At 39.8% G+C, this 72,089-nt stretch overlaps 3 protein-coding genes across 4 annotated transcripts; all 3 read left to right on the forward strand.

Annotated features, from left to right (window-relative positions):
* Positions 1–8,528: 8,528 nt before the first annotated feature.
* On the forward strand, positions 8,529–9,080 carry LOC122655377 (ethylene-responsive transcription factor ERF021-like). Its single transcript, XM_043849576.1, has one exon. It carries the CDS (start codon positions 8,529–8,531, stop codon positions 9,069–9,071), a length of 543 nt encoding a protein of 180 aa, XP_043705511.1. The 3' UTR covers positions 9,072–9,080.
* A 14,400-nt stretch (positions 9,081–23,480) lies between these two features.
* On the forward strand, positions 23,481–25,144 carry LOC122656554 (trihelix transcription factor ASIL2-like). 2 transcript variants are annotated; one of them, XM_043851131.1, is made up of 3 exons: positions 23,481–23,706; positions 23,834–24,090; positions 24,163–25,144. In XM_043851131.1, the coding sequence occupies exons 2-3, from the start codon at positions 23,836–23,838 to the stop codon at positions 25,141–25,143; spliced, it is 1,236 nt and encodes a 411-aa protein (XP_043707066.1). In that variant the 5' UTR covers positions 23,481–23,706; positions 23,834–23,835; the 3' UTR covers position 25,144. The 2 variants fall into 2 exon arrangements, with proteins under 2 accessions (XP_043707066.1, XP_043707065.1); XM_043851130.1 differs by having other exon boundaries at positions 23,834–24,009; positions 24,160–25,144.
* Positions 25,145–52,668: 27,524 nt separating this feature from the next.
* LOC122653978 (ATPase family AAA domain-containing protein 2-like) lies at positions 52,669–54,095 on the forward strand. Its single transcript, XM_043847947.1, has 3 exons — positions 52,669–53,228; positions 53,335–53,647; positions 53,910–54,095. Exons 1-3 carry the CDS (start codon positions 52,742–52,744, stop codon positions 53,968–53,970), a joined length of 861 nt encoding a protein of 286 aa, XP_043703882.1. The 5' UTR covers positions 52,669–52,741; the 3' UTR covers positions 53,971–54,095.
* Positions 54,096–72,089: the final 17,994 nt, after the last annotated feature.

Here is a 72,089-nt window from a genome sequence, read left to right on the forward strand (position 1 = left end):
TTCAGTCAAACCAGGAGAGGTGATGAAGTGGTGAAACTTGAGGAGCGAGCGCTACCACAAAGTGAATGCTTTAGATACTTGGGGTCAACCATTAACAAAGAGGGTGATATAGAGGATGATGTTTCCCACAGAATTAAAGTAGGATGGATGAAGTGGAGAGGTGCATCGAGAGTGTTATGTGACAAGCGCATGCCTATTAAGCTTAAAGGAAAATTCTATAGGACAGTTATATGACCAGCCATGACTTATGGAGCGGAATGTTGGGCAGTCAGGAAGAGTAATATAGATAAGATGAGTGTAGCAGAGATGAGGATGTTGAGGAGGATGTGTGGCAAGACCAGGAGAGATAGAGTAAGGAATGATTGAATTAAAAACAAATTGGGAGTTGCACCAATCCAGGACAAGCTTCGTGAGAGCCGCTTAAGGTGGTATGGTCATGTCCAACGGAGACCTATGGATGCACCGGTAAGGAAGAGTGACCAGATTCAGTTTGATGGAGCTAAAAGAGGTAGGGGCAGGCCTAAGATGACTATTGGCAAAGTGGTAAGAAAGGATATGCATGCGATAGGGCTCAATCCTAGTATGACCATAGATAGAGTTGTTTGGAGGACTAGGACCCGTGTAGCCGACCCCTCGTAGGGGAATGTTCCTGGGATGCTGTTTTGACCTTCTTTTTTTCCTTTACTTATTTTCTATTCTTCTCTCTTTTACTTCTTGTACTTCTTTTTACTTCTCTTATTTCTTTTACTATCATAGCCTCTTCGGATCCATGTAGCCGACCCCATTTAGTTGGGATAAGGTTATGGTTGTTGTTGTTGTTGTATAATAATATTTTTGAAACTTTATCATAACAGAATAAAATTGGGTAAACCTTGTACGAAAAAGGAAAGCTATACTAGAAAGCAGGGAACAATCGACATCATAGGTGGGCATAACCTTGTCTAACTGGTCGGATCGTTAGTCCAAAAATATGCAAGTATGAGACTGTTACCTTACAATTCTGGAGATGATTAGACACCTGAAAACTAAAAAGAAAATAAAAGCATGATGAAAGTCTTTAGAAGTGACCTAAACAATATATCTTTGTGTGTGTGCGCGCGCGTAATAAAAGCTTGATGCAAGCCTTTGGAAGTGACCTAAACAATATATCTGTGTGTGTGTGTGTGTGCGTGTGCGTGTGTGTGTGCACGTGCATGTGCACGTGCCTAGAGTGACTAAACTATAAAAAGAAAGGGAAAATTGACTAAAAATAAATGCAACACACACACACACACTCTACAGAAATGTAATGATCAACGACATCACGGGAATAGCGCAATACCAATGCCCTCAGCCAACCAAATCAGATCATTAGTACATAATAACCCAACTCACACACTCTACCAAAAGGTAATAATAAAAGATATTATAGGATAGTGCATTGCCAACTTCTTAACATGTCAGGTCGGATAGTTTGCCCTTAAAACTAGGGGAGGGGATGTAGAGTGTATGTTAAATAGTCATCACCTTCCACACCTTGACACACCCTAATTATAGTCGAAGCTGAATTACATATGTGAACATGCTGAAATTACGATGAGTGCAGAACATGTAGACTTGTTTATGCATATATATATACATAAATAAATGTCGAAAACAAATCAATTACATACACACACAAAGACAAAAAGACTTAGTTAACTCTAAAACAACACCTGATCAGACTAAAACCCTGATTACGGAACTTAACTTATTGATTATATATTAGGTTATAGTTGATTATAGGAGGTTTAGGACCAAAAACAATACCTACCCTCTGCCTCGGGGTTGCTCTAAAAGTCTCCAACTCAACTTTACGAGGCCTAATTCAATAGTTTTTTACTACTACAGAATCTTCAAGCATGTGAATATGAGTCTTGGGGAGCCTTAGATACTCAGACTATGTGGGTGTTTTCGAAATTCCTTGCGTATTCTGGTAGTACTTTGGTACTCAAACAAGGGTAGGAAGAGAGAGAAGGTTAGAAGACAAAGAGGCAGAGTTTTAGTTTTCTAAAATATCCTCTCAAAATAAGGAGGGGAGGGGTCTATTCCATGTGGCTTGTGGTACCATAGGTGATCTTTGCGGTACCGTAGAGACACCCTCTGAGGTACCTCAATGAATGCCATACGGCAGCCTCTCATTGACCAAAACAGTCATTCTTCGCGTTGATCTTTTTTTATCATGATCTTAGGAGATCCGGTGGTCCAATTTTTACAATCTAGGTGTCATTGGAAAGATATCGAGATGTATAATCCAATGAGGTGATAATCGGATGGTGATTTGGCAAAAAAAATAGTGTAAAAAATGGGCCTGAAGTTAGAAGTAATTCCCAATGGAAATTGGAACAACAGTAGCTAAATCAAACTGTTTTTGCACAATTTTTTAAGACATGTTTTAGAATGGTAAAATACACTAGAGTACAAAATTTGTTGTCAGTAAGAAAGGTTTGGGGATTGAAATGACTCCCATAGAATTAACATTTTTTGTAGCAACAAAAGGTAATGCACATGAATTAACGACAAAATCACCTTGCATTCGCATGAAAATTTAGATTTAGGCTAAATATGCTAAAATAAATCCTATAAAATTTTTCCAATTCAGAAAAACTTCACACACAAAAGTAGCACATGAGTATTTTGGTAATTTCTTTCTGACAAAACCCTAATTACCCGAAACCACAGGGGTTTGAGATTTGTTATGAGGCTCCAAAAGACTCTTCCCATTACGGTTTCAGACCTTCCAAAGGTAATAAAATTTGATGTACACAATCAGGCCAGGTTTTTTAAAATCCTAACCCCACCCTAGGTTCCCTTAATATAGCCTAGGTCCAGCCTAGCTCTAGGTAGGGCTGGGATATCTTAGCCCAGGCGCAGCCTTATTGTGCTCAATCTAGCCAATCCTAACCCTGATTAACCTTGATTGGGTCGAGTTGGCCCTAATTGACCCTAGCAATTTTGCTATTGCAAGGCTAGATAGAGTTAGGTTGGCCCTGATTGCCATTACTTTTTTATTGCATGTATGATATAATAAGTATAATTATATAATGTATAATTTATTTATAATCATACATAGGACCAAATTTTATGCACGGTTGTGTATGTACATGATCATGCATTTTCAACCATTGAATGAGGGTGGGGGCAAAAGTGTAATAACATATCCCCCTGGGAAATGATCTCTATCCCTGGCCCATCTTGCACTCCCCATTTGTGCATGCCACTAGCTTGCGAAAAGCATATGGCATGCTTAACTGTTACATCTGTGCCCGGACCCTGACCCAAACTCCGAATGTAGGTCCGGAACCCGATGGATCCTGGGTCTTACCCACTAGCAACATGTGGTGCACCGACCCGGTGATCATTTTGAGGGGGGAACTCCGATGATGTCATACCTACCGATCCAGAGGCAGCTACCAAACTTGTGTTGCTGTTCCATACACAAATTGATGGACAACCTAAGGTACAACCCCTGCTTAATCAAAATAGGAATAAATTCATTTTAAATGTTTAAATAGGGTTTAATGGCCACAAATTATACAAGGACAATGCCCTAGGCATGGCACATGCCTCTGTGGGGCTCGAATGCAGAAACAGTAGGGTTTTACCTACTCGTCCATCCATACTGTCTATTGGATCAACCAGTTGGATCGACCAGTACTGTTATACTGCTCATAATTCATCTCAAATGCGTGGGGCCCAGTGTTTCGTACCCCGGGTCACCTCTCCATACTTAGAATGACCGAGGAAATATTACTCTAACAATGTGACCAGGTAGGGCCCACTTTAAAGCCATTGGCATGGGAGAATGGGTTTTAAGAATGTGTTTTTCATAAAACACATTTGGCAAACAGGCCTTAGTGGCTGGGCATATATATAAGCCAGCCTTAGACCAGAAACCTTCCCTGCTAAATTCGTTGGAGAGAAAGAAGAGAAAGAGAAGGAGAAAGAGAAGAGAAGAGGAGAAAAGGAAGGCTTGATCCCATCCTTGAGCTTGGACTGCCAAGGTAATGGTGCTTACCCTCTATCCACCCTGTAATTCTTAGTTTCCTATACAGATTTTTAAGCTCCATGAATGATTGATTTCAGATCTTTGTAGCACAGCCATGAATTACATAGTTCTACAGTTTAGACCATGTATTGTTAGCCTAACCTCTAGGATCTTGGCATGCATGTGTAAATCTGTAATGTTTGACCTCTCATCTACTATCACCACTGTAAGTGCATGCTGTGTTTGTACTTCCAGCTTCAGATGATTGATTCCCATGTCTATAATAGGCTTAGAATATAACCCATGGTGTATGACTTACTTTTCTCTAAATGCATGATGAATCCCTAACCTAATGAGCATCACAGTGATGTTCTGAAGCTGATAGAACCTCTTACTATTCTGATTTTGAAGGCTTATGTAAGAGCCGCCATGAATGATAGCCATGCAAGCTAAATAACCCAAGATCACCAGGCATGTTAGATTTTCTACCATGTACATGTTGGATATCATGCATGGAACCTAATGATGTTCTCTGATCATCCATGCATGCTCCTAATCTGAAGATCTAGACCAAAACAACTTTACCTTTTGAATTTTTTGAACTGCTCATGCACTGGTCGATTGCAGTGGTCGAGCCTAAAACTTATTAACTCAACCCTGTGCCTACACTTGGAGCTATGGGTTGATTGATACTGGTCCATTAGATAGACCAGTCCAATCAACCAGTGTAAACCATTGATGAAGAACATGACCCTAACCCCTATAGTTATTTAAATAGTACTTGGGCACCCTTTTGGGTCTAAAACCATAAACCCCTTTTGATTTTTGGCCACAGCAACTACTAGTCCATTGGATAGACCAGTGCCAATCAACCACTGCTGCTAACATGGCAGTTTTGTGTTCTACTTGGGTCTGGGAGTTAGACCAAGTTCACCCTTACACTTTTAGGTTAAAATGGTGTGTATTAATATAATTCCTCTAATTTATTTACTTAGGCTATGATTGTTTAACCGACGACGCGCATTCGAGCACTTTTGTGGATTAGCAGTTTTCGGAACCAGTGGTGTACAACTAAGGTGAGTGGATATTAGATCATCTTTATAGGTGTGACCTTGTGAACATGCCAAAGATAACAAATTATTTTTCATTATTTATATCTGTGTTATATTATCATTTATTCACTTTTGGACATTTAAATTTTGATGTACTGTGGATTGTGATTATGAGCATGTTCCTAAATTGATTGATAACTAAAATGCATGCTATGTGAATTGTTAGATTAGATGTCGTAATAGACGGCTTGGAAATGAAAGGCATGGTGAGCCGTAGTATGGGCTGCGGGAGCACCGTGCATTTTATACTGGAAATGAGGTTTTTGGTAGCCCATAGAATGGGATACGGTTGACACCACTCAACTCATACTTATCATATAGATCATTGGGCTAGGTGAACATACCCTTATGCTACAGCCCTTCCCAATAGGGGCGCATGTGTTGGGTGATCACAGCCTCCTAAATGCCGAGGATAGCAGAAGCTGGGTCAGTTTGTCATGGTTAACTTGGGGTCTGCCAAGGGAGGAGTTGGTGCTCACTACCCAGTGCGGGTTCCATCCATAATGATTGAGGTGGCAACCGAAGACGGAGAAGAAGCGTCTGAGGTTGTCGCCCGAGTCATTGTAAGTAGCATATACCTACTGACTTAGCTGTGATAGTAGGTGGACTAGAGTAATAAAATTTAACCCAACAAGTAGATTGATGATTGTGATGGTTGTACCTGCTTGCATGATTTACTATTCATTCACTGGGCTCGGTGGAGCTCATCCCTCATGGATTGTTTCTTTTAGATAATTTTGCAGGTGGACATCTCCCTGAGTGGGAGGATTATTACGGACAATTTGGTGATGGTGATCGTGAACATTCTGGTGCATGTGGACCCCTACGGAGGTGATCCCTCTGATGCGGGTGCACAAGATTAGGTCAGAGGAGCTTATCTGATGGCGGCTGTCCTCTCTTTTTGATGTTCATAGATCATTCTTTTTGTGGATAGCCGAATGGCGCTTTTCTTTTGTATAGCTTATAGATGCAGCTTTTATGTATTTTGTTTTATGATGCTGGGCCATGAAAAGGCCATGTATGCAGATGTTATGATGCACTGTAGGTGCAAGCCTCTGTTAAACAATGTACTTATGGTAGTACTGTGGGTTGTGAGCTACTATCGAACAATGTACTTTTGGTAGCTCTTTTATGTATATTTAGCTCCCGTTGCACTCTGCTTCCAATATTATATTGTAAATGTTGTGTGTGTCTGTTGAGTGGTGTTTGCTTCTGGATCCTGGAGATTTGGCGGATGTGGGTTGACATCCGGGTTATCCGCCTGACCCGCCTAGGGGGTGGTTTGGGGTGTGCCATTAACCCTCACTCATATCTATATACATAGCAGGGCTAGATTGGGTCAGGCTAAGATCAGAGTAAGGCTTCAACCAAGGCCTAACAGGTTACGTGTACAACAATTTGGCCAAATTCCGATCCTTGAATTTTGAAATTATGTTTAACTCCTTCCATGTGTACTGTGCCATGATGTAAGAGGTATGAAAACCAAGTTTCCTTTCCTTGCTTCATCTCTCTCTTGCTCCCTCGGCTTGTGAGTTTTGTTTAGGGTTTCTCTACCGCATTGATCGCTGCTTAGGCTAGGGTTTTCAAAATCTCAAAGTTTAGGGTTTCTCTGCCGCTGAACCAACAGAGAATGAAAGGGAACTGAATCGACGCGATGGCTCTCTAGGGTTTCTCCGCCATTTGTGTGTGTAATACCTCCGCCTTAGTGCGTGTAATCCATACTTCTCCTCTCCTTCTTTGCTCCTTCCGCCATGATCCTTAGAACCGCCACTAATGATGATGCGAACAACGTCGACGACAATGAAGACGAACCTTTCTAGAAAAGCACCCCTTTAATGGATCATCACCATTGCGCCTTCCACCCTGCTTCCCCACCCTCTGTGCCCCCCCTTCCGTCCTGCCCTATCCAGCCTCAGCTCTGTGGCTATTTATGGTTTTTAGCCATCGTGCCGAGGAGCTCTCAAACAAGGGAGTTTTTTCTTTTTTCTTTATTTGTGGGTTCGTCAATCTTCACCATCCCTCTCTTATCGTCGGGCAGAGCTCCACTCGCCGATCCAGAAGATCCTTGCAAATCTGTTCGAAAGTAGGCTGTGGCAGCATCTCTGGTGGCCTTTTTGTCACCGGTCAATGCTCTACTTGTCGATCCGGCAAGTCCATTTGAAAGTAGGTTGTGGCAGTGTGTCAGCACGCGTGGGCAGTAGGTTGTGGCAGCGTGTTGACACGTGTGGGCAGTTTGGCGTTGGACTGTTCAGCACGTATGGGGCCCCTTTTTTGGCACGCATGTGCATGCGCTTAATTTTAGTTGTGACTATAGCTTTTTGTCTAGGGAAGTGGTTGTGACCCATCCCCTAGTCTGGATGACCCAATCAATGGCATATGAAACCGGGTCAATTTCCACTCTTTGATTTTGGATGTTATATATCCTTACCTTGTGTTTATCATGCTCTTTATCTATTTTATGTATTTGATTTTTTTTATTTGGCATTGGACGCGCATGAATTAATACCATTTTTTCTACCAAAAGAAAAAGTTACCTCCATCTAACAAACCCCCCCAAAGAAGCCACACTCAACCTTATGACCTAGAAAAAAAAAAGGTGAAAACCCCACTCACACCTTATGACCTAGAAATTTCAACTGAGGGGTTGAAAAACCCAACCCCGACCCTGTCGTGCTTAGGGAGGACTTGAGCAAACTCGGGCTCACCTGGTGAGACTTTTTGTTAAATTGTATAAGAACACCTGGCCAAACTTACTCCCCATAATTTCTATTAGATTTGATTCGGACTTCAGTCCAGTCCTTGAAATGCTGTCAAATCTTTCAACGACCACATGTATTGACCCAAAAATACCAACACGTGCTAAATATACTTTTACAATTCTCACCAAATCACTTTCTGACAGCTGAGCTATTCTACAAAAAGTACCATTGAGCTTTTCGTCCACGACAACACCCCCTTCCCATATCTTCTACGTACATAAAGTCCGGTCCAGTGAACACCTCCCAAGAAAAAGGACAATCGTTGTACGGAAATACCCAAAATGCTTTGACGACAGGGACAGTCGGTTAACGCGCAAACACAGTAGGTATTCAAAGTTCTCGCTTTCAAGGCCTCAAAACTGAACAAGTAATGGAATCCAGTAATACAAAGTTATTACACTAAGTAAGGATCCAGCTGTTCTTGAAAAAACCTCTTCTACTTAAAAAACAACATTTGTCAATCCAACTCTTCCAACAGTTTCCTTAGAAATTATTTTTTCTTCCACTTAAGTAGATACTAGGAAACTCCCCTTTCCAATCTGAATTAGTGTTCATGTCCCCACTCAACCACCACCTTCACTCCCTCTCTCTGTATCTCTATCATTTATATATAGCCATGACTGGATTACGAAGAATTACCCACCAGAGACGATGCAGCAGAGCAGTGCTAGTTCTTTGGTTTCAAATGATGGTGGGAATTATAGAGGAGTTAGAAAGAGGAAATGGGGGAAATGGGTTTCAGAAATTCGTGAGCCTGGAAAGAAAACGCGTATTTGGTTAGGGAGTTTTGAAACGCCGGAAATGGCAGCGATCGCTTATGATGTAGCTTCATTGCATCTAAGGGGACATGGAGCACGTCTCAATTTTCCCGAATTGGCGAATGAGTTGCCTCGGCCGGTTAGTTCAAGTGCTGATGATATTCGAGTAGCAGCTCATGAAGCAGCTGCAAGAAGAAAGACAACAGTTGATGAACAAGTGGGTTGCTCAAGCTCGAATCAACAAATTCCGAAGAATATAAGGTTGTCACAGAGTCAAATTCAGGCAATTAATGAGTCACCATTAGACTCTCCAAAGATGTGGATGGAATTGGCTGAAGCTTTATTTCCAGACACATCCATGGGTTTTATTGATGATCAGGTTGAGATGAGTGATGATTGGGAAGATATGCAACATGATTCCCTTTGGGAATCTTAGAGAATATATATATATATATATATATATATATATATATATATATATATATATATATATATACTTCCTGTAGTAGATATGCAATAGGGATAAGGCTACGTATATTATGACCCTTCCTAGACCCCACAATGGCGGGAGCCTTGTGTACTGGGTATGCCCTCCTATTTATAGTAGATATTCTAGTATTAACTAGTCCAACATGATCAAATGACCAATCACCTTTTATTAAAAAAAAGAGGGATTGCTTTACCCCAATTGGTATTTGTTTTGAGATGATATCCATTGGGTGCTTATTCGCCTCAGCCTTATACTTCGTATTTGTGGGGGTGGAGGTTGGTGGAATAATAGGGATTGTATTTGTGTTGCAAGTGAGTTTGTGTATGTGTATGTGTATGTTTTGAGAAGAGAGCATAACTGTAGAATTTTCACGTCACTTCCATGGTTGTTGATGGCGTGGGGTTTTGGTGTATGAGAGAAAGGGTCTCATCTCAAGATAAGAGATATACCCAATAATAATGTATTTTAAATCTATTTGATAAAACAACTTTATCAAATTTGTAATGTCATTGTTCTGGTGTTTGTTTAAGTTCATAAAGTGACTTCACCAATTGGTAAACTTTATGCTCTTGTCATTTCATGACAAAATCTTCAGGTTGTTCCATATGCATTTCTATATCATCTAATTCACCATTTAAAAAGGTTATTTTAACATCCATTTGGTGAATTTCAAATTTATATATAGAAGTCAACGCAATAAGCACCCTAATCGTATAGGTCGGGCGATTTTAAGAGACTACAGAAACGCATGAAAATGATCAAAATATATATGAAAATTTACTTTTGGAAACAAAAAACAATATAAACAAGCAATATATGTCATATATCATACACATACACTAAGAATTGTGAATAATGTATAACCAAACAAGTGCAGCACTTTGAAATTGTTATAAAATGGTGAATTTTAGTTCAAATATTTGCAAATGTACACAATGCATGCATCTAATAGTTAGTTGAACCTATTCTCCTTGAATCATAGCAAAAAAAATGAACTAAAATGCAAGATTTGAAGCACAAGATCAAGTTTTTTGAAAGAAAAAAAAACTATCTTTCCCTTCAAGAACTCCTTCGATCTTCAATTTTTTGTTGTTGGATGCTACAAATGATGAACTTCCACCACTATTTAATTCGTTTTCAACTATGGAACGGAAGCCCTAACAAGATTTGGGTGAAAAAATGACTTAAAATCCAATTTTTCTGGGTTTTCACCTTGGCTGGAACCTGATATTTCCGCTGCGGATGCTCTTTGGTTCGTGTTTTGTCTAAAATGTGATTTTAAGTTTGTGTATCGGTACATATTGATACGTTCCAATACGTATCAAGACACTTAAAAACCAGAAAAATGGTAACTTGTAGTATATATCGAGTCTAGCGATACATATTGACCGTATTGTATCATATCGACATGTATCGGTCGATACATATCGATACACTCGATACAATATGTTGTTTGTTTAAAAAAAAAAGGAAACGTATCGATTAGTATCTTATCTATACCGATACGTATCAACCGATATGATACGATATAGACCGATACTTTATCCATGCCTATATGCCTTACTATAAAATAACATATCCTTGGAAAATACATTCAACAACGCTTTCTCCTAATTTTTTTTTTTTTTGGTTCTCGAAATTTAACAATAGCTATGCAGCCCCAACCCTTATGGCATGATAAATTTGGTTTTCTATTCTTCCATAGTTCATAAGGGGTTATAGAGCTTTGCAGCCCCAAACCTTAAGTGCATGTCTATTTAAAATATGGCATGCTATTAATAAAGTTTCACACAAAAAATCTCTACTAAGTCCAGAATTGGACACCATAGCATTAACCATTTCCATCAATGTTCTATTTTTCCTTTCAGCAATTCCATTTTGCTGTAGAGTATAAGGTGCAGAAACTTCATGTATAATTTCTACACTTCCAAAATATTCTAGATCATAATATTCACCCCCTCTATCAGATCTAAGACATTTGATTGATGCTTTACACAAATTTTCTGATTCATTCTTATAAACTTTAAAATATTTAAAGACTTCATCTTTATAATTTAAGAGACAAACATAATAAAATCTAGTAAAATCATCGATAAAGGTTACAAAATATTTCTTTCCTTATCTAGTAGGGGTACAATGAAGGTCGCATACATCACTAAACACCAAATCTAGAACATTGGGAGTTCCAAATGAGTGTTTTTCCAGAGGTGAATTCAAGATGCACTTCCCCTTTGCCTTTAACAACAGTAGCTGAAGCATTTCTCATTTAGAGAATGTTACCATCTTCTTCTAGTGTATATTCACTAAACAGACCCTTGTCTTGGCAAACATGTCTGGTTGCACCAGAGTCTATATACGATGCTATGTCATCTCCAAGAAGGTTGGCTTCATAAATCATAGCAACATACTTCTCCTTATCATCTTTTCCATCAAATTTCTTTTTCAGATGTTGGTACTCCTTGAAATGACCCATCTTGCCAAAATGATGACAATGACCATTTTTCTTCTTATTGGGGTACTGGTTTTTGGTCGAACTGGAATTTGAGTTCCACTTTCTCTTCCAATTACCCTTTGAAGGATTGTTATTTTGTTGGAACCTTGGCCTTCTTCCAAAACCATGACTTAGAACCATTTATGCCTTCACGGCATCTGTCTTCTTCTTCAATTTTCAAATGACTTTCTAAATCTGCAAGAGTGATTTCCTCCTTATGTTTAAGACTCTTTCTATAGTTTTTCCAAGAGGCAAGCCGTTTATCTAAAATGGCCGAGACAATAATAGTCTTGTCCATTTTCATGTTATGTTGTTTAAACTGATTGAGAATCTACTTAATTTCATGAAACTGATCAATAGCCTTTCTATTATCAACCATTGAATAACGGAAAATTTAAACTACCAGAAATTTCTTACTTGTTGCATTCTCCACTAGATAATTGTTCTCCAGTGCTTCCCAAACTTCTTTTGCAGTCTGCTTGTCATGGTACATATCAAACAAAGTATCACTCATGGAATTACATATTTGACCCTTGCAACAGTAGTCATATTGTTCTCATTTCAATCTGGTACAATCCTCTGCAGTTGTTTCATTGTCATGTGTATCTGGTGTGGGAGTAGTATGAACATACACAACATTTAGTTGTGCTGGGAGGAAATGCAACTTCTTCTACTAGCATTTGAAGTTGTTTCCATCAAACAATTCTAATATCACAATTCCGAAATCACAAATCATTGGAACTTTAAGGCACATTACAACATCGCTTTCCTTAACCTGTCAGTCCCTGCCAATTTTGGAATTGGTCTAAAAAATTCTTAGAATTTGTCCCTCATATCTGAAATCTAACGATCCAATCCCAAAAATCCTAGAATCAGCTGCTCCAAAACGTCTGGAATCGAGATCAGTCACGGTGGGGGTGGGATTCAACAAATCCGATTCTGATATTTGAAACCATGCTTAGTGCTCTGCTGAGTATCTCTATTATGCCTTTGCTTTGACTGCCACTCCTCTTCTTCTATTTTGCCGAAACCCATTTTCTTCTAAATGAAAGTTAGGGTTTGTATTTTGGGAACTCTCCTGAGACGGGGAAGAGAAGAAGCCATGGCCACACTACTTCTTCACTTTGTCTTCAACCTCCGTCACTGATCCTAAGTTCCATCCCTTCTAATTTTCCAATTTCTTTTATCTTCTCTTTATTGTATTCCTACCGAGACCTCCTTCGAAACTTGACCCTCCTCTCTCTCCTTCGTCCCATTTTTGCCTTGCAACCCATTTTCATTTCACCCTCTAGTTCGTTTCTCTCCACTCCAATATGACCACCAACTTTGGCCATCCCTATTTCCTCTAGTGAAACTATTGTATTTTGTTTTATGTTTTTTTTTAAAAAAAAAGTTTCAAAACATCCCCTCACATTTTGGTTTCTTGTTTTGTAATGAAGAAGGAAGCTAAAACTTGAGTAAAGTTGTAAGTCCCACATTGAAAGTGAAAGAGAATTGATAGAGGCATATGCGGGCACGCATCAAGCTGAGTCGTGGTACTGTGATGTAGTATATTTAATTTTGGTTCAAGGTTAGTCAGTTCAAAGTTGGCAGGTTCAAAGTTGGCCTGGTTTTTGGCTAGGGCACATGTATTTTTAAAGAGACATATCCATTTGTAAAGGTGCATTCATAGCACTTGGATTTGAATATTTTAATCTAATCCATTGAACCAAGAGACGCACCTACACCATGGGGTATCTTTAAGGGACACTTATATATAAGTGCTTAGATTGGAATCTTATAATCCTATCCACTCAAGTCAATGGACACACCCATTCCATGAGGTGCCTTGAAAGGATACATCCACCACTATAAATAGAGGTGAAATGGATAGCCCAAATCATTCCATTTTTGTGGCTTTTCTCTTCTCTTCTCTCTCTGGTTCTTTCTTTACAGAAATAGAACTTCAAAATTCTGGTTTCGTTTTTCTTTTTTCATTTCTGCATACTATAGTTTTTGAAAACTTCTAGTGAGCCTAGCCTTGCTCTCCTTTGTAACCGAAGTCTTTGTGCATAAGACTAAGGTTTAGTGGTTGCTTTATCTTGAAGGTAAAACGTGAAGTACACCGGGTGCACTAATACAGGAGGCGTTTCAGACCTTAAGGAGAGCGTCTTCATTGGTGCTACTCAACCACAAATGTTGGTTCGTGTGTTTGTGATTGGTTCGTGATTATCAACAAATTCATTACAGTTTTATCTTCTCAAAAATGGGTACTTGTTTCTAACAATCTTAAGAGCTAAAACTTTTTTGAGTTTATAAGACCATGGCTAAAGAAACAATACTGTCAATCCAACTGATCCAATTCAAGACAATTCTCCACCACCCCCCATAACGGCTGCACAAGTGCCTACTGTTGATTCCATTATCCCACCAATGGGAAACTTGAGAATTGCTTCCGAGTTTGACAAAGTTGAGCCTTTTGATGGAAAAAACTTCAAACATTGGAAGCAAATGGTCTTCTTTGCACTCACTCAATTGGAAGTGGTCTTTACTTTATCGGAGCCCAAACCATCACAAATTGATGATCCAGTTCAAGATGCCAAACAATTGGCATGGATTCAACCAGATTTCCAATGCAAGAATCGTATACTCAATGTGTTGTCTATTGACTTGTACAATGTATACACTGCATATGAGTATGCTTATTTAATGTGAAATGCATTGATGAAAAAGTACATTCTCGATGATGACGGGAGTCAAAAATATGTTGTTGGTAATTACTTGAACTTTCAAATGAATGATGGTGACAATATCTCCTCTCAAGTTGACGAATAGCAAGATTTAGTTGGTAAGTTGTCTAAGGAGAATATTGTCTTACCGGATGAATTTGTTACCGATGCTTTGACTGAGAAATTGTCAAGTACATGGATTGACTTCAAACTAACAATGAAGCACAAAAGGAAGAATTGGACTTTCAAACAAGTGGTGGTTCGGATAAAGATAGAAGAGTAAAACCGTGCAAGAGATAAAGAGCCTTCTAAACCCAAGGCTAATTTGGTTGACACCAGTAAAGCGGGGTCTTCTAAGAAGCGAAAATTGGATGAGCGAAAAGTGGATGATTCCAAAAGGAAGAAAGGTAATTGTTTCTCTTGTAGAAAGTCGGGTCACTATAAAAAAGATTGTAGGAAGTGGAAGAAGAACAAGTTTGACAAGGCGAAAGTACATCTCACCAAAGATGATATTTTTTCCGCAATGATCATGGAAATTAATATGGTTGAAAAATCGGATGATTGGATAATAGACACTGGTGCCACTAGGAACATATGTGGAGACAAAAATTCATTTATGAAATATTCTACAAATGTCTCCGAAGAAAAAGTGTTTATGGGAAACTCTCAAGTTTCAAGTGTGATCGACAATGGACAAGTAGTGCTTAAACTTACTCCAAAAATTTTTTTGGCTTTGAAGGACTTGCTACATGTGCCCGACATTCGTCCGAACTTGGTTTCAGGACCGCTCTTGAATAAGGTAGGATCGAAGCTATGTTTTGAGTCGGATAACTATACTCTTCTCAAGAATGATGTATTTGTTGATAAAAGTTACGTACATGAGGGCTTTTTTGTACTCAACATTAATGAATTAATGAAGGACAAGCCTAGTGCTTCTTCGGTTTACCTTGTTGAGTCTTACAATAAGTGGCATGCTAGATTAGGTCATTGTAATTTCTCCTATATTCGAAAAATTTTCATGTTATGACTTATTGACATCAATTTCAAATTGAAAGTTGATAAATGTCCTATTTGTGTAGAGACTAAGTTCTCTAAGAAACCCCCGTAAGTCAATCACAAGGAAAAGTGAATTCTTTGATTTAATTCATAGTGACTTATGTGATTTTAAATCATATGAGTCTAGGAGTGAAAATAGATATGTAATTATATTTATAGATGACTATTCTAGATTTGCCAAGATCTATCTACTGAAGCTAAGGATGAGGTTGAAATTGTTTTTCTGTCATTCAAAGCGGAGGTAGAAAATCAACTTGAAAAGAAGATTAAATGGTTAAGAACCGATAAAGGTACCGAATATGGTACAACTAGCTTGTCTAAGTTTTGTGAATCCAATGGAATTATACATGAAGTTACAGTTCCATACCAACCCGAGTCTAATGGAATAGAAGAGAGTAAAAATCAAACTTTGAAAGAAATGATAAATTCATTGTTGATAAGTTTGGGATTACCTCTTGATTTGTGGGGGGAAGCAATGTTAACCGCTAGTTATATATTAAATAGGGTACCCCCATAAAAAGACCATACTATTACCTTATGAACTTTGGTTTGATAGAACCAAGTTTTAAATATTTAAGGGTATCGGGATGTTTGGCTAAGGTGGTCATACCTGAGCCAAAGAAAAGAAAATGGGTCCTAAGACCTGTGATTGCGTATTCATTGGTTACGCAATTCATAGTTTGACATAAAGGTTTTTAGATGTGTATGAAGAAAACACAATCATAGAATCAAGAGATGCTGAATTTTTTGAGGATATATTTCCTTTTAAGTCTGGTCTTCCAGTGAACAATGATAATGGCAGTAATACTACTATAAGTAAAGAAGTGTCACCAAGCAATGATTTATCGCATATCCATAAAAGTCAACTAGGGAGAGGAAAAAGGTAAAGAAAGGCTACTTATACGGGAGATGAGTGGTTGATCTACTTAGTGGACAAGGATCCTCTAACCTATAAGGAAGCCGTAACATCTCCGGATGCCGTCTTTTGGAAAGAAGCAATTAAAAGTGAGTTAGATTCCATAATTTCTAACCACACTTGGGAGTTAGTTGACTTACCATGGGGCTCCAAATTATTAGATACAAAGTGGATTTTTCGAAAGAAGTTAAAGGCCGAAGGGTCTTTAGACAAGTTCAAAGCGAGACTTATCGTTAGGCTTTCGACAAACACACAATGTTGATTTCTTTGACACTTATGCTCCTGTTTCAAAGATTACTTCCATAAGGGTTATTATCGTAATAGAATCCATATATAACTTAGTAATACATCAAATGAATGTTAAAATGGCGTTCTTAAATGAGGACTTAGACGGGAAAATATATATTAAGCAACCAGAAGATTGTGTTATACAAGGACAAGAGCACAAGGTGTGCAAACTTGTAAAATCCTTGTATGGACTGAAACAAGCACCTAAATAATTGCATGAAAAACTTGATGCATTCCTGTTATCAAGTGGATTCAAAGTAAGTGACGTAGAAATGTGGTTATATACCAAGTTCTACAACAGTAAAAGTGTTCAAGAAAATGATGAAGAAAGGTGTCGGTATAGTAAGTTCTATAATGGTAAAGGCGTATTATCATACTTTATGTAGATGATATGCTCATTATGGGAACTAGTTTAGACATTGTGGAACAAACCAAGAAACTCTTGATGTTTAAATTTGATACAAAAGATATGGGATGTGATTCTTGAAATCAAGATCATTAGGAAAGAGAAAGATATTATCTTATCTCAAGCTCACAATGTTGAGGTCATGCTAAAAAATTATGGGTACTTTGATACTACACCTCTTAAAACATCTTTTGATGTTGGTTGTTATTTAAAGAAACACTTGGGTGCACCGGTACTTCGAAAGAAATATTCTCAAATAATCGATTCTGTCTCTTACATGATGAACAGTACAAGGCCGGATATAGCATTGACTGTTGGTAAGTTGAGTCAATATACTCACAATCCAAGTGAGGAACATTGGAATGCTTTGCATAGATTACTAAGATACCTAAAGGGTACTATAAACTATGGTTTGCATTATAGTGGCAACCCAATAGTCTTAGAAAGCTATTGTGATGCAAATTAGATCTCGGACATAAATGAGTCATTGGCTACAAGTGATTATGTGTTTACTCTAAGAGGTGGAGCGATTTCTTGGAAATCGGTAAAGCAATCCTGTGAAACAGGATCCACTATGGAGGTAGAATTTGTGACATTAGAAAAAGCTAGAACAGAAGTCGAATGGCTTAGAAATCTAATGGCAGATATACCTTTGTGGCAAAAGCCAGTGCCCTCGATATCACTACATTGTGATAATCAGGCAGCTATAGCTAAGGCTAAAAGCAAAATTTACAACGAAAAAAGGAGACATATTCATCTCAGACAAAATTTAGTAAGGCAATACATAAGTGAAGGTCCGATAGCTATCGACTTTGTGAAGTCAGAAGGTAATTTGGCGGATATATTCACAAAGCCCTTGCCTACTAAAGTTATACATGATTTATCTAAAGGAATGAGCTTGAAACCTGTGACGTGAGTCATGTGATGGACACCCAACCTATGTGAAGAGAACCATTTCTGAATTAGGTTCAAAGGGTAACAACAAAGTCACTCGATGACTTATTTTGTACTACTATAATTTGCTCATTCTGGTTAAATAGTAAAATAGTACCACCACAAAGAATGGAGGATGAGTTTTAAACTATTAATTAAGCCAATTCTCACAATTGTGCAGGTGTGTAAACTATGGTGCTCACTATGGGCTGATCAAAGTGGATGTAGGGGGTGAGGCCATCTATCGATGATAGTTTTAAAGGAGAACTATCTAAACATTTATAAGACCGAGATAAGGGACAAGGCCGGTTAAAAAATGTCCATTTATATAAAAGGGATGATTGCTAAGGTCGGCCAATAGGACATGGTTGGTGAGCTAGTTGGCTACGACGATAAGGAAAGGTTCAAGAAATCTAACTTTGCCCGTACTCTGTAGTGTAGTTCATTAGATCTAGTGTAGGTTCAAGTCATGAAAACACCTGCAATGATGTGTCCTATTGTGTCTAATACACTTACTAGATTCATTCATGATTTATCGATGTTTCAAAACTTGTGGGAGATTGTTGTATTTTGTTTATTTTTTACAAAAAGAAAAACGTTTCAAAACATCCCCTCGCATTTTGGTTTCTTGTTTTGTAATGAAGAAGGAAGCTAAAGCTTGTGTAAAGTTTTAAGTCCCACATTTGAAGTGGAAGAGAATTGATAGAGGCATATACGGGCACGCATCGAACTGAGTTGTGGTAGTGCGATGTGGTGTATTTAACTTTGGTTCAAGGTTAGTCGCTCCAAAGTTGGTAGGTTCAAAGTTGGCCCGATTTTGGGTCATTCTTTGGTTCAAAGTTGGCCTGGTTTTTGGCTAAGGGACATGTATCTTTAAAGAGACATATCCATTTGAAAAGGTGCATTCATAGCACTTGGATTTGAATCTTTTAATCTAATCCATTGAACCTAGAGACACACCTACACCATGGGGTATCTTCAAGGGAAACTTACATATAAGTGCTTGGATTGGAATCTTATAATCCTATCCACTCAAGTTAATGGACACACCCATTCCATGAGGTGCCTTGAAGGATACATCCACCACTATAAATAGAGGTGGAATGGACAGCCCAAATCATTCTATTTTTGTGGTTTTTCTCTTCTCTTCTCTCTCTGATTCTTCTTCTTTACAGAAACAGAACTTCAAAATTCTGGTTTTGTTTTTCTTTTTTCATTACTGTATACTGTAGTTTTTGAAAACTTCTGGTGAGCCTAGCCTTGCTCTCCTTTGTAACCGAAGTCTTTGTGCATAAGACTAAGGTTTGGTGGTTGCTTTATCTTAGAGTTAAGACATGAAGTACCCCGGGTACACTAATACATGGGGCATTTCAGACCTTAAGGAGAGCGTCTTTATTGGTACGACTCAACCACAAATACTGGTTCGTGTGTTTGTGATTGGTTCATGACTAACAACAAATTCATTGTAGTCTTATCTTCTAAAAAAAGGGGTACTTGTTTCTAACATAAACCACCCCATTTCCTGGTTTTCTTCTTCTTTTACTTCTTCTTCCCCTTTAATTTACGTTCCTTCCTTTCCAAATCCACCAACCGAACACCCTCTTTACATTTTATTCCTAAAAAACCAAAACCTACCATCTTCATCTTCTAATCATGTCCGAACCTATTTTTTCTTCCCCTTTTCTTTTTCAATTAGTCACTCATCATCATCTCCACTAAAATCCCCTCCCTAATCTCATTCTCTTTTATCATTTGGATGTGTCACCACCCCTAAACTTGTTTTTTTCTCTGTTTTGAATCATTTCTTATTTTTCGCCGTTTCAAAGTCTCTAAGGTTTCTCCGCCTTTTATGTTAGGGTCTCTCCCAAGGTGAAGACAAGTTAGGGTTTCTTCTCTGCCATTGTTCATGTAATACCTCCGCCTTAGTGCATGTAATCCATACTTCTCCTCTCTTTCTCTGCTCCTTCTGCCATGATCCTTAGAGCCGCCACTGGTGACGATGTCAACGGCAATGACAATGACGACGAACCTGCTTGAAAAAGCACCCCTTTTCATGGATCATCACCGCCCCACCTTCCATCTTGCTTCATTGCCTCCTGTGCCCGCCCCCCTTCTGCCTTGCTCTAACGCCCTCTATGCTTGCTTCCATTCTGCCTTGCTCCACCACCCTCTGTGCCTGCATCCCTTCAACCCTCCATGCCCACTTTGGTTCTCCATCCGCTATGCCTGCCACCCTTCTACCATACACCTCCCCCTCCCCCTCCTCTGAAGCTCCCCGTTCTGCCCTATCTAGCCTCAGCTCTGTGGTTGGTTATGGTTTTTAGCCATTTTGCCTAGGGGAACCCAAACAAGGGAGGTTTGGAGCATGTTAAAGTAGCATCATTGGTTGTCCACTTCATTACATGGTCTCAGGTAGAGGGTATCCATAGGATCAACTCAGTTTGATCCATGTAGCTCACACAGTGACGAAGCAGGGACCCCTACCCTCAAATCAATGAAGAAATAGAGGAGGAAGAGGGCATAGCTCCGTATTTAGAGGGTTTTTGAGTGTTTTCTCTCCCCCTTTCCGATTCTTCGAGTAAATTTCGAAGGTCACACTTTCCCTAGGTACATCCGTCGATTACTCCGCTTGAGGAGTGATCCTATCGACTACATTTCTCTCATTGCCATCATAGCCGTTATTATGTCTACATACAAATAACAAAACATCCAAATACAACTGTTATTCTGCTCGAATAACCAATTCCTAATCCATATACGTTCAAATGGGTTGAGAAAGAAGGGTGATGATCCGACCATCTGTCTCCACCTGAGTTGAGGGACAACAACCAATCTGAGATCCATTGCACCTTCGTACAAAGGTACAATCATCACATTTTATTTTGGCATGATGTAGTCCTTTAAGTGTCATGGCTTTAGTGTACATAGTAGCTAAATTCCTCTTTCCTTCTTTTTATTTGTTAAATAGACTTTGATAGGATGCACATTTGTTAGTCTTGCATGAAAACATGAAAATGCGATAAAGAGAGAATATTCGACATCTAGCATCTGTGACAGAAAGACCGGTTTAACTGGGTGAGATGGGGTGCTAATACCTTTCCATCCTCGTAAGCTGACCCCTTACCTATTCTTTGACCAGACCAGATGGAATCATGTGGCTTTATCCGCTAATTCAGATGAAGTCACGTTCATTGGGTCCTAGGCCCTAACCCTAGGTGGCGACTCCATTTATTATGATTTGTCAAGCATGACCCCTACCCCATGTATGCCAATTAGGACTGATCCTTATATTCCTTTGTCGCCAAAAGGGCCATGAAAACCAACGGATCCCACCCGAAAGGCGGAGGAAGTTCTCGTATCCGGAGGCTATAGTACCTACAATGATATCATTGTGTACTCACACAAAGCGTAAAGTGTCACATTCCTTGATAGGTATCTCATCATTCTTATTTGTAATTGATTTTATCTCTTGAGTTTGGGAACTTTAAAATAGAGCAAGCATTATATTAATTTAGACCGTACTTCGATTAGTACAAGGACCTCTTATCCTTAAGAGATTAAGGTGCTTTAGTCTAGATTGTACGTAAATTATTGCTATAACCCTCTCATCCTTGAAAGAGATTTGTAAAAATCCACTTATCCTTGAAAAAAATTTGTAAAAGTGACATTTCTCCACCTATTGTATTGAAAGAGAAATACTAGAAATTTCTCAAATATTGAGAGGAGTGGATGCAAACTTGTAAAGTCGCCCACTATAAATCTTATGTCTCCTCTACTTGTGCACTTAGTTATTTATTTATCGTGAATTGCTTTAATATAATTACATCATATATTTTAATTCACAAACAATCGAAAAAGAGACAAATCCACTAGTGATAACCTATTCACCCCTTCTAGGTTATCTCACATGCCCCATTCTACTTATCACTTCAGCACATGATATAATATGGCGAATCCAATCAACAGAGAAATGAGAAAATATGAGTGAGATGATGTGGACTCACCTTTACAAATTTAATAGTGTTCCCAAGGAACAATTCTACTGGCTTGATGGGAAAATCCTTACTATGCTACCACCAGTGCCGAAAGGGATTATTTCTTCTATATTGTCAGGATACAAAATGTTCTCGCAGTTCGGGAGGAGAATTCTTTGTATTCTTCTAACATTGGTGAATATAGATTAAGGGAGTAGAATCGCCCGAAGGCATTAAGCTATGGGCATTAATTTAACGAGTATTAGTCTTGCTAGTTGATTTAAACTATGTCCTAGTTCAAAGGGCACTTTTTGATGGAATAGACAATGTTTTGGTCTAAGAAACATTCCAACTAAGCAGAGTTTTCAGACTCAAGGTGAGAAAAGGGCACCCCAACACCCCGTCCCTACCCCACTCTACCCCTATCCACAACGCCCACTCCACCTTGTCACCCCTGCAAACCCTCCCCCACCCCTACAACCCAACCATCGCCCACACCAACCCCTCTCTCCTTCAACTGCCTGTGAGTCCCCCACCCTCAACCAACTCTTCGTGAGCCTCCCCCCCCCCCCCCTCTTTGTCTTTGAGTCCTCCATCTCCTTTTGTCGCCCCTCCCACCTCCCTTTGTCACCCATTCCATCTCAACCCCAAAATGGATTTCTTTTGTGCAACTAAACAATTTCAATTTCTTGACCAAAAATCTAGCCTTTTGATTATTAAGCAACCAATTTGAAATAGAAATCGTAATCCAACCAAAGGGAGCATAAATGGTCATACTAACAACATATCTCAACATTCAAGTGTAAACACTGATTCTTAATCAGATGATTGATATCCCCACTCTTATTTTATTATTTTTTATTGGGCAAGAGATCAGTACCTGGTCGTGTGGCCCCTACACCTGTGCGAGGGCTAATGGGAGCACTTGTAGGGGTATCAACATGGATGTCATTTTTTATTTCACAAGGGCACGGCGGAAATTTCATATGCTCCTGTGTCTGGGCATAGGAACCAGACGACTAGGTAGCATTCTTTTTCCCTTTTTTAATTTATATAATATATAATAAAGAGGAAAAAGAGAGCTGCCTGATCATGAGCACACAAAATTGTCGGATCGAGATCCTCTCCAGCACACTTGTGCGCCGGACGGTGTCCAGCGCACATCGTGTGGCTGGGGGGCTTCGATCCACACCATCGCACATATCCCAGTGCAATGGTGTGTAGATCGAGGCCTCCCCAATCGGACGATGTGCACTGGACATCGTCCCGCACGGGAGAGGATCTCAATCCAAAATTATCACTCTGCCACCTGTGAAATAAAAAATCCTATCCATGTATATGCTCTTGTGCACACTCATTGGCCTGTGCTGATGATGCTAAGGCTACCCTATAATGATTTACTATGGGCCATTCCCTTAAGCCCGAGGTCCTATGAAGCCCAGGGACGAGACATAAAATCCACGAATGGGCCATTTTTGCTAAAGGCCACACGTTAAAGGACCCAAATGATAGGCCCAAAAAGGCTACCTCCGACAACTCCTGCCTTTCGTTCGACTTCGCTCTCGTCTCTCTCTTCGATCGGAAATGTAATCGCTTCCTTCGATTTCTAGGGTTTTCGATGTTCATGTGTTCTCGGAAGATCAGATTTCAGTGGTTGTGTTTTCCGCTCTCATCATCATTCCCAAAATCTTTGATTAGAGACGGCGTTCAGCGCGTCCGATCAGATCTGCAGCTCCTTTGATCGAAAAATCTTATTGTGAGCTCTTTTGCAGTTTGGTTGCAGGATTTGGGGTCACTAAACTGTTCAAGGTGAGTTTTTTTTCTTATGATGATTCTTCATATAGATTCACGAGGTGCCCTTTTCTGGAATAAAGTTTTTGTTTTTGATGAACTGGTGTTCATGCGAGGAATTCTAACTTTTGGTATTTGGTTCTGCAGATGGATGACACGGAGGATGGTGCGAGGTATCCTCCCAACACTTACTCTGTAAATTACCATCAAAATTCCGGTTCGTTGCATCGTCCGAAGCTTCCGTTACGTAACACCTCTTATTCTCAACCCGTCGATAATGAATATGTTGAAGAACAAGACGAAGAAGGGGAGGAAGAAGAAGGAGAAGGAGAAGGAGAAGGAGAAGGAGAAGAAGACGAAGGAGAAGAAGACGAAGAAGAAGATGAAGAAGGAGAAGAAGAAGTAGAAGAAGTAGAAGTAGAAGAAGAAGAGGAAGAACAAGAAGAACAAGAAGAACAAGAAGAGGAGGAGGAGGAAGAAGAAGAGGATGAGGAAGATGAAGAAAATGTTGCCCAACGAGTTGTAGAAGAAGCCGAGGTCGATGAAGACTATAATGATGATGGCCGATACAATTATCATCGAAGGATTGAAGTAGATGGGGAAGATTCTGAAAGGCACAGGAAAAAACGAAAGCTAAAGAATCTAGCTTTAGGTTATGAGTTTGCACCACGGGTAGCTGCCCCTTCTGCTGCTGCTGCTCCTCCTCCCCCGCAACCGTCTTTTGGCGCTCGGAATTCACCAGTTGATTGGACGGAACATGAGACTTTTGTTTTATTGGATGCTTGGGGTGATCGATTTCTTCAGCTTGGGAGAAAGAGTCTTCGTTCTGATGAATGGCTCGAAGTTGCCAATAAGGTCTCAGAAGAGTCAAATACTGTTAGGACAGACACTCAGTGTCGTAATCGTTTGGATACATTGAAGAAGAAGTACAAGAAGGAGAAGATGAGATTAGCAGAAACTGGGAGTGCCACCAGTAAATGGGTTTACTTCAAGAAAATGGATATGTTAATGACGGCATCTCCAAGGCAACCTGGGCTCTCTTGTGGCTTCGATTCAGGAGAGTATGTCTTCATGAATCCTAGAATTTATTTAAATCGCTCTAATGGGTTGGATGAGATGAGGGACAGTCCGGGGAACTCAGAATCTTCAGAAGGTGGGGAGGATGATTCAGATGGCCTTCCACCTAGGAGGACAAGATTTAGAGAGGATGCGGATGATGGGTCTTCGTTTAGGTTGCTCGCAGATTCAATTCAGAAGTTCGGTGAGATTTATGAGAAGATTGAAAACAGCAAGAGGCAACAAATGGTAGAATTGGAGAAAATGAGGATGGAGTTCCACAGAGATTTAGAAATGCAAAAGAGGCAGATTCTAGAGCGAACTCAGGCTGAGATTGCAAAAATTCGGCAATGTGATGATGAAGACATTGATGTTTCTGCTGAGAACATGAGCGAATGATGTATGTGATATCTTGCCCCTTCTCTTAAGTAACCTTTTAAACTTATCTGCAGATTGAGTTGCTTGATTTTCTTTTTTTTTTTGTGTATTGTATAGCTGTACTTTGTTATTTTCTGATAGAACAAGTATATGTTGTGATGCTTGCCAGGGTTATGTCTTTGTCTTTGGAATCATTTGTTATGCTTTCGTTTTAACTGCCAAGCTGAGAACTGCATAGATGTGATATGGGTGTCTTCAGTTCCATGGGCAAATTGTTGGCTCATGAGGGTCCAGTGCCGTGGTTGTGGGCATGGTTTCCATTCAGAGGGGGAGGGTTCCTGCCAGATTTCTAAGCATACCCTGTGTTTCTGACTGTTCTGACTCTGATCCATAACGTGTTGGCCAAAAATTATTCCCAGCAATTAATGATATCAATTTCATTCTCTTTGACCCTTCTAGATAAACAGAAAGCTTACTTTCCATCTCTTTTCCTTGTTGATCAAATTGATTGAGTTCCTGTATACTCCTTTGCAATATTTTGCACCCAAGTCCCTATTGAGATGAAGCTGGGGATCTGGTTTACCTGCAAATGAAAAGAAGTTACATGTGTCTTTTGTGTGTAGTCCGTAATAGTAATGTATGAAGCCAGTTTAACCATCTACATACTTCTCTCTTCCCTAAGAAAAGTTATAGTCATGTTGGACCACTTATTGGACGGTATTTTATGCTTTAGAAACATGAGATTTCTAACAGTAGAATGGTATTGAGATTTGCAAGCAAGAAACTCCCACAACTTTTTAGAGTTTGGTTATACAGCCTTGGAGTGGATTATTTATTTAGTTGGTCAATTTGTTTGTTGTTGATCTTTCCTAGTATCCATTAAATATTTTGATCATCTGTTTTATACACTATAGGCTTCATGCTTTCTTCTAGATGATGCAGATCCAAGCATCTGCAAGAAGAAGAAGAAGAAGAAGCCCTAAGATTAAGGCCTAGTAGTTGGAGCTTTAGTTTATTTCACTCTTAGTTATTTTCCATACTTAGTTTTTTTTTCCAGTTGTAAACTTAAATTGACCCGGTTCAGACCATGGTTCAATTTAAGTGATTTAATCCTATTGGTTGTTAGGTTCTTATTTCCTATTGGTAGATAGGGGATCTTTTAAGTTTTAGCTTTTAATTAAAGTGTCCCACCCCTTCCACGATTAATGTGAGGGAGTGATTCATATTTGTTATAGGATTTGGGCCTTAAGCCATATTATAAATTAATAAAATCGTGGGAGGCTCCCCCACAATTCAGACCTTAAAAAAATCGTTTATTGCTTGATGCCATTGTTGCTGCTACTTTGCTCCTTTGAGAGTGTTGCCTTGTGAGTAATATCAAGGTGAAGGGATTGGTGGATCTCCAATCGACTCCTTGCGTCTTTTAGATTGGGAGGATCTTCTTCTCATCCCCTTGCATCTTGTAGATCTGGAGAACTTCAATTTTATCCTTCAAAGCTACTGCCATTGAAGTTCTGCAAAACCAGTAAGTATTTTACAATTTTATGCAATCAACCTTCTTCTTCTAATCCTCAAACCTAAGCCTACTTACTCTCCATTGATCCATCTAACCGTAGGACACTCACAACTCTGTCCAGCTCCATTCCATTATTAGATCCACTCCAAATTCACACCATAGTTGCAGAAGGTTATCCCCTCCACTCGATCCCATTTCCAGTCCCATCCTAACCACCGAAACCCTTAGCCCCCCCATCTCCATTAAGACCCAAAGCCCTAAAAATCTGTCTAGACCTATCCAGCCATCCAAATATTACAACCGAACCCTCTCCTTATTGCCCCTAGCACTCAACCCAAGGCTCATCCTCAAATTCCTACCCTAAACCCTAGTTTTACCTATTTTCCTATTTCGCAAAACCCGAAACCCTAATTTTCTAAATTTTAATTTCTCACTCAAACTTCATCAAACCTATTTCACTAGACTTCTAAAAACCTGCCTATCATTATCACATAAGATTTACCCCCATTACCTAAATCCTCAATTCTGCCCCAATCGACCAGCAGATTGGAAGGTGCTGGTTTACTTGACTCCTTGTAGATTCTTTGTCTATCTAGGACTGCATTACCAGGTTCTTTTTTATTACATATTACATATTTTTTAGTGCATTTTCTTTGTTTCTTTTGATTTATGTGAGTCGCATCTTTCATCTTTTTCAACTTTTTCTCATAAATCTTGGTTATGTTTTTATATGTGATGATTGTTTTAGCCATTTTATCTGTTGTTACCTTTACCAGCTCTCTTATATTTTGTCGCTGCAACTTCGTTCTGTTTATGATCAATGTATGTCTTATAATCATGGTCTTTTTCATTTTGTTATGTTGAGAATTAAGTTTTTTCATAAATATTGGTTATTCTGCCTTGCCAATGAAAGGGAAAGCTATCGAGAAGTATTGACATCTGTAGAACTAAAAAGAAATTATTGAGATTGCAAGTCAGGAGATTGAAAAGGCTAGCAGGGGTTGGTTTGAGGAAATGGGATGGGAAAGAAAATGAAAATGAACAAGTTGTTGTGGATTTAAGGCTGTAACTGACAAATGAAAACAGAGATATGATGTAAGAAAGCAAGGGACTGTGTTGCTTGGGTTTTCCACTTAGATTGTCAAGGGAGTAGCACTGTAGAAACATGTCATTATTAATTCCTGCAAAACGCAGGACTGGTGTTGATTCAAGAAAAAGAAATTACTTCCTAGGGCTTGTGATTCAAGTTTCTTCATATTTCTTGCATGAGGTGCAGTAATGATACAAAGTTCTGTGCCTTTCCAAGAGGTTTGGGGGGGGGGGAGAGAAAAACTTTATAAAGTTTTTTACAGGTAGATGCTTCTTGGAAAAGTGTTCTTTTTCAAACTGCATGGAGTATTGGTGTAGAGAATCACATGCTGAGACAGGATATACTATATACCGAGTCCTCACTGTTAATTGTTCCTCGAAGGATCATCCTGCTCTAAAGCTCCATCTTTTGATGCTTTCCAGTTTTCTCTATGAATTTTTAGCCTTTCCAAACAATACAAATATATGTCTGGCTTGCAGACTTTTTTTTTTTTTTTTTATGTGATGTGGTTTACTGCCATTAGACATGTTTGGATTCTCTGGGTCTCTTCATTTTTAGACTGCTCTCAGTGGTGATCCACTAGCACATAAAACCATGCTGATCAGTAATTTCTTGTGGTTCCTGCGTTGGTATCTGTATGCAGAGTTGATGATTTGAGATTTTTCTTTCATTTGCATTTTGTGTCATCTCTATGGATGGCAACACGTAGGATTCAATGGGCACTCTCCCTGCCCTTACTGTATCAAATGAATGCTGAAACCATAGCGTTGCTTGGTGGAACTATGGAATAGTTGGGACATCTATATATTTTACAAGTTTGATCATCATGGGCCTTGTGGGACAAGCCAGCTGAGATGTAGTGTTCTCTACCTGCTAGAACAGGCGAGGAGGTGGATGAAGGCGTTTGCAAGGTTCTAGAACTCGGTTTCGACACTGGTTTTTACTAGTCTGAAACCGATATATGGTCGAAACTGATCGAAACCTGGTTTCTCCCAGCCAACTCGAGTTGGTGGTTTCGAGGTCCAGAAATGCATTTTTTGCTTTGGTTTTTTCTATACAACATATTTTTGACATTCTAAACACAATGCATCAACTATTTTCACAAAAAAAAATACACTCAAAATGGTATTTGTGGTTATTGACTTAAGTTTACTAGTATACGTACAATGTACTAAGAATCATAGTTGTCAAAGGAGGCACTTATTTTTGCCAAATATCATTTAAGTAAATGTTTTATATTTGTTATTTCATAAATAAGCAACTACGCCCCTATTTGAATCCAATAAAAATAGTTAAAATATCAAATTCCAAAAGGATAAAAAGTCAACCCCCCAGTTCAAGAACAAAAACTGGATTTTCGGCTGTAGGTACAATTTTCAACTTTTAAACGCTGGGGGTTTTTCTCAAATATATAAATTCCAGAAATCTTAATATGGTAAAACATTGTTAAAAACCATAAGTGCGGTAAAATATTCATTTGTTTTGATATGTAAAAAAATTATTTTCATTTAGAGCGATTTTGAATGCATTCGCACACATGTACCTGTCAAACCTTATTTGGTGTGCGTGAATGAAAATAAAGGTGATATATAGAGCTGCAATAACTATAGAGGCATTAATTAGCATAAAATTAATAAGTCATACTATAAAATTGTGGAGAGGGTTATTGAAACCCATTTGAGACAAGAAACTACTATTACAGGGAACGAATTTGGTTTGATGCCAGGAAGATCCACGATGGAAGCTATTTACCTAATTAGGAGACTTTTAGAAAGATTTAGAGATTGCAAAAAGGATCTCCAAACTCCGAAGGGGGTTACTCAATTGGCAAGGACCAACACCTCACAAATAAGAGGTCATGAGTTCAATTCTCCTTGGGGCCTAACTATAAAAAAGCATGAAGGATCTCCATATGGTCTTTGTTGACCTAGAAAAGCTTATGACAGAGTCCTTAGAGAGTTAATCTGGCAAGTACTAGAGAAGAGAAGTGTTTTAAGTAAATGTGGACATAATTAAAGATATGTATGATGGTGTGGTTACAATTGTAAGAACTATGGGGGGCCACGGTAGTGAATTCCCAATTACAATTGGGTTACATCAAGGATCAACTTTAAGCCCTTATTTGTTTGCATTTCTGATGGATGATTTAACTAAAGACATTCAAGATGAGGTTCCTTGTTGTATGCTCTTTGCTAATGATGTTTTGGTGGATGAGACAAAAGTAGGGTTTAACGCCAAGTTAGAGTTATGGAGATCGACCTTAGAATCAAAAGATTTTAAGATAAATAGAACGAAGATGACTTATGTGGTGTGTAACTTTTGTTACACTAGGACGGATAATGAGGTGGTGAAAATTGATGGGAGGGAGATTGCGCAAAGTGATTATTTTATGTATCTTGGCTCAATCATAAATAAAGAAGGTGATTTAGAGGATGATATTTCACTGAGAATTAAAGTAGGATGGATGAAGTAGAGAGGTGCGTCTGGAGTGATGTGTGATCGGCATATTCCTTTAAAACTTAAAAAGAAATTTTTATAAGACAGTCATACAACTGGTTATGATGTATGGTGCGAAAATTTTTGTAGGCAGTTAAGAAGCATCATATAGATAAACTCAGTGTAGCAGAGATGAGGATGGTGAGATGGATGGGTGGCAACCGAGGAAGGAAAAAGTAAGGAATGATCATATTAGAGTTTGTTTGGGAGTAGAATGATTATATTAGAGCTTGTTTGGGAGTAGCTCCGATACATGATTAACAACGAAAAAGTTGTTTGAAGTGGTATGGCCATGTTCAATGGAGGCCTTTGGATGCGCCAGTACGGAGGAGTGATTTGATTCAGATTGAAGGAAGTAAAAGAGCTAGGGGCAGACCTAAAATGACCTTAGGAGAAGTGGTGAGGAAAGACATGCCTAGCATAGGCCTTGTATCAAGTATGACCTCGAATAGAGCTGATTGGAAGGCAAGGATCCATGTAGCCGACCCCATTTAGTTGGGATAAGGCTGAGATGTTGTTGTATTAGAAATGAAAGACACTCATGTTACTTAATTCTGGTAAGTACAAACGCAATTTATTGCGGTAAGCAAATCTTTGTAACAAAAGAAAAGTACTTTGTTGTCAGATATGAGAGACTCCATACAAATATTAATACTCATCTAATCTAGTTACATAACTGCTCAATTCTACTACAATTGATTTTAGCATTGTTCATATCTGATGGAGTTAACTGGCTGGGTGGAATGATGCTACTGCTTGTCTACTAGGATATGATACCCCCCCCCCCAAGGGTCAAAATACGATAGTACCAGTTTTATGTGTGATGATGTTTAAGTAGATCCAGTTTGCTCCTTTTCTTCTTTTTTTTGCTTGTTAAAGCATCTTTGTTTTCCTTTCTTTTGCTCAGCCTCCTTTGCATGGTCCAACTTGGCTTCCCCAGTGGATTTGCTGAAGGGATTCCACCCCTTCTGCAGCATCAAGCTTCACCCTGGCATTGTCTGTGTCTCAACTTGGTTCAGTTCCCTTCTTCCACTTTTCCTGTCTCTTAGTACCGAAGTGGTTGTTCTGACCTTTGTATTCATCCTTTGCATGTGAAGTGTGTCTTTTACTATTTCTGTTATTGCTTTTTTGTCAAACATGGGTTTCTTCAGGATTTCATACCTGTGAGATGGTTCTACAGAATATTGTGAATGAATAAGAAAACCTTGGGGCCTGATTTACTTGCGTGAAAACCCAGTTGAAACTTTGAAAAGCCAAAGTTATTTGTCATTGGAGGTCCACAAGTACCTGATTTGCTTAGACATGTCTCAACTCCTGTTGACATATTAGTTAAAAACTGGATGCCTAATATTTATTTTTTTATTTTTTGGTATAAACACCAACTTTCTTAGTTGTAATGTGCAGACATAAGAGAGAGAGAGAGCTATGGGTACTATCTCTTTAAAACAGCTACAAGGTTTTTTTTACCCTTGTGTAGGTTGGAAGGGTGATTTTAAGAGACATTATATCGTTTAAGAGAGATGTAAGATACATGTGGATATGATCAAGAAACATATGGAAATGCTTAGGATATATGCAAAATACAGTTTTGAAGCATAAAACACTATGAATAAATAATATGTAAAATATATCATATTAAAAAGGAGAACAAAGTACGACTAGACAAGTGCATTCAATTGATTAAATATAAAGAATGAGGTTTCTTAAATGTATTGTATCAGTTAGTATCTGCGGATACAGAAGGATACTTAAAACCTTGCCTACGGGGAGGTTCTTCCTATACCACCCTCAACCACACGAGTGTCAAATGAGGGGGAATGGGTTTTTTGGGAGTCGCCGCCTAGATCGTCTAGGACTCATAAATGTGTCTACCTTTCGTGGGGAGGGGGGGGGGGAGAGAGAATGAACTCCAATGGGTAAGGCTTCGGTTTGCCCAAATCTCTGTGTAAACTAAAGGTTACAGGCTGGGAATGTGTTAGCCTGTTAGGCACCCAGTCCGCCCGGCCAGAGGGCGGTCTTCTTCTATTTAGACCATTCCTAATCTTCCTAGTCCTATTAACTACTCTTCTATACTATCATGTATAGTATAGCTGTAAAAGAGCTGATCTTAATCTAGGTTGCTAGGTTATAAAGCAGATAATAAACCATGTGAAGCTATCTACACTAGCTATGTAATGTACAGGCTATCATACTAAAGCTAAAAAGCATGAATGAAGGGGAATGAAGGGAAATAAAGGGAAATAAAGAAATACTATGTAAGTGAACATAACTTTTTCAAGCTGCATATGTGCCCTCAATAGGGATCAGGTCAAACATAGTTCAAGCCATGGTTCAAGATCTTGGTTTCACAGCAACCTGAGATGAAACCTGGGCTTGAAATTGGATCATACCAGGTTTCATTGGGTTTCGATGTGTTTTGGCATGGTTGAACCCAGGGCATAAAATGCTCTGTCTCAAACAAAACCCCTTACAAGTTTGAAGAAAAACTCCACTGTTTTCGCTGGTTCAACCTAGGGGCTGTTTTTGGCCAAAGACTTCGATTTGTTGCCTAAATTAGTTCATTAAAGATCATTTTCTTTCATTCCCATCAAGATTCAGCCCTTCTACACCTTGGATTGGAAGATTGGAGCTTGAACGAAATACCTTTTTTCCCCAAGTCTAATTTTTGGTAGGAAATTTTTTTAGGTTGAATTATTTATTGAATTTTCCCGCAACATATTTTTGAAAAAGATAAGGTTAATAAAATTGAAAATAAATAAGAAAAGTATTATGTATTGGTTTGAAAAATCAAGAAAAATAATGTAAGTATTGGAAATACGTTTTCATCTGAAATTCATTAATTATTTTTTGGTGATTATTTAATTATTAATTATAAAAAATTGTTTTAATTAGGAAAATAAATATAAGACTTAGGGGGATATTTAGAATAAACTTTGTTGCATTTTTAGGAGCTATATTTGTTGTCTACATGTTAATAATCTTTGTGTTCTTGTTGCAACAGTGCGCTAACTAGTGCATAATGGTTGGAGAATGCAGAGACATTGCATGGAGGCATGGGAGACCCCTTTTGGCTAGCAAGAAGAAAACTGAGAGCAATAATTGTCACAAAAAATTTTCGGGGAGGTGGGGCCACTAGGCTGGCGTGGCATCTTGCTGGTGGTGACAAAAATGTCACAGGCTACCATAGTGTTCCAAGTGAGATAAAGACGGCCATGGCAGCATATTTGAGGGGCGGGGTACAGAAAAGGCACGACAAGAGGGCAACCAAGGGTGACGTTGATGATGCATATCTAGAGAGGATGCCTGAGTTAGGGGAGGAGGATTATGACTGCGAGGAGCTATATTGGGATGATGCAGAGACATCAGTAGAGTCTGAACAACTAAGGAGGGGGCAAGGGTTGCGAGCAAAGCTACCTTTAAGATGGAGCAAGAGAGGTTGTTGTAGATGGCTAGGGGAGTTGGTTCATCCACACAGGCTCTAGTAGAGCCAGGGGGAGAGGAGGCTGGGATAATGAGAGCCAGAGCTCCCATTTAGGAGGAGCCAGAGTGTGAAGGCCCAAGCCCTAGCCTCACCCCTACTCCCAGTCATAGTTGTCAAGGCGTCCCCTAGGCGTCTAGGCGCCTTGGTTGCCTAGGTGGGCGCCTTAACCGCCTAATTGGTGTCACCTTGATTTTTTACCCTCTCCGACGCCTTGGATCACCTATCCGCCGTGACAACTATGCTCCTAGTCCGTCACCCAGTAATTGAGATCCTTAAGTCGGATCTTGCCCTCTTTCCAAGACAGGACATGAAACAAAAGAAGATCAAGCATATGTGGACTAAGTGAAGGAAAAAGTAGGCATTACTTTCTTCAAGTGGGCTTTCGACCACAATATTCCAGCCCATTCCACTACACGACCATGCTATCAGAACATGTTAGATGAGATAGGTAGGGCTGGCCTAGGAGTGAAGGGGCCTACAACATATGTGATGTGCAATATTTACTTGCCTCACCACAAGAAAGAGTTACAGGATTATATTGAGGGATTATAGCCTATGTGGAGACCCACTAGACAGTCCATCAACTTCATGGTATATATTGTGATGGGAGGATTGTGTTCCTTAAGTCAATTGATGCATCCAAAGAAAAGAAGGATGCAAAGTATATTTACAAGCTGTTGAAGGAGGTGGTGAAGGATGTGGGGGTTGAGAATGTGGTATAGGTTGTCATTGACAACGGGAGAAAATTTAAGAAGGCAGGGGAAAAACTCGTGAACAATCCCAGGTACAGACTCTTCTGGACTCCATGTGCTAGCCACTGCATCGATCTCATGTTGAAGGGCATGGGGAATCTGAAACTTGTGAGAGAGGTTGTAGAGAGGGCAAGGCAAGTGGCCACTGTTGTCTACAATTATGGATTTACCCTGCAGATGTTGGGGAGCAAATATGATGGGGACTTGGTGAGGCCAGGGTTGACACACTTTGCCACAAACTACATCGCTTTGAAGAGCTTTGAGACAAGGAAGGCTGCACTTAGGTTCATATTTGCTTCAGAAGAATGGTTTGAGTGGCACGAGTTGGCTTCTCGTGGAGGTCGGGCAGCCTAGACGATCATTTCTAGTGACAAGTTCTAGGATGACTTTAAAAATGTTGTTAAGATCTTAGATCTGATCGTCAGCGTGTTGAGAACGGTGGACTCATAAAAGAAGCCCACCTTACCACACTTGTGGGCAGCTATTAATAGATGAAGATGCAGGTGGAAGCAGTGTATGGATGGGGTAACACAAGGTTCATTGCCATTATCAAAGATCGCTGGGAGAGAGCTCATGCATCCACTGCATAAGGCCTTGAGTTTTCAATTTGTTCACCTCAATTCAACTTTTCATTTAGTTGCTTATTCACTAGTTTGCATTGTTTTTACTATACTATCTCAATCCCAAGTACCAAGATAAACACAAACTTCTGATGAGATAAGGTCTGATAGATGTAGTTCAAACGGTGGTGATGAGGCTTGAGCCAAATGCAGATGCTCAGTCGGTTGTCAATTAAGAGGTGAGACTAAGGCATTGTTTGGTACTTAAGAACTTATGCAATTATAAATTTGGTATTGATGCTAACACGATCCAAACATTGAAATGGATATAGATGAAAACCTTCAGGGATGGCATTGGGAGTTTTGGCTGGTAAGCGGCCATTGCTGGTCGGGATGGCACTACTGCTGGTTTGACCAATCAGTAGTCTTTTCATTCATAATTATGTTGTATGCATCATTGTTTACCATCACATAACAATACTCTTTAATGCTCTTATGCAGCTGAATTGTGTTTGCTATATAGAAGAGGTTCACCTACTCTGAGCAATATAGCAGTTAAAGTGCTCTCCTAGACATGTTCTGCCATTGGGTGTGAGCATAACTGAAGTACGTTCAACCTCATGCGCTCCAAGAGGCGGAACTGATAGGGTACAAAGCAGTTGGAAGATTTGGTGTATGTGCATTACAACCATGGTTCGAGAACTCGGTTGCGGTACTGGTTTCACCCAGCCAAAAAACCTAGTTGGGCTGAGATCTTGGCAAGGTGGTGCATGTTTTTTAAAACTCAGTTGCTGGTTTCGGTGGTTTTTTTTACAAAGTTTGGTTATGAAACTTGGTATACAGCTAATTTTGGGCCATTTAAACACAATGCCACTATCAAATTGTCCTAAATCGAAGTCCAAGTAAGAGTTTGACTTCGGACCTTAGTTTGGTAGGCTACGATGTACTCTTAGGCCTTATTCTACACATAATTTAGTAATAGAAAGAAATCAAATCATACAATTAATATAAAACAAATTAAATAGGCATTAGAAATGTAAAAGTGTAAAAGACATCAATCTTAACATATACATCTCTCATCCCAAGCCATCATATTGCTGAATCATGTATTCCTCTGAGTGTGCCATAGGAATCCCATGTCATAATGTTGCTGAAGAATTGCACATAGTCTTCCACACAAGTCATGTTTATGTTGTCATCAACTAACTGAAGGTGCCCTATCCTAGTGTATGGAAGAGGCGGTTGCGATGAGGTCGATCCAGTGCTACTGCCACCAGGCTGTTGAACTACCATCGGCATGTATGGCTTGGTTGGGACTCTGTGAGGCCGTAAAGCATCCAAAAGTGTCCAACGTACATAAAATTCACTTCCAACCAATCACTATTGACCCTATTTTTTTCAATTTTTTTTTTTGCAAGAAAATCATTTTTTTTCAGAATTTTTTTTATAAAAATAATAATAAAACATTCATTTGGACTCCATGAAGTCATAAATCGGCCGAAGATGTGTAACATATATTAATTTGACACTCAACCACCAAGATTTGAACACATTTTTTGGAAGAAAAAAAATACATCTTGGGAAAAATGGTTTACCTTGTAATCCTCCAAACTTCAAATTTCAAACTTCTTTGAATTTGTTGTAGATGTAGCAAATTTGAAGTTGGATGCAGCTTCTCTGCGCAATCCGATGATTTTTCGATGGAAAATGGGAGCAAAACCATGCAATTTGGGTTTTTTGAGTATTCTCTATCGAGACCAAAGAGAGAAGCAAGATCTCGACTGGTCCCGGTCGAGATCTCCATCTCTTATATGGGCCAGATACTTAAGTGAACCGAGATCTCGGCCGAGTCGAGATATTGTAAACCATGCATTTTGCCGGTCATCTCATCTCGCCATTTCAAAAAACTGAGTTATTAGTCTTACTAAGATCTCGTCGAGTTCTTGTTCCATGATTACAACATGAGATTGAGGAGCATATATGCCTTGGCATGGACAATGATACAATCCAATCGAGTTGAGCAAAATCTTTCAGTTGGAAGAAGATGAGGAGGATCCCCTTTATAGGTGGGTCAGGGATCGAGGTGAGCCCATGTTGGATGAGGCTGGGGGTCGGTCTTACACCTAGATTACTTAACAGATGGGTGCTGATGTCATGTATGGCATCAAATGGCAAAGTTCACATAGAGATCCAATGTTCATTTGAGCCTCAGTCTTGTGGAGATGATAGAGGAGTGGTTGCACTCCTTTGATAACACTCTCATTCCTGCCCCAAGTCAGGGCCATGATGGTGGTGGTGGTGGTGGTTATGGTTATGATGATGGTGATAGGTTAGCAGCCTGACGCGAGGATAGATGTTGCAGGATCTGGAGCCAGTGCCAGAGCCCGTTAGATTCACAGGGTAGAGTCTGTTTTATCATGCCACGTAGGATGAGGATCACGGTACCTCGTTCACGTACTAGGAGAGGCTACACTTGAGGTCCACATAGGCATATGTATTGAGCTTGTCTGGAACAATGGATGCCATGAGTTTGGGTGAGAGTAGGATGTGGGCTTTGGCGTGTACTATCCTTCACAGGACAGAGCCTCAGTTCAGCATCATGTTGATAGTGGCTTCGAGAGTGTCGGTTCAGCTGCTTGGCATAGTGGATATGGTGGTGGACCATCCTTCGTGAGCACCAGTTCTGCATTTGGAGGCTATAGTTGCTATGATGGATCTTCTAGTTCATTCCATGGCTCTGAGTATAGGGGTGGATCAGGTGCTGGGTCATCTTTCACCGACAACATCTGCTCGTATCCGAGCCAACAATTTGTGCCAGCTCCACCCAGTTTCAGTCTTTGTTAGTCATTCCCTAGGTCTGGATACCTCCAATACGCTGATGATGGGACTTATAGATGGGAGGTCATGGACTATCAGAAAAATTGGGCTGAAAACATGTCATGCGATACATATGTGGTGCATTCCGAGGAGCGGCTACGATTTATTCAATCATACACAGATTGTGGAATGGATCCATTAACAAACTCCTCGTGGAATTGACTGGTGAGTGTTGTATGCTTGTTTTTCCATCCTATTGTATGTTTTGATTGTTTTAATAGCTTATTTACATTTCTAGTAGCTAAATTTATATGTAGAGACAATGCTTATAATAGGAATAGTATACAACAGCACTCAACGTTACCTAGCAAACATGGGTCGAAACCATAAATACCATTTTGGTTTTTTTTTTTTTTTTTGGTTGGGGGGGGGGGAGTTTAAACTAACTCATGGAATAGGTGTATACTGTTGAAAATATGCAGGACAAAAAAAAACCACAAGTTATGGACCTCGAAACCTTGGTTTTGAGTTTGCTAAAAAAAAAATACCAGCTTTCGACCTGGTTTCAGTCAAAACTGCTAAATCTCAGTTTTGGCCAAAGTCAAAACCGGCCTCGAAACCAAGATTTAGTCCCTTGGTTCAAGCAGCATGGTACTTTATTCCAACATGTTATGTATTCGAATGTATGTACTTTGTATCTTATACCAACATTTTACTATGCGTGTCTTCATACTAACATTAATTAGATTAACTAATTTAAACTCTTAAGAACTCTGATTAGGGTGAAAACCCTAATTAGGGTCCCTAACTAATTTATTTATCTATATTTAACTATTTATCTAAATAAATAATTGAATCAGGTAGGAGAGAAAAAAAAACACCTGTTTTGGCCAAGGAGGCCTCGCAGTCAAAACAATGCTCAAAGCAAGGGACCTGCAAAACAGTAATTCATATGAAATAATGGCCAAATGACGTTGTCTTCACACCAAAGGCTGGATACGGGCTTGATAAAACATAGCTATCCTAGAAGTTTTGGTGTATTCTGATAGGATTTGAGTACCCAAGTTGCCCTAGGGGCAACATGTTAATTTTCTATTGTGCGATCTTTGAGAGCAATGTTGAACTCAATTCATAAAACATAGCTCTATCCTAGAAGTTTTGGTGGGTTTTTGACCTAGTTTGGTCATGAAATTTCATATACAACCTATTGTGGGCCATTCAAACACAATGGCACTATCATATTTTCCAAAATTAAATTCCAAATAGGAGTTTGACTTTGGACCCTAGGTTGGTAGGTGAACCTTGGTACTAATAGGGCCCTATTCTACACATAATTTAGTAATAGAAAGCAATAAAAGGCACAATTAATGTAAAACAACCTAAATAAGCATTAGAAATGTAAAAATGTAAAATACATCAATCTTAACATAGACCTCTATCAACTCCTCTTTTGATCTCACTTGAATCACTTCTCACTTATACAGTTAAATATCAAATTAGGGGTGCAAGTTTTGCCCTGTTGGCCCGAACCCGCCCTGAGCCCGAATAGGGCTTGGGCTGAGATACCCTGACCCTAAGGGCGGGTCAGGGCTGGAAATGTCTGACCTTGAGTCAAGGTCGGGTCGGGTTAAGGTTGAGCCTCAAGCTAAGCCCGGCCTAGCCCAGCCCGACCCTGTTTAAGTTATACTATAAAATATAAATTGATATTATAATATATATCATAAACTCTAAAAATCACACATTTTAATATTATATATGAAGGTAATAAGTGATATAATATGTTTTATTATAATATTATTTTAAAATTGACAATTTTCTCTCTGGCCCAGCCAAACCCATGCATCTATCTCTTTCCCACCCCATAATCAGGGCCAAATAGGGTCAGCCCGGCCCGACCTGACGGGTCAGGGTTGGATTTTTCAGGCCCTGACTTAGGGTCGGGTCGGGCCTGTGCCCAGCTATGGGGGCTCAGGGTTGGGCTGGGGTTTTAAAAAGCCCGGCCCAACCCGACCCTATTGCAGTCCTATATCAAATACTAATACATCATTCCAATACTAAATACTAATACATCATTTCAAATCTTCTTCAAAGTTCTTTGGATTTGTTGTAGATCTTGCAAGTTCGGTGTTTGCTGAAGTATCTCTGCGGAATCCAACGTTTTTTCCGTTGAAAAATGTGATCAAAACCAAGTTTTTGGTTTTTTCTAGAGCTTCTTTGCCGAAATCAGCGAGACGACTGAGAGCAGTCGAGATCTCGACTGGTATTGGTTGAGTTTAAGTCCATTTTATATAAAGGTTTGGTTCAATCTTGGTTGAACAGATCTCGATCGCAATCAAGATCTCGGCCGAGACAATGCATTCCTTCTATTTTGCCTCTAATCTCATCTCGATAATGCAAAAAAGCGAGATATTACCAAGATCTTGGCGAGTTCTTGTTCCATGACTGGAACGGATTAGATGCAACAAAAGCGGTGACTGGCTACAAGAACACAGGCGACACAGCGAAAGATGATTGGCTAGAATCAACCCACAATATTGAACGGCTATTTTTTAGCACTTGTTCAATATCAGTTGACGTGGCGACAAAACAATGGTGACCGGCTATAACAACACATGGTTGACGGCTTGACTCAGCAAAAGATGACTTGCTAGAATCAGCCCACAGTTAGAAACACAATATTGAACAACTATTTTAGCCCTCGTTCAATATCAATTGACACAGCGATACAGGGGGAGAAGATTCTTGACCAAAGCACCGTCAATCGACCCAGACTTTATGGTGTAGTATGTACAATAAAAAATGCCCTTAATACCGGAGTTGGATGCTGGATCAATTTGAGTCAGCCAGCAAGATTGATGCTCATCAGTTTTCTTGATTGGCTTACCAAAGTTGAAAGGATTTTTGCTTATAAATCCTTCCCTAACGAGAAAAAGTGTGAACTCTTCTCACCAAATTTATTGGGTATGCATGTTCATGGTGGGATGACGTACTACATTTGAGACTTGTCAGAAGACTAGGACCAGTTACTAATTGAGAGGTCATAAAGTAGATTCTAAATGAGAAATTTGTTCCTCCTAATTACAAGAAGGTACTATTTCACATTTTCACAAATTGCTCAATTTTCAGCAAGGCAACAAGGATGTGGATACCTACACGATAGAATTCCACAAATTATCTTCGAGGTGCCAACTTCAGGAGACATACCAACAGCGGGTTATGAGATATATCAGCAGGCTAAGTTCTGAGATTCGACTAGAGCTAGCCAACACTGATTTTAGGTCCGTTGATGTGGCAACTGTTCATGCCAAGACAGATGATGAGAGGTATATTTATCTTAAGAATATGCTCAAGACTACTTCACTTTATAAACTTCTGCCACGTGTTGAAGAAACTTGAATTCTGCAAAATGGATGAACGGAAGCCAGAAGTTCTCAGAGGCAATGATTGATTTAAAAGCATTGTATGCCATAATTGTGGTGAGAAAGGTCACTTCACCAATAAGTGTCCTAAAGGTACTTACCCCCTGACTATGGTTGAGTTGGAGCAGTTGGTGACCAATATGAACAAGGACAATGTGGAAATTAATGATGGTCTTCCTCTTGAGCAAGATGATTACCCTTGTGATGATCTTGATGATGATGAAATTAAAGCTCACTCCACTAGTCTTACCTTATTCTCAAATAGACTAGTTGATAAAGCTCCCCATTTTAGACAAAAGGGTATTCTTCTACACGGTGCTGGTTCTACAAATGTTCATACAGTTGTTAATATCGAGGCGGAAGCCAATTTCATCTCTGCTGATTTTGTTCAAGCACACAACCTTCCACAAAAGCAGCTATTCAAGATGATTCATGTGCGAGGTTTTGGACCTATAGCTCGAGAAAAGACCATTGCAGTAATTTGAGTACATCTACAGTTTGGGCCATTACAGTACCATGTGCCTTGCTTAGTCAATCCGTTGGCGCACTGCGTCATTCTTCTAGGGTGACCTCGGCAACGACATACTGGTATTCTCTACGATGGTGCACGGAACACCATAAAGATGAAACAAGTAGGCCGTACATTTTTAATGACGCCACACGTGTTATCGGACATGCCTCATCGATGACAGTCTCTTCCTCCAGTGATACGTCAGTCTACTCTATCCTCTCTTGGAGTTACGTTTCGGTCATCTTCCTCGAGACATGTGCCACCTCATTGACCAACGGTTACAAGGGGTATATTGGGAGCACAACCTAACTTGATGGAGTCGAGTTCTTTTAAGACTTGTGAGAGTTGATGCAGTTATACGTTGGATTAGTTAGGGATACTTGTGTGATTTTTTTTTTGTAATTGTCTTTATCTTGTTAGAATTGTAGTAGCAAGTAGGTTTAAGAGTCTTAGTTGCATTCAAATTTGATTTTAGTTTTATAATAGAATTAGAATTTCTTTGCTTAGTTCTATATAACAGCTTTTAATCAACGCATGGTATAGAATATGATTTGAGATTGACTGGAGTTTTGGGTCAACACCTTGGCTGCCAAGAGCTGCGTACCTCTCTCTCCTCTGATTCTCTTTCCCCTTTCTTCCCAAAATTTTGGGTGTTGATTCTTCGCTCATGGACGGCATAACCAAGGTTTTAAGTATCTTAATGTATCTGCCGATACCAACCGATACGTATCTTATTTTTGGGGTACGATACGATACGGCACCGATACGATACTTAAAAAGTATCAACTGTATAGGGTCGATACGTGACCTGATATGGTTAATATTCTCCGATACAGTACAATACGTCTCTTAAAATCACCTTTCCGATACGTTACCCGATACCGATTGGTTAAACCTTGGGCATAACCTTTGTAACATGGTTCCATAAGAATGAGTTTAAGGTGCTATTCAAACCTGAGTTCAAACTTCAAACCAGAAACTGAAACCTCTGCCTGGGTCAGTTCCAGTCTTTAATCTTCTTCCTGTCTGGTATTTTGGCTGGTTTATGAGTTGGGATCAGCAAGCCTTTGAACAAGGGAACTCCATCTGAAATCTCGGGCCAAACCGTGGCCTCTTGAGTGAGCTCTTCTTATCGAGAACTCAATCTGGGTTTTTCCCTTTTGAAGAAACTATTTTGACGTTGAAGAAGGGTAAGTTCTGAAATTACAAATGCCTCCCTCTCAGTTATTATTGCTACATAAGTCTCTATGCCTTAAAGTTATTTCTGTTTTGCACCTTTCTCATTGACATTCTATATCTGTCCTTTTCTTTAAGATTATTTACTTATATGTCGTAAAGTCCATTTCTCTTCTAAACGAGCCTTTACTTGTGCTGTGAATTTACCGAATTGCCACTCAACCATTAATTTGAGTTATTTCTTAGTCTTGTGGGCCCATAGCGACCTATAATCGTGGTCATCAAACCCAAAGTTGCATCACCAACACGATTGGGTTTGGAAACCCTAGCCCTATTAGTAGTTTATTTATTTGGGATTAGGTTGTCATTTAAATTATTGCAATCATGTCATGGGTAGTCGGGTAGAGAATGAAGTTTGTTTCAAACCCTACCATAGTTTTCGAGTTTGAATAATAGTCTTTGTTTTATTTCTCTCGCTTTATGTATCTACTTGTAACCAATGAAGAATGGAATGGAAATTATTGAATTGAGAGTTTAGACTTAGGCATGTTACCGTACTGTGGTGCATAGTGATTGCTGGCTTTCTCTTTTTCTTCCCCCATAGATCTTCTGTTCTTCTTCCTTTCTCAGGTACTTTCCTGTTCTCCCATCTTTCTCCCCTCTCAATATCATCCTTCTACTCTCCCTTCCCTTAGTTTTATTTCTCCATAATATTCTCCTTCCATTATATTTTCTCCCCATCTTCCTGGCTTAGCATCCTCTCCTCTGGGCGACTTGCAACTAGGTGGTTCATGAAGCTGTCTGCCAGTTTCGACTTCACCCCTACAATCTCATTAATATGCTTTTCGTTTGGGTCTCTGTTGGGTGTAATACAGAGGTCTATCCATCATCCACCTTCCATTAAAACCCTTGGCCAAATGGAGGAAGTACCGAAGGATTTCTCTCCTTTGAAGCTCTGCTGGTTCTTTTGCCCTTTCTGCCCAACGCAAGGTTGAAGACAACCTCACAGGTGTTCTCTAATCCTCTTTTTTTCTTTTCTTCCAGTTTTAACCCTCCCTCTCTCCTTTATCCCATCTTATCCTTAGTTTAACTTGATTCCAAGTCTACCCCTCTTTAAATTATAATCCCCCTTCTATCCTTTCCTAGGAGTAACCCAATAGCCCTTTTAAATTCTGGTTTATTACATGTTTGCCACTTTCCTTCGAAAACTTGTGATGAACTACAGTTTTTCCACTCCTCCATTGTAACTTGGGTATTTGGTATTTGGATGGGCCCATTGCGAATCCAACAGGGAATTTTCACCCCAGGATCGCATCAGTAGGGGGGGGGGGGGGAGTTATACGAGACAGATGACTAGGAGTCACACACACCTGTAGGGATTGGATTTTGCTGAAATATTATAATTATATGGTAAAATCTGGTGTACTATACCCAACTTGGATGTCAATGTTTAGAAGGGTTTGGCGAAGTTAATGAAGTTCCAATTGTCAGGATTATTGAGGTGGAATTGAGATTATCACAGACCAGCCACTATTGTACCTTGCCCATTCTTAGCTGGTGATTATTGAAACCAGCTCTGTTATCTCTGTGCTAGGTGTTATGCTGGGGACTATAGTTTTCCTCTTGAAGCAAGCATGTATTCCAGTTCAACAGCATGTCTAATGAATTCCCTTTTCATACATATTAGTTTCATCTAGTATTATATTTCTGTGGTAAGGGCTGAATTTTCTGGTCATATTGTAAGGATTGTAGTTTTCCCCTGAAAATGAACTTAAACCTAACATCTTTTCATTTGCATCTTGCTTTTCCCTGTCCTAATCCATACTTTACTGTTATATTCTTGTTTGGGAGATGGAATGCTGCTTGGTCACATGGCTGCTGTGCCCAGACACAGGAGCGCATGAAATTACGGCCCAGCCCCTACTGAAATAAAAAAATCCCATCCAAGTTGAATCCCCTGTGTGTGCTCTCAACCGCACCCGGGTCGGTGCAGGGGATACATGACCAAGCAGCAATCTCTTGCCCATTCTTTTTTATTGTTAGTTTTTTATTCCAAATAACAATTTCTGGTTGATCTTGTTTAAAAAGTTTACAGTGTGTGATTGTTGAAGTGGCCTTGTTGGTTCTTTGCTAACCTGCCTGGGTCCTTGACTGGGTTGAATGTTCAATCTGTTTTAGGATAACATTGGTAGATCCTGAAACTAGTGCAACACAAGGTTATGGTTCCTAAGATGAATGTTTTGACCTAGTAGCGTTTCCATATTCCAAGTTATCAGTTTCTATATTGAACTCTAGTTTCATTGTTTTTGTTAATCATCCGTGGAAGCTGTTCTTCTGACATTAGTATGTTATGTCCCATAGTTCATGTTTTTAAAGTTGAATTCAGTCGGGTGATGACATCTGAACTTGAATTCATGCAGAAGAATTCTTTGGCCTCTACAGCACCAGAAATTGATTAGAATCTTCACTTGAGGAATGCAGTGGGGATGGCTCTTATGCACACGCCATGGGAGCCGCTTGGGCAACTTCAGGTCTAATGTAGTTGGCCGTGGAGCCTTGTGCCAATAGTCTAATAATATGCTTTGAATGGAAGTCCATAAACCCACACAGGCTTCTTCTCTTTATATTTGTATTCTTTTTTCCCTTCTTATTGTATATTTCTATGTGATTGCTGCCTTAGTGATGCTCTCCCTGTCTACTTAGTTCTATTGTGGTTACCTCATGGCTGGCTTGGGTTTGGAATAATCTTTGGACCTCCAGTTCCCCAGTCACCTACTCAAAAGACAAGCCCAAGAACAAACAGTCTGGGACTTTGGGTACTATTATAGCAATTTTTCATGGTAATATTCTAAATGGCCCAGCGCTAGCTAGCCGGCCTGGGGTCGCAGGACGAAGGGCCGCATGTGGTCTCAAACTCTCAAATCCAGGATTGTTACATTCATCAAATCTATAGTTGATTCTTCACTGATTCACTCTCTTTATATCTACCTGGACTGGGCCTCTGGTCGGCTAATGTGCTTATTTGAAAACACATGTTGGATATTGAAGTTGGTTGTGGCTGATCCATGGGCCATTATGGTAATTAGTGCTGTGCTGGAAAAGAAAGAGAGACGCTTTCTCTCGATGGAAGAAATGAAAGGTCAGATTAGAGAACCACAAGGTCCACAAATAATCCAAGGGGGGCGCGCTTTGAATTGCTACTAGCTGATGCAAAGCAAAGGCAAACAGGTGGTTCTTGTCTTCCTGGCTGGTCTGATTTACTTAGCGTTGCCATGTGAAGAGTTTGGTCTGGCCAATCTGACTGTCAACTGGATTGATGGTGTCAAATTTTATAACCAAGTTTCTGTGATTGGAAATTTTGTAAACAAGCTCAGTGACATACCCTAGACTCAAAATTTCACTAGTACACATAGCAAGAGGTGTTTGGTGTGAGAGGACCTTGGTCAACAAGCAGATCTTCTGGACAATATCTGAGAGGTGTTCTTTACCGTCTGTATAATGATGATTGACCGGTTTTAGAAAGCGGTTGACTGGAGTTCAAAAAAATAGATTTGTTTGAAAACATAATGGCTAGTTTTTTACTGGTGGAAATTGCTCTGTAAATAGTGAGTTAGCTAGTGTTTCAATGAGAAACTTTGGGGCAAATATGTGGAAACACTGTCGGACTAAAATCGTGAATATTTTCACCGCATATTTACTAAAAACTTGCAAATTTGATTCATTATTGAGCAAAGAGGCTAAAGATCAAAAGATCTTAAACTTGCAAATCAAATCAGCCATTGAGCATGGGCCACTGAGCAAAGGGGATCAATATATATGCTTCAACTTGCATATTCGCATTAAAAGATGTAACTGTGTTTGGGCTTTGAACCACTGTGAATCACTTTTTAGTGATTGTGTTGGTGAAGGGTATTGAGCCTTGATCTTTGGTTTGAGTGTTTCTCCTACTCTGCAAGGAGAGTATATTGAATGTTTCTCTTACTTTGTAAAGAGAGAGTGTATAGGTTTCGCTCCCTCCTTTAATTGGAGATTATGATCTTCGAGTAGATTTGTGTGTGGGTGTTTCTCCTACCCTGCAAGGAGATTGTGGTAGTGAAATTCAAGCCATTGAAGGCTTGGTTTTGAGAGTGGACATAAGACGGTATTGAGACTGTGTCGAATCACTATAAATTTTGTGTATGTGCTATTTTTATTTTCCCCTTTATCTCCATTGTTTATTTTACTGTTGTTTACTAATAACGTTTGGAGATTTGAGATAGCTAACATCAGAGGTTTTCAGAAGAATTTAAAGTTGGAATTTTATTCTACACTTTCTATTTTACCCCTCCCCACTTGAGTTACCTATATGGTCCCATGGAATTTTATTCTGCACCCTCTTGAGTTACCTATATGGTCCTATGGAATTTTATTTTGCACTTACTATTTCACCCCCTCTTAAATTTGATTTTATTGTTTAGGTGCGGATTTGCAGATTGACAAATTGCTACCCATAATGATGATCCATAAATAACTTGCATTGGCCTATATGATCATTTCATACCCTAACCAATCTATCTCATTTGCTCTAAAATTTCCAAAAACAATACCCATTAAGAGATTTCAAATACTTACATTAGAGACTGGAGGAAGAAAACACGGTTGCAAAGCCCTTTCACGATTGGGGAATAGGAAGTAGATGATGTTGCAAAGCCATTTGTTCCCAAGAGAGGCAAGGTGAGAAGAGGAAGAAGACGACCGGAATGGTTGTGTTTCAGGGAGCTAATGCGGTGAGGAAAGGCAGTAGAGGATTGAAATGGTTGAGTTTCAGTCGGCCATCACGCACTATTAGGAGAGGAACCACAAAATCAAGGTGAGGAGAGGCGCATTGGCAGGTGAGTGGCGGCCGTCACGCACGATGAGGAGAGGAGCGGAATAAATGATGATCTAAAAATGGTTGTTTTGGTTTCTCTCATCGTAGTTCGTATCTTAGGGTTTTTTGAAACCCATTTGGTTCAATTTGTTTTGGTCAACTAGGACCGGTTGGGGTTGATTGTGGAGATAACCAAGTCAGTATTTTAAAATTTGAATTTTATTCTAAAATGGACCATTAGATGGTAATATATACATGTCTCGCTCCATGGGAGCATGGCAACGCGATGGCTGCCAAGACTTTGGCAATAGAGGATCTATTTCCAACAAGGTTGGGGTGGGACTTTGAAGTGCCACATCAGCACTTTTCCACCCCAATTTTCCCATGCCACCTAAGTCCTGTCAAACAAAAAGCCCCTTTATTAAAGTCATTGAAAAACCATCACATCCATGACTTATAGTAATGAAAAGAGTAAAAAGATGAAAAAACCCTTTCCTTTAGGGGTGAAACAGGGCAGGTTGGGGTTGGGCCAGATTTTTTAAAACCCTAGCCCAATCCTGAGTCCTCTTAGCTCAACCCAAGCCCAACCTGGCCCTAGGTCGGGCTGAAATATCTTAGCCCAAGCCCAACCCTATCGGGTTCAACCTAGTCCTGGTTGACCTTGAGTTTTGCCAAGGGCTGGGTTGGCCCTGATTAACCCTGAAATTTAGTAGGACTTGGTTGGTCCTAACTTACTTTTTTGCCGTATAAACAATAAATTGTAAAACTTAACTTGACACATGGTCAAGCCGGGCTGGGCTTAGCCTAAGGCTTTAACCCTGGTTCAACCCGACCTTGACTAGAGCTTAAAAATTTCAATTCTAACCCACACTCAGGGAATTTGTCAAAAAAAAAAAAAAAAAAACACCTGCAACTCATCTTCCCCAAATTGGGGAAGATGAGTTGCAGGCATCCCTTTCTCTCCTCCTTTCTCTCCAGCAATCACGTGAAACAAGTTATCAATAGAGGTTTGGATAACTATCACCGCAAGTACATCATGACTGACTCGATTGATCCTCTCTATCATGTCTGTTTCGGTGGCATGATCTTCTCCTACCTAGTCACTCTCCTTGAAGAGCGTCGTCATCTCTAACACCAGCAGCATGCCAAAGAACATGGCGGCCATTAATCCCTTTCTGATCGATCGATCGATCTAGGTATGCGATTGTTGTCCATTGTCATGTTCTATTTCTTATTTGATGTTTATCAGGAATTAAGATTTGATTTCAGAATACAAAGAAATTCCTCCATTATCTAATTGTGACCATGAGTTTGATGGCTTGCTACTAGAATTCCTCCATCTTCTTTCAGTCAAAATTGCACTTGCAGCTCCATTATCCATGGCAGCATTCACTTAACACAACAAGCCATCAAACTCATGGCTTTAATTTGTACTATATCAGTCAAATGGATGGAGCTGAGGATCCGAGAATGGAAAGTGAAGAGAAAAGGAGGTGGGGGTAGGGGGCCAGGGGTTACATACATCCAAAAATCGAACCGAGAAAATGAGAGAGGAGATGGAGTGTGAGGCGAGAGAGGACTAGCATTCATGGCCCTGATGACACCGGACGGTGAAGAACAGAGATGAGGGAAAGTTATTAGAGAAGATGAGTTGCAGGTTTGGGAATCTCAATCTCAGTCGCAAGGTACCCTTTCGGATGGCCTTCTGATCCTTCATCCCATGGTGATGATGCGAGAACTGCATCTAAAAGTTCAAGAGTTGTTTGTCTCTGCTACCCATCTCCCTTCTCACTTAACAACCACGAATTTAATTGAAAAAAAAAACAAAAAACAAAGAAAAAAAAAACCCTACCTACTTTTTGGGTTTTCTTTTGTTGGGTTTCTTGAATCATTTAATATTACAAGAAGTAATTCATGGAGAAAGGCCATGCATCAGACATAGAGAGATTGAAGAGGTTAAGAGAAGAGTCTCTCCAAGATCTGGGAACGTTGGTCATGTTCTGTAAGTCTCAAATATCAAACCACACATACGAGATAACGAATCAATATAGAGCCGAAAGCCTGCCCTGAGCTGATTATCATTCTGGCCCTCGCAAAGACGATTCTCAGAAACCCTAAAATTTAATCCTACTAGACGGGAAGCATGGATCAGAAGGAGGAATTTCAAAGGGTAAAGTAAGAAAATGTAAGAAAATAGAGGACAAGAGTCTACCTTGGAGTTCGGGGAGAGATTGGCCATGGTAGAAGAGGCGAATCATAGAATTTGACTCGGCGATCAATCAGAGGAACTTGAGAATGTTGCGAAGGCCATGAACTCAGAGGAACGAGAACTCGGCTCTGACATCTCTCAAACTGGTGCGGAGGGCGAGGGTGACCTCCCTGTAGACTGTAGAGTCGCCGCTTGTGGAGCGAATTCACTAAGTCTGCAACGGCCGGTGTAGAAGATGATGAAGACTAAGACTGCAACTGAGATTGAGATTCCAAATTTAGACCCTCACTCCACAGTTGTGCGGCTTCTGGGATGGTTACAAATCAGATGGCTTGCCGTTACCCCAAAACTCCAACTCTCTGAGGATTGAGAGAAACCTAAATCAAATGGAAGAGGGAAAGGAAGGATATCAGTCAAATAAGAAATAGATCAGGTGAAGGCTGCCATGGATAATAGTTCCTGCACAGGTTCAAGTTGCCTGAGAATGCCAAGATTGATCAGGTGAAGGCTGCCATGGATAATGGAGTGCTCACAGTTACTGTGCTCAAGGAAGAAGTGAAGAAGCCAGAGGTGAAGGCCATTGAAATCTTTGGCTAGGAGTTCTCGTTCTGACAAGAGAGAGAGAGAGAGAGAGAGAGAGAAAGGAGGAGAGAAAGGGATGCCTGTAACTCATCTTCCCCAAAACTGGGGAAGATGAGTTGCATGTGTTTTTTTTTTTTTTTTTTCTTGTAAGGGCAATTCCGTTAGTTCAAGTCTAATTTTTAACAGTGCTAGTCATGAACTGACGGAATGGGCTTATTTGTTACTGTTTGCAAACCTTAGAGGGGTACGCAGAATTTTCCAAAAGTGGGGGGTGAAAATATCCTTTCGTCAAACCTCAGGGGTGGTATGTGTAAATTTCCTTTTTTTTTTTTTTTTTTTTTTTGGGTTTTTTACAATTACCACCCAAAAAACTTTGATATCTACTATTACCCTCCCAAAAACTTTCAAACAACTGTTACCCTCCCCTCTTGCATACTAATAAACAAAATGACCCCCACCGTTACAGACCCGTAACGGAGAGGGTTAGTAGTGATATTGTGCTGTTGTCACGAATTATATATGACCAAAATACCCTTATGTCTAAACGAAATAAAACAAATCTTCAAATGGGACCTTCCTCTTCGCTTCCTCTTGATTTCCTCTTCACTTCACCTATTGCAGCAAACCGGATTGGTTTTTTTTTTTTTTTCATTTCTATTAAACCTTTCAAAGGATAGGTTGCAGCGAAAGAAGAAGAAGAGCGATGGGCAATGAAAGAAGCGGGTTGTAGGGAAAGAAGAAGTGAGGAGGGAGTGAGTGAGGGACACGGTGGGTTGGGAGGATTTGAGTTGTAGGGGAAGGAGGAGGAGAAATAAAAAATGGATTTGTATTTCGAATAAAAAACAAAACCAGGGAGACAGAAGTTAGAGATGGGAAGAATAGTGAGGGTTCTTCGTCTTCTTCGCAGAGGGGGTGGGGCAGTTTTAGACTTTTAGTGTAGCTTTGCTCCACTATTACTATTGTTGCTTGTCACTCAGCTGCTTTGCCATGTTTCGACTTCCGACTTCAGAGTTCAGATGGTCTCTGTTGTGAGTCACACAATAGAGCTGATTCGTATTCATGTGTGCAACAGAAAAGTTGTTCATATCCCATTAGATGCAGAATCATTTCTTATTGTTTCTTTTTCAAGATCAAAGAACTCCCACTTGACAGAGATTGATTCGGTTATTATGGGCCAAGAACAGGGGTGGTCACAAATTGAGGGCCAAGGTATTGGGTTTCCATCGATTCTGGCGGTGCTGCCTACTCTTGGAGGTGGGGCGAGGTTCCAAGGGGATTGGGAGGAAGAAAAGGGGGTGAGCAGGATTGCAAGAGAGGATTTGAGGAACCATGACAGCTACTTCAAAATTGGTCTTGGTAAGGGATTTGAGGATTTCAGGTTCTGGTTCGTAGTGGAGAAAGAAGAAGGCTGGAGGTGTTTTTTCTTCTTCTTCTTCTTCCCTTGCACATGAACTCCCATTCGTCTCCCATCATACCGCATCTAGTTTCCACTGGCATCAATCGCATAGAAGAAACCATCTTCTCCAAACGCTGTAGAGATCGTTAACCTCTAATTTTAATTCAGGGTTTTGATCTTTCCTGAATCTGAATCCACCTTAACGTTTGAATATTTTTTTTCAAACCCTAACTTCCTGAATCTGACTGAATCCATGGAAATGGATTTTGGTGGTTCTGTGTTTTTTTTTGGCATGTTTATCTCATTTGGCTTGATTTGAATCAATGAGAGTGGTTAATTTATCATTGGAGAGGTCATTTTTCAAACCCTAACTTCCTTCGTCGGAGAAGGAAGCCAATGTTCATGTTCCTCCGATGTGTTGCAAGTGATAAAGCGAAGAGAGGAAGTGAAGAGGAAGGGTTTGGATGAAGGGTATTTTGGTCATATATAATACATGACAACAGCACAATGTCACTGCTAACCCCCTCCATTACGGGTTTGTAACGGTGGGGGTCATTTTGTTATTACTTATTAGTATGCAACAGGGGAGGGTAACAGTTATTTGAAAGTTTTTGGGAGGATAATAATAGATATGAAAGATTTGGGGGTGGTAATTGTAAAAAACCCTTCTTTTTTTTGGGGTAAATGTCGTTGTTTAGCAGTTGCTCCTTCAAACGGTAACCATGGCAGTTCTTGTGTCACTTTAGGGTTTCCAATCGTACAGTAATGGCGTCGGAAGAGATGGATTTGGTTCCACCGCAGAAGATGGAGAACGGATTGAATTCGCAGATGGTTTTCCAGGACGAGACCTTGCAGTTCTCTGGTCGGAAAACTAGAGAAATGAGCGGTTTTGCGGATGAGAAGATGTTTTCGGTAGAGCGAGAGCAGTTCTTCCGGTCACCGTCGGAGGCGGAATTTCGTCGTAGTATCTTTGATAGTTCGCCGGGACGACAGGAGCAACCAGAGAATCAGAACTGGAATAATGATGATGGAAGCACTGGGACACCCAGTGGTGCTGGATCGGAAGGTGAAGACGAAGAAGATGATGATGATGATGACGATGAGGTTGACGAAGGTGATGGTGAAGTGGAAGGCTTGGTTGCTACCGATGATGGCAATAATAAGAATAACAATAGCAGTAGTAGTGTACATATTAGTTCGGAGAAATTACGCAACAAGAAAGCAAATTTACAGAAACACCATTCTTCTTTCGGTATGACAATTCAATTTGCTTAATCATTTCTTCTTCTGTTCTTGCTTGGGAGGTTTTGTCTTGTGTAGTTTTTTATGGTTTAGTCGGGGTTTCATGTTGATAATAGGTTCAAGTAGGGGAGTATTGGTGAACAACAATTTCATTCATTCTACTAATAATATTAGAGGTAGCCCAAAGGAACAACAGCAAGAGCATCAGCAACAACGCCAGCAAGGACGAGTCAATCATTTTGAGAATACGGTTGCAATTGCAGAACCCGATATGTATTATATTCAGTTTCCTCAAGGGTCAGATAGGTCTTCCCTTGCGGAGAAGGAAATGGGTGGGGATAATGATTGTGGATTTAGTGGGAGAAAAGATGGTTCTTTGTCAAGTGAATCAGGGGAGTCTCTAAGGGCCATTCTCTCTGATCCCGTTACGTAAGTGTTTCTGAATGTTCACATTGTAAGGGAAGAATATTAGAATGCTACTTTATGTACATAGTACATACTGTAGGCTTGATGTTTTACTGATTACTTAGTTGCCCTGACATGAACTACTACTGAACACCTGGCATGGTCATTGAATTTAAGTGTGATGCAGAAAGTTTTCTTTTAGCCATGGTTTTATGATAACTAGATGTTGCGTCTCAAAACTATTTGGTAGACTGATGTGTAAATATTTGTTTTTTAATTTTGGCAGAATGATGCTTTATGTACATGCCATATGCATGGATGGTAGGTTAATTAATTTACTGGCCTGACATGAACTTCTACTGAATACCTGACATGATCATTCAATTAAAATCTGCTGAGAAAATATTGAGTTTTTCTTGCCATGGGTTTAGTGATTTATGGATGTTATGTTTCAAAGTTGTTTCTTAGACATTTGGTGGCTTACTATTGACCAATGGTGTCGTATAACTTTTACAGAAAAAAAAGGCAAGACTTGTTGATCCCAATCTAATCTTTTTGTGTGAATGAGACTCACATGTTAACCACTTCAAGACCTGCACGTAATAGTTTTGGCGAGTGGCGACAATGAAGGACCAAAAAGGACTGTTCTATAGATGCAATAGTTTGTAGCTGATGTATGTATTTTATCATGCTTAATTTTTCTAATTTAATCTGCACCACTTTTTTTTTTTCCTTCTGAGGTTTTTGATAACCTTATTGACTGTCTCATGTTTAGATTGAAAATGATGGCAATACTTAATCGCCGATTTATCTCCCACAACATGACAACCCAACTTTGTGGAGCACATAATAATCCATCTCTCTGAGCCTACTTAGTAGGGTACCCTGTTCAGGCAATACAGAGACAGTCAGACAATTATTTGTTGGATACCTTTTGTAGTAGATTTTTCTATGTACACAGGTTAATGTTGGACACATATGTTGACACTTCTTTTTGCCTTTTACCTTTAGTCTAGCTGAACATGATCCTACTTAGATGTTTCTTTTCTATCCTAAATTTCTTGTTGATTTTTACTTCAAATTTTCCTTATGCTTAAAATGCACCTAATTACATAGACATGTATGTTTTACCCTTAGTTTTTCTTCCTACCAATTTACCTTTTCAGCTACATAGCTTAATCTCATCTTACATACAAAGAGGCAAGAGGATAGAAAGTACTCTTCCATAATCTAATTGTCAAACAGTCTCTACGTGAGGTTGCCTTTCACCTTTGGGGAGGAACTTGAATTACCTATCTTGAAGATATTCCAGTACATGTCAAGCATAGCTGATCAATTAAAATTACAAATCCGTGTTCCTATTTCTGGAATTTCAGAGGTAGTTGTGTCCGCTAGCTGGATGTCTGGTGACAAAGAAACAATACATAACTTAAATAATTGTAGCTGAGAGATGTTGAGGTTAAGTGAGTCGTAAACATAGCAAAGATAATGGTGCAAATTGGTGAAAAGTTGAGGGAGAGTTGTTTGAAGTGTTTTGAACATGTACATCCAAATTTATTGAATGCACCATGGTTTAAAGTATCGACCGATATGATACGATATGATACGGACCGATACGTATCGGTATCTGTCGATACCAAAATGATACATACCGATACGTTTCTTTTTTTTAAAAAAAAAAAAAATGAACTGTCTCGAATTGTATCGAAATGTATCGACCGATACGAGCCGATACGATACGATACGACCGATACGTATCGATACGTCCAGTAAAGGGTTCTGTGGGGGGTTTAATACGTATCGGCCGATACGGCTCGATATGTGAAATCCACTGTAAATTTGAACTTTGGAACTTGTGTGATTTCAGGTTCTAGTTCAGTGTCTATGGTTGCCTCAATGGTGTGGGCTGCATCAGTAGAAGATGCAGATCAACTCCTCGACTCACCTGTGGAGGATTCCTAGTAGTCATCACAGCTAGCTATTCTTGAGTCTGAAAATCCTGCTGGCTCCCAGCACTAGAGTTACTTGTGTCAGATTTGCTGGCTCAAACGTATGCAGAATCTCTCCATTTCCTAAACTAATTTGTAAGTTATGATCTATTCTTATGTGTATATTACATAAATTATTGCTTAATTAATATATAGGGGCAGAATGGTAATTTACCCTTGTGGGACCCACATCCCACTGAGGGATTCAGCTTTCCATAGTCTACCTCAGCTGGATCACTAATTGTGTCTTATGACATAGCCTATATGATTTAGATATAGGCTGAATATGTAATTAATTCTATAAAAATCAGATTAGGAAAGTGTTTCTTTAAAACTAATTCTAATTAAACTAAGGCAAACATGCCTTAGTTAGACTCTATTATATAAACTATACTTAGTCTTATATTTCATTCCTACCAAAGCAAAAGCCAAAATCGTTTCAGCATTGAGAGCTTTAGAGAAAAAGAAGAGAAAAGGTAGAAAAGAGAAGGAAGAAGGGAAGGAGAAGAAGAAGACTTAGAGATCAAGCTTAGAGAATTATCTTGGAATAGAAAAGAGGGGCTGCCATCACCAATTATACCTTCAAATTCAGGTAGGCTTTAAGTCTAATTGTTGTAATGATTCTTATTCTCCCTTCCTCCCTCAATTTTTCCTTTAGGGTTTAGGTTAATAGAACCCTAGTATTGAATTCAATCAATTCTTGATTAATCCCCAAATTAATGAATGATTTTAAGTTTAATAAACATAATACCACTTACCCATCTTGGATTAACCCAAAAACCTGAAATTGGATCCATGCATGTAAGGATCCATGCATTTGGAGCAAAAGCCTCAATTCTGATTGAGCAACCGGATGGAGTTGCAAGCTCCAGGGCGGACGTCCGGCCCTCTGGCAATTTGCATCCGGCTGCCCTTTTTGATGTGTTTGTTGGTTTGACTCCTTAGGGTTTGACCTAGATTACTACCCTAACTGATATGTGATGTTTTGATGTCTAATTAGGGCTGTTTTACTCCGTTTTTTGTGAGGATTACTAGTACTTTTGGGTTTCTATTGGACTAAGAGTATCAACTATCTCAGGTAAGGGAAATTGAACTTAATTTTGGTGTGTTTATGAAATTAATTACTATTTTGTTAAGTATGCCATATCATGCATCATACCCAAGGTATTAAATTTCGCGATATATCGGTATCTCGGGCCTACCGAGATATCCGAAATATGGCGAAATTTCGCCGAAATATTGCATTTTTTCTGTAATATTTCGGGAGTCCATCTCGGTGGGTTTTTGGCCATATCTAGACCTGATACTTCATGGACACCCTTATTTAAGCTAAATAAATACATTTAAACCTTCACATTGTAAAAAAATGAACTCAAAGTGGTGTTTTGGGCTTGCACCCTTGATTGACAGTATACGGTTGCCGACCCTAATGTATATATATAGTTAAATACACATTGATTAGGCAGTTAAAGACAAAAGAAATTTAAACAAACTAATTAAAACTCATAAGACATAATTCATAAATCATATGGTCATAAACTCCATAATAGTCAATGACTCAATAGTCAATAGTCAATACTTTAATAGGCAATATACAAAGTCACAACTCACAACTCACAAGTTCACAAATCAGTGAAATCACAACTTACAACTTACAACTTACAACTTACAAGAGATAAGACTCACAAGACTCACAAGTCACAACTCACAAGTGCTAATAATAGTTGTTGTGCCTTCCTGGCTCAACCCCACTCATGGTCCGCTGGAGTCGACGTCTATTGCTCTATGTTTGAAAGACATATGTGGACCACGGTATAGTTTCGGAGAAGAAACAAGTGTAGCTGGCCAAAAATAGCTTCTGCCCAGCTCTCAATTGATATTTCGACTATTAGTTGGCGAAATATGGTATTTATAACCATGGTTTAATGAGTCATGTGAGGTCTTTTATAACATTTCGGCAATATTTCGGTATATCGCCGAAATGTCCCGAAATGTTACAAAATATCGTCGAAATTGTCTTTTTTGGTTTTGCCTTCACATCTCGTCTCGGCCCTACCGAAATTATCGAAATTTCGTGATATATCACGAAATTTTGTACCATGATCATACCTACAACTCTGTTTATATAGTTTATTAGTTTTTACTTCTTTGCATTAGATGTGCATGATTTAGGATGCATCTGCATATTGTATTGCACAAAATATTGTTCTTGGAACTGTATGATTTATGATGATGTTACTGTTCAGCTTATTATTACTCTTATTGAAACATCTGCCATCATATTAGTCTGCATATGGTTAGGATTGACATAGCTCAGTACTATGTCCCTTACCAACAGGGGAGAGGTGTTGGATAACCCGTGGTAGGTCTGAATGGATGATTCCGGAATGCCATTCACTGTCCCATTTCCGAAGAACATTACAGGAGTGGGAATAAACAGTAGGGTTAGTCACTGGGGGTCTGTTAGCGTTAGATGTTTGATGTCTGAGCTGCTGGGTCTCCACCATAGTGGAATGGTTTCGCTCGGGTGACCGACGTCTGGTTATGTGTTTCCGGGACCGAGGCTATCATTCTATTATAGTAATACTTGTACCTCATGAGACCTAGTATCCATGTTAGGAACATGTTTAATTTAGGTTATTCATCATGGACTATCTGCATATGCTTGTATGTTTTTCCTTGCTGGGCTCAGTGGAGCTCACCCCCATGGATATCCTTGTTTTTCAGATGATACTACCTCTGCTGTGGCTGTTTCTGTGGGAGTTTCTTCTACTTAGGACCTTCCTACAGCTCATGGAGTTGATACTCCGCTTCTTGTGGAGCACGATGTCTCGTGCTCGTGTGACGACTGCGCCTTCTCTTGATCTGCCTGACAGACCAGGCCATCTCTTCTCTTTTTGTTTCTAAACACTTTTGTATACTTAAGACTTATGTAGATATATCTTTTTGGTTTTAAGTTACTGTGTGGGATTGCTTTGTAACTCAACTTCACTTAAATATATATGACAACATTATCACTGGACTCCTTTATTGCTGTCTTTATCTCTAAAATTTAAATTGCTTTCGTTGCGTTTAAATTCTGTATATTGTGATTATTGTTGTAAATAGGGTACTGCACTTGCGATCCTGGTGGGTTGGCTCTGACATCCAGTCACACTTGGCCCTTATGAACCGGGCCGGGGTGTGACACGCTACATGTCGATACATTACTGATGCATACCGATACATACCGATACGTACCAATACATACCGATACCATCGATACATTCCATAAAAAAGCTATTTTCACTCACAAACTCGATACAACTTCTAATCTGGCGAAAAAATGAAGGAAAACTCTCAACCAAGAGTCTAAGATCTTGCATTTAATCTTGGTTTTTCACACTTTTAAACTAAAAAACGAATCAAGGAGTGCTACAACATCATCCTTTGCATCATATATCCAATACTCTTCATGGTTATAAATGATTACAACATGTAAGAAACCTCATGTTTTATAACAATTTTAATTTAATGCACTTGTTTGGTTATACATTATTCACCATTTTAGTGTTTATGCATGACACTTGTTATATATTGCTTATTTATATATTTTTTTTGTTCCAAAAGTGTATTTTCATGTGTATTTTGGCCATTTCTATGCGTATCTGTATTGTTCGATATGTATCTCCAAAACGATACGATACGATACGTCTCTTAAAATCACCCGACCGATACGATACCCGATACAGATACTTTAAACCTTGGAATGCACCATTAGGAAGGAGCAATATGGTGCAAATTAGAGGAATTAAAACAGCATTGGGTAGGCCTAAATCACTTGGGAGTAGTGAAAATAGATATGGATGCCTTTGGGTTAACTACTAATATAACCTTAGATAGAGTTGAGTTGCTAAACAGGATTTGTAGCCAACCCCATTTATTTGGGATAAGGCTTGAATGAGTTTTTTGTTTTTGTGTCCATGTCTACACCAGTCACTTGTGTCAGTGTCCATGCATTAGAGCAGTCAAATGAACCCATGAACCTTCCCTTGCTGGATATTACCTTTCCCTTGCTTTTTCCTTGTGACTAGACTTCTCTGGCCAATTGTTCAGTTTCTTAATTTATCTGTTATAATACTTCTGAAATGTAAGCTTCCTTTTTGTTATTTCCATCTCTGTGTTATGCAATTTTAAATTAAAGGAGTGCCTGCATGGGTAATCGTAGGTAAAGTAGCTATCCTATCAAGTACTAACCTTGGACAGATGCTAAGATATTCAACCGAAATCGAAATCCTCATCTTACTGGAGGGCGTGATTCACCTCCATAAGTGTGTAGAGAAGCCTCAAGTAGGAGTCTTGTGTCTTTCGGCTAGGAGCATTTCTAGAAGATTTTATAGGGATGGGCAACAATTGTTGCAATGCTTCAAGCATGACATCAAGACGATTCAAAGATCCAATGCCTGTGGTTAATGGGCCCAAACAAAAACCTTCCTACCTCAATAAGATAGGTTAGCCACTTAGACAAAGATTGGTGACCCTATTAACCCTAGCGGGTGAAGAAAAGTTCTTTTTGAATAAAAGAGATAGAACATTTCAGGTTTCAACTTAGGGATTAAAAAAACAAAAACTACTGTTATCTGAATTCTATCAAGACTGATTGCTTGACAAGTTCAGGATTTAGGTATTAAATGGAGAGGTTACATCACTTGGCCTCTGTAGTGAATATCTCATCCCATTGGATCTTAGTTGTCACGGCGTCTGGGCAACCCAAGGCTGTGGAGAGGGTCCAAAATTAAGGCGACTGGACGCCTTGACAACTATGCATTGGATACCTAGTTGGAGGGAGATGGCTTTTTTGATGTTGTTCCTTTTTGTTTTTTTTTTTTCGTTCCTCAATTATTGGGTTTGGGAAAGTTCCTGCTCCCTTTTTTTGTTCTTTAAAATAATTTTTTTGTTGCATTAAAAAAAAAAATGGTTTATTCATGGTATTTCAGCAACTAAAAGGCCAGTTTATTAAGAGGTAAATAGCTTTAGAAGGCGGAATTGAATGTTTTCCCTTTACAAAACAACAACAAACTCAGCCTTATCCCAACTTAATGGGGTCGGCTACATAGATCCAAACAAAACAATTAGGGAAACAGAGTTCTAACCAAAAAGGGAAATGGGGAAAGAGGAATGGGGAAAAAGATGGGAAATGAAAAAGAAAAAGACAAATGAAAGATGTGAAATAAATAGAAAAAGAAAGATGAAAGATAGTAAGAGGAAAGAGGAGCACTGTCCAGCACTTCAGGATATTCTCAGCTAATGGGATCTGCGAGAAGGATCCTTGCCCTCCAATAGGTTCTGTTCGAGGTCATACTTGATACAAGACCTAGACTATACATGTCCTTCCTCACCACTTCTCCTATGGTCATTTTATGTCTGCCCCTAGCTCTTTTAGCTCCTTCAATCGGAATCAAATTACTCCTCCTTATTGAGGCGTCCCTAGGCCTCCGTTGAATATGACCATACCACCTTAAACGACTCTCTCAGAGCTTGTCATTGATCAGGGCAGCTCCCAAGTCCGATCTTGTATGTTCATTCCGTATTTTATCCTTCCTTGTTTTTCCACACATCCATCTTAACATTCTCATCTATGCTGCACAAAGCTTATAATATGACACTTCTTAACTGCCCAACATTTTGCCCAATACATCATGACCGGTTGAACAACAGTCCTATAGAACTTTCCTTTAAAGGAATACTTCGGTCACACAGCACTCCGGACGCGCCTCTCCACTTTATCCATCCCACTTTAATTCTTTGTGAAACATCATCCTCTATATCACCTTCTTTATTTATGATTGACCCCCGGATATCTAAAATAGTCACTTTGCGGTATCTCTCTTTCCTCAATTCGCACCATGTTAGTATCCATTATAGTGTGACTAAAATTACACATCATATACTCCGTCTTCATTTTACTAATCTTAAAGCCTCTTCTTTCCAAGGTTGACATCCAAAGCTCTAACTTAGAATTAATCCCTTCTTTTGTCTTATCTACCAAAATGATATCATCGACGAAGAGCATACACCATGGTACCTCGTCTTGATTGCTCTTGGTTATATCGTCCATGATAAGTGAAAAAAGGTCAAGACTTAAGGTTGAGCCTTGATGTAAACCAATTGGGAATTCCTTGCTCTGACCTCCTACGGATCTCGTGTTGGTCACCAGACCCTCATACATATCTTTAATGACATCCACACATATACTTGACACCCCTCTCTTCACTAAAACATGATGGATTAGATCTCTAGGGATTTGGTCATTGGTTTTTCTACATCAATAAAGACTATATGTAGATCCTTTTTGTTATCTCTATATCTTTCCATGAGCCCCCTCAATAAGTAAATAACTTCTGTTGTGGATCTACCTGGCATAAAGCCAAATTGGTTCATCAATATATGAGTCTCTCTTCTCAAATTGGTTCTCCCACAATTTCATAGTGTGACTCATAAGCTTTATGCTTCTATAGTTATTACAAATTTGGATATCACCTTTATTTTTGTAGATCGGGACTGCAATGCTTCTCTTCCATTCATTTGGCATTTTTCTTGTGTACATAATCCTATTTAGCAGATTGGTTAACCAATAAACCCCACAACCTCCAAGGGTTTTCCAAACTTCAATTGGAACCTCATTTGGGCCTGGTGTCCTGCCTGCTTTCATCTTTCTTAAGGCTTCATTAACTTCTGCCATAGTAACCTTTTGTACATATCTATGACGTGCAATGTCTTGTTGGATAATGTAATCATCCGGGTCATTTCTACCCGACCTATCTCCATTTAGTAGGTCACAAATATACTTATCCCATCTCTTAACAATGTCCTCATCCCTTACCAAAATTCTTCCGTCATCACCCTTTATACACCTCCTTATCGAAATCTCTACTCTTCCTTTCTCTCATCTTAGCTATCTTATAAATAGCTTTTTCCCCCTCTTTAGTGTTTAGGCTGATATAGAGATCCTCATATTTCTTTGCCCTAGCCATTACCCTTTTCCAAACTTCAATTGAATGTTTTGCTTTTCCGTCATAAAAATCTTTAGACAATACTCAACTAGATTTTAGGTTGTCTGTTTTGCTAGAGTAGCAGCATTGTTGTGAAGTTTCTTGTCGTTAATGATCCCTCTTGTGTTGAGTGTTTAGGATTTTATGGGACCTATTGTAGGATTGTGCTGAGATAAGTAGAACTAATCAAAAGGTCTGAAGATTAGTAGAACTAAGACCAAATATATGGTTTGTAACTTTAGCAACATTGGGGCGGATAATGAGGTGCTGAATATTGGTGAGAGGAAGATCCCGCCAAGTGATTACTTTAGATTTTTGGGATCAATTGTAAATAAGGAGAGTTCATAGAAGATGACGTTGCTCAAAGGATTAAAATAGGGTGGACAAAGTGGAGAGGTGCGTTTGGAGTTTTATGCGATCAGCGTATTCCTTTAAAGCTTAATGGAAAATTTTATAAGACTGCCATTCGACCAGATATCATGTATGGTGCGGAATGCTGGGCTGTTAAGAAGTAAGTGTCATATAAATTAACTACGCGTAGCAGAGATGAGGATGTTGAGATGGATGTGTGGGAAAACTAGGAAGGATAAAGTAAGGAATAACCATATTAGAGTTGGGTTGGGAGTAGCTCCGATCCATGATAAGTTAGAGATAGTCATTTGAGGTGGCATGGCCATGTTCTGCGGAGGCCTTCGGATGCCCCAGTACGGGAGGAGTGATTTGATTCAGATTGAGGGAACCAAAAGAGCCAGGGGCAGGCCTAAGATAACCATGGGAGAAGTGGTGAGGAAAGCCATGCTTTGATTAAGCCTTGTACCATGTATGCCTTTGAATAGTGCTGATTGGAGAGCAAGGATCCATCTGGCCAACCCCATTTAGTTGGGCTATGATGTTGTTTTGTTGTTGCTGTAATGCACTCCAAAAACATGATGCATTGGTTGGAGTGTTGGGCAGTTAAGAAGCAGTATGCAGATATACTGAGTATGGTGGAGATGAGGATGTTGAAATAGATGTGTGGCAAGTTGGCTGTAGCCCCTATAAGAAGCGGCACATAGATAACAAGACTAGGAAGGATAAAGTAAGGAATGCACAAATTGGAGCTGAGTTGGGAGTAGCCCCTATACATGAGAACATAGTTTTTAAGGCGTCGCCTAGGCGTCCAGGTGGATTTCTGGGGGTCTAATGCCTAGGCGGTTGTCGCCTTAGTGATATTGACTGCCTTGGCCGTTATTTATGTCAAGATATTATTCATAAATAAGCAAATACCCCATATTTGAATCCAATAAAATAGTTAAAAAAATTAAATTTCAAAAGGATATAAAGCCAACCCCCCAGTTCAAGAACAAAAATTAGATTTTTGGCGGTTGGTGAGATTTTCAACTTTCTAATGCTGGAGTTTTTCTCAAATCTAAAAATTCCATAAATCTTAATATGGTAAAACATTGCTAAAAACCAAAAGAGCGGTAAAATATTCATTTGTTTTGATATCTAAAAAAATATTTTCATTCAGGCGATTTTGACTGCATTCGAGCACACCAAATAAGGTTTGACTGAAACATAACTCCTTCAATATAAATCAGTCTTAAACAATCTTGAATTGTTGGAAAATTGGTTTTGTGCTCTACCTAATACAAAAAGTTTCATGTAAAAATAAAATCATTTGACTAGTCAAACTTCTTAGAGAACAAGAACATTTCTCTAAATTGAAAGCAATTTAATTCCTTATAGATAAGATCATATTTTCTAAGAACAATATAAACCAAATGTGAGACTAGGTATACCAGGACAATGACCAATTCCAAGAACAGTATAAACCAAATGTATGTTTTGATTGTTTCAAACTTCCAATAGCTTGCTTCTTCAGTTCTGTTGTCTTCTAGTTCTATGTTGATTTTTGATGACTTGATGTGGCTTAATGTTGCTTTTTTATGACTTGATATGGCTTAATATTGATTTTTGATGATATAAGTTAATGTTGTAGCATCCTAAATAATGTTAGAAAAAAGGGCATATAAAAAATAACACTTGGGCGCTTTGGTCGCCTAAGCGCTTAGGCACCCCTCTCCCACCTTGACAACTATTCATGAGAAGCTTTGAGAGAGTCGTTTGAGGCGGCATAGTCATGTTCAACAGAGGCCTTGGGATGCATCAGTACGAAGGAGTGATTTGTTTCAGATTAAAGGATCTAAAAGAACTAGGGGCAGGCCTAAAATGACCCTAGGAGAAGTAGTGAGGAAAGTCATGCATAGTTTGAACCTTGTTTCAAGTATGACCTCGAATAGAGCTGTTTGGAGGGCATTGATCCATGTAGCCGATTCCATTTAGGTGCATATTGCTGAGTTTTTGTCGATGTTGTTGTGCTCTTTTCTTTTTGCTATTATTGTTAATATTTTTTCTTTGGTAGGATCCATGTAACCGAACCCATTTAGATGGGATAAGGCTGAGAAGATAAAAAAAGGTATAACAAGACCAGAAATGAGGCTAAGAAGATTGTGTGGATGACTAAGGCGGAGAAATATGAAGACCTCTATGTCAATCTAAACACAAAGGGTAGGGAAAAAGCTATCTACAATGTTAGAAGATGAGAGAATAATGTAGAGTTGAAAATAGGAGAATGGCTTGAGTAAGTTGTTTGTTCACTGAGCCCCTTCTTATATCATTCAATAATAAGGCAAAATTACAATACTGTCCTTGTACAGCTGACTATGCTAATAACAGGGACTAAACAAGGAAAAAGACCCAAAGTACCCTTAGTGGGTTACATAACTCAACACTCCCCCTCAAGTTGGGGCATAGATATCACACATGCCCAACTTGACTAGACTAGGATGAAATAACTGTCCACTTAACCCTTTGGTGAATACATCAACAAGTTGATCATTAGACTTCCCAAAAGGTATACAAATCTGCCCACTTTCTAATTTCTCCTTGATAAAGTGTCTGTCAATCTCCACATGCTTGGTACGATCACGTTGCAATGGATTGTGGGTAATGTTGATTGCTGCTTTGTTGTCATAGTACAACATTGTTGGACGATGAATAAAACCATAATGTCCTGGAGTAAACTCTGAAGCCACAATAACTCACATGTCTTGGGCCATGGCACGGAATTCAACTTCAGCACCGGACCTTGCCACCATGTTTTGCTTCTTACTTCGCCATGTGACAAGGTTATCTCCTACAAAAGTACAATAGCCTGAAGTGGATTTCCTGTCAGGGTTACCACCCCAATCAACATGTGTGTAAGCCTCAATGCGAAGATGATCATGCGGAGACAGGAGAATCCCTTTTCTGGAGCTGACTTCAAGAATGGAGAATACGAAGAACAGTAGTCATATGGGTGGAGCAGGGATCATGCTTGAACTGACTGACCAAGCTTATTGCAAATGTAATGTCCGGTCTAGTATGGGAGAGATAAATTAGTTTTCCCACCAACCGTTGATATCATCCCTTATCAACTGGATCACCATCCTTCTCTTGCAGACGAGTGGTAGCTTCCCGAGGAGTGTAACATGGATGACATCCTAACAAACCAGTCTTTGAGAGTAGGTCTAGAACATACTTCCTTTGGGAGAGAAAAATGCTTTTGGGAGAACAGACAACTTCAATCCCAAGGAAGTACCTGAGCTGGCCCTAGGTCATTAATTTCAAATTTTCGTCCCAAGAAGGTCTTCAGGTTGGAAACTTCCTCTGAATCATTACCAGTCACAACTATGTCATCGACATAGACTATAAAAAGAGTGACTCTATCCCCATTTCGATTGATGAACAAGGTGTGATCAGCATTACTCTGTTTGTGTCCTACAGAGATCATTGCTTTGTGGAACTTGCCAAACCAAGCTCTAGGAGATTGTTTCAGCCCATATAATGCCCTCTTCAGCCTGCAAACTTTCCCATGAGTCTTGTTCCAAGAAAAACTTGGAGGAACCTCCATATAAACCTCCTCCTCCAGCTCTCCATGAAGGAATGCATTTTTTCCCATCCAATTGCTACAAATCCCATCTTAGATTGACAGCACATGACATCAAAACCCTAATAGTGTTCAACTTTGCAACTGGGGCAAACGTCTCCTGATAGTCAATCCCATAGGTCTGAGTAAAGCCCTTGGCCACAAGCCTGGCCTTATATCTGTCCATTATTCCATCCGGCTTTTACTTGACAACAGACACCTATTTGCAACCTACTGGTTTCTTGTCCGAAGGAAGAACCAGTAGCTCCCACGTCTCATTTTTGGATAAGGCTGTCATCTCTTCCATTATGGTTGCTTTCCACTTTGGAGCTGTAATTGCCTCCTGCCATTTTTTAGGAATAGAAACAGAGGAAAGAGAGGACACAAATGCACGATAGGAAGGAGACAAAGCATCATAGGAAACAAAATTGGAGATGGGATGTTGGGTGCAAGACCTAATGCCTTTGCGGACAACAATAGGTAAATCAAGAGAGAGATCCTTTCCAGGTAATGTACCAGAGTCTGGATCTGGATCAAGTTCTGACGGTTGGAGAAGTGGTACAACAGTGGTAGTCTCAACTTGCTCTTTGTGCACTCGGGTATGGACTTTATCAATAGGAATCTGACTCACAGGTCTACGCTCCCCCTGAATAGGAATGAGGGCTGACATTGGAGGTTTTGGAGGTGAAGGCTCCCCTTGAATAGGAACCGGTAGAAGAGCAGATACATCTTCAAACACTGGATCATGCTCCCTCTGAAGAGGTGGCTGAGAATAATATGCTAGGGACTCATGGAAGACAATGTCCATGGTAACAAATGTACGCCGAGGGGGTGGGTGATAACACATGTATCCTTTCTGGGTGGCGGAGTAGCCTAAAAAGATACACCGAACACTCCGAGGATCAAGCTTGCCTTGAAGATGATGGTTGCAAGCATAGCAAACACAACCAAATATATTTGGGGGGACCACAAAAGAAGAACCCTGGAGAAGGTCAACAGGGGCACGACCATCAAGGATAGGGGTAGGCATACGGTTGATGAGGTAGGCAGCAGTAAGGATATCATCACTCCAATATGGAGAAGGAACCTGCCGTGCAAACATAATTGCCCGAGCCACTTCCAGAAGGTGCCGATTTTTTCTTTCAGCCACTCCATTTTGGGCTGGGGTGTCTACACAGCTGGTTTGATGAAGGATGCTATTTTCAGTCAATTTTGGAACTAGCCTTCTATGTACTCCCTCCATTATCACTCCGCAGAATTTTTAAGGTGGCATTGAATTGAGTCTGAACCATACGATGAAATAGCTGAAAACATCAAAAAACCTCACTCTTGTGCTGCATCATATACACCCAAGTGGTCCTAGTAAAGCAGTCAATAAAGGAAACAAACCATCTATGGCCAGAAATAGAAACACAACGGGCAAGGCCCCACACATCAGTATGAATTAAAGCAAAGGGAGAAGAACTTCTTTTATTTAATGGAGAGTAAGTGGAACGAGTCTGTTTAGCCAAAACACAGACTTCACATAAAAACTCATCCTTTTTACAATCTTTGGTCAATTGATGAAACAAAACAGCTAAAGTTCGAAGAGGAGGGTGACCAAGCTGACAATGCCATAGATGGAGATCCGAAGAAGCGGCTGAATGTAACTGATGAGGCTGAGATGAAGTTGTTGGTGAACAAATCTGACCCGTGTCAATTATGTAGAGACCACCATGTACCTTACCACCCCCAAACGTGTGCCCCTTCACCAGATCCTGGATAACATAATGACAGGGAAAGAAGGTTACTTTGCAGTTCAAATCTTTTGTTAGACTACTAATGGAAAGAAGATTGGTAGAAAATGAAGGAACATGCAAAACAGAATTTAATGTAAGGGTAGGAGAGCAACGAATGGAGCCCTTTCCGTTAATAGGGGAAAGAGAACCATTAGCTACTCGAACACTATCTTTGCCAAAGCAGAGAAAATACTGGGGAAACACATGGGAAGAACCAGTCATGTGGTCAGTGGCACCGGAGTCTATAATCCAAGGAACTGAGACAGCCGATGCACAATGACTATTGACTGGAGTACCTGAGGCAAAGTGAGAACCAGAAGAGGCAGCAGGTACAGATGCTGTGGTAGGTGCAACGGAAGAGGCCTGTAGCATGCGACGGAAAGCCAGGAGTTCATCCTGAGTAAACCCAAGGTCAATAGATGGGGCAGCAGCAGCAGTAGCAGAAGACTCCGTAAGATTTGCCTCGAGATTGGATTTCACATGACCCCTATTGGCCTCAAAATCAGCAGGCTTCCCATGTAACCTCCAGCATTGAGCCTTGGTGTGATAAAGCTTGTTGCAGTGTTCGCACTTGACAAGTTCCTTGGAGGCAGCATTACCACCATCAGTAATGGTAATGGGAGTGGGGCTGGAAGTAGTCTGTAAGGCAGACCTAGCAATAGTAGGAGCATGTAACATTGCAGCCCGACAAGTCTCCTCTGTATGAACCATGGCAAATGACTGCTCTAGTGTAGGAAAGGGAGACTGGTTCAGCACTTGCATTCTAATAGGGTCATACGCCACATTCAGACCTGCCAAGAAGTCATACACACGGATACTGTCAATGTGTTTACAATAGGCAGCAATATCAGTAGGTGTAGAGGGCTGGTAGGTGGAGAAATGATCCAATTGCTGCCACAAGCTTTTGAGGGCAGCATAGTATGCAGAGACAGACAACTCCTTCTGAGTGATGTCATGGGCCTTCTTGCGAATCTCGTACACCTAAGCAGCATTCCCAACACATCTATAAGTCTCCTTGGTGGCACTCTAGATCTGATGGGCTGTCTTCAGAAGCAAGAAATTGTCGGACAGATCTGGTTGCATAGATTGGAGCAAATAAGACATCACCATAGCATCATGTGACATCCACTTCTCTTGCAGAGAACCAGGTTCGGCTGGCATGGGGTTAGTCGCAAGAAAATGGCCAGTAAGGCCACGACCATCAATGGTCAAGTAGGTAGTCCGAGACTGTGAAATCCACAATAAATTTAAACTTTTTGGAACTTGTGTGATTGCAGGTTCCAGCTCTGAGTCTATGGTGGCATCGATGCTATGGGCTGCATCTGTCGAGGCTGTAGGTCATTCCCTCGACACCCCTATGGAGGATTCCAGGGAATCTTCCTCTCAGCTTGCTCTTCTGGAGTCAGAGGACCCCTGTGGAACCCCGCACCGGAGTTACTTGTGTCGGATTTGCTGCCTGGAGGCTATGCAAAACCTCTCCCTTAATTAAACTCGATGTGAGTATAATTTAAATGTATTTTTATAGTGTTATGTACGACCAATTAGAGTTATAGGGGTAATTTGGTCAATTTACCTCTGTGGGACCGCGTCCCCAGTGGGGAATCCTATTCCTAACATTTACCCGTATTTGGATTATCCCTGATGTCATATGAAATCATTATATAATTAGAACAAGATTATAGGTACGAAATTCTAATTAAGATCTATTTTAAAAATCTATTTTAGAATCTGATTTTTAACTTAACCAAACAAATAGCCCTTAAATAGTCCACTATATATATAAAACTTATTCCTAAAAATCACTATTCACAACTCTAAAGACTTAGAGAGAAAACGATTCAGCTTGGGAACCTTAGAGAAGAAGAAAAGAGAAGGTAAAGAAGGAAGAAAGGACCTTTATACTTGGGGCTTTGGTTTGGTAATTGAAATTGAAGCTTGGGAATCTCTATAGGAGACTTTATTGCACAAGACTTGGGCTGTCTTCATCTTTGCTCACTGCTGTACTAAGGTAAGCCATGAATCCATGCTCTTTCCACCTTCTCTTCCTCTAATCTTTAAGCCTAATTATGCCTAAATGGATTTCTGCCATTAAAGCTTTTAATCCAAGCTTAAACAATGGAAGTTCCACCTAATTTCTTACTGTTTTAGTGTTGTTTGGGTTCAGCCATACCTGAATCTTCATGGCTGTCCCTTTATTGAACACAATTGCTGATTCTAATGGCCAATTCATAAACCCTAAATATGAAATTGGGTTTGATTGATAAAATCCCAAAATTTGAGTTGATTTTTAAAAAAATTAATTAATAAGGTTAGTTGGACCAACCTTAATATTGACTTGGATCATGAAATTTAGGGCATGCATGTCAAGATCTGACCATTAGGAGCATAACCCCCAATTCGGCCTCAGGGCCGGATACAGTTGCAGGCCTAGGGCTGGACGTCCGGCCTTGTATCCCCCTGAATCCGGCTGCTCCTTTTTGTGCCCCTGCTGCCCTAGTATCTTGGGGTTTGCCCTTAGCTTCTATTTGAACCTAATGGATGTTATTTGCATGTGATTTAGGGCTGTAATTCCTGTATTTTCTCTATCTTGATTGGATCTTTTGGAAAGTATTTGGCTAGGACTAGTCTACTGTACAGGTAAGGGAATTTGACTTTAATTTTGGTGTGTTTATGACCTTAATTTGCTGTTGTTCTGATTGCCATGTCGTGCATCATCAAAACTACTCAGATGCATTTTGTTTCTTAACTTGTATTTATTGCACTAGAATCTGCATATGAATTAGGCTGGATTGGCATCTTGCATTGCATTGATATTTATTGTTATTGTGAATTTATTGATGGTGAAGTATTGTACTTTTATAATTCAGCTAACCATACATTGCCATCATGAATAGATTGCACTGGGCTAGGTTGTATATCATCACCCAGTACTACGTCCCTTACCAACAGGGGAAGAGGTGTTGGACAACCCGTGGTACAGCCGAAGGGTATGCCGGGGTACCATTAACATGGGACAACCCGTGGTACAGCCGAAGGGTATGCCGGGGTACCATTCACTATCCCATGTTAGCGTGTGTACTCCGCTGTGGGAATAAACAATAGGGTTGGTCTTTAGGGGTCAGCTGTTTGGGCTGCCTGGTGTCATGCTTGAACTGGCGGGTCCTCACCGTGGTAGAATGGTTTCGTTCGGGTGACCGACGTCTGGTTATGTGTGTCCGGGACCGAGGTTAGCATCTATCACAGTAGTACTTATACCTCATGAGACTTAGTATCCATGTTAGGAGCATGCTAGATTAGAACATGCATTATGAATTATTGTGTTTGTTTGCATGCATTCCCTTGCTGGGCTCAGTGGAGAGCTCACCCCCTTGGATATCCTTATTTTTCTTACAGATGAAGCGACTCTCGTTGCTGCTAGTGTTTCTGTGGGGATTCCTCCTACTCAGGACTCTCCTGCTGCTCATGGAGTTGATACTCCTCTCCTGGTTGAGCATGATGCTTCATGTTCCTGCGATGATTGCGCGTTCTCCTGATCCTCCAGAATGATCAGGCTCTTTCTTCCTCTTTTGTTATAACACTTTTGTAGTAATTATTGTATATAGTCTTTTTGGGCCTTTGAGTTACTCCTTTTGTGAATCACCAATGTAACTCTCTTATACATAAATGTTCATATAAATATAACTGTTATCACTAGTTCTTCTTTATTACTGTCTTATTGCC

The sequence above is a fragment of the Telopea speciosissima genome, chromosome 3, assembly GCF_018873765.1.
Source record: "Telopea speciosissima isolate NSW1024214 ecotype Mountain lineage chromosome 3, Tspe_v1, whole genome shotgun sequence".
Lineage (NCBI taxonomy): Eukaryota > Viridiplantae > Streptophyta > Magnoliopsida > Proteales > Proteaceae > Telopea > Telopea speciosissima.

Coding starts and splice junctions, on each gene's coding strand:
- LOC122653978 (XM_043847947.1), top strand. CDS start 52,742: ATGGCGTCGGAAGAGATGGATTTGGTTCCACCGCAGAAGATGGAGAAC. Junction 53,229..53,334: donor GAAACACCATTCTTCTTTCG/GTATGACAATTC, acceptor TGTTGATAATAG/GTTCAAGTAGGGGAGTATTG. Junction 53,648..53,909: donor ATTCTCTCTGATCCCGTTAC/GTAAGTGTTTCT, acceptor TAATTTTGGCAG/AATGATGCTTTATGTACATG.
- LOC122655377 (XM_043849576.1), top strand. CDS start 8,529: ATGCAGCAGAGCAGTGCTAGTTCTTTGGTTTCAAATGATGGTGGGAAT.
- LOC122656554 (XM_043851131.1), top strand. CDS start 23,836: ATGGATGACACGGAGGATGGTGCGAGGTATCCTCCCAACACTTACTCT. Junction 24,091..24,162: donor ATGAAGAAGGAGAAGAAGAA/GTAGAAGAAGTA, acceptor GAGGAGGAGGAG/GAAGAAGAAGAGGATGAGGA.